Source organism: Tachyglossus aculeatus, unplaced genomic scaffold, assembly GCF_015852505.1.
Source record: "Tachyglossus aculeatus isolate mTacAcu1 unplaced genomic scaffold, mTacAcu1.pri scaffold_12_arrow_ctg1, whole genome shotgun sequence".
NCBI lineage: Eukaryota > Metazoa > Chordata > Mammalia > Monotremata > Tachyglossidae > Tachyglossus > Tachyglossus aculeatus.
The window spans coordinates 1,429,378-1,498,324 of NW_024044858.1; the positions used below are offsets into that span (position 1 = coordinate 1,429,378).

Genomic DNA, 68,947 nt, shown 5'->3' on the forward strand with positions numbered 1-68,947 from the left:
TGTTGTCTGTCTCCCCTTTCTAGACTGTGAGCCCACTGTTGGGTAGGGACCGTCTCTATATGTTGCCAACTTGGACTTCCCAAGCGCTTAGTACAGTGCTCTGCACACAGTAAGCGCTCAATAAATGCGATTGATTGATTGAGTGATGCATGGCTGGGTGCAAGGATGCATAAGTGGCTGGATGCAAGCGTGCATCTTCCCCCCGACCCTGTATATATGTATCTATGTTTGTACATATCTATCACTCTATTTATTTTGTTTTGTTAATATGTTTGTTTTTGTTCTCCGTCTCCCCCTTCTAGACTGTGAGCCCCCTGTTGGGTAGGGACCGTCTCTATGTGTTGCCAACTTGGACTTCCCAAGCGCGTAGTACAGTGCTCTGCACACAGTAAGCGCTCAATAAATGCGATTGATTGATTGATTGATGCACGGCTGGGTGCAAGGATGCAGGCATGCATGCATGGCTGACTGGTGAGGGGAAGGGGTTCCCATGCTGGCTTGGAGTGGGGGCTCGGGCAGGGACTCCCCGGGCCGGGGCGAGGCTTGCGACAATCAATCAAGGCCTTGGGCTCCGATCCACTAGTCTGCTGGGTGACCTTGGGCAAGTCGTTTCCCTCCTCTAGGCCCCAGTGACCTCATCTGGGACGTGGGGGTTAAGGCCGGGAGGCCCAGGCGGGACAGGGACCCAATTGGCCTGTTTTCATCCCAGCGCTTGGCACGTAGTAATCGCTTAGCGATAATAATAGTGATGATGATGGTATTTGTTAAACGTTTACTATGTGCCAAGTAGTAATAATAATAATGATGAAGGGACCCAATTGGCCAGTTTTCATCCCAGCGCCTGGCACGTAGTAATCGCCCACTAATAATAATAGTGATGATGATGGTATTTGTTAAACGTTTACTATGTGCCAAGTAGTAATAATAATAATGATGAAGGGACCCAGTTGGCCTGTTTTCATCCCAGCGCCTGGCACGTAGTAATCGCTTAGTAATAATAATAGTGATGATGATGATGGCATTTGTTAAACGTTTGCTATGTGCCAAGTAATAATAATAGTATTTATTAAGCGCTTACTATGTGCAAAGCACTTCTAAGCGCTGGGGAGGCAACAAGGCGAGCCCGCTGCTGGGTTGGGACCGTCTCTATATGTTGCCAACTTGTACTCCCCGAGCGCTTAGTGCAGTGCTCTGCACACAGCAGGCGCTCGATAAATACGATTGAACGAGTGAATGAACAAGGTGATCAGGTTGTCCCACGGGGGGCTCACAGTCTTCATCCCCGTTTTACAGACGAGGGAACTGAGGCACAGAGAGGCTGTGACTTGCCCAAAGTCACACAGCTGACAATTGGCAGAGCTGGGATTTGAACCCATGACCTCCGACTCCAGAGCCCGGGCTCTTTCCACTGAGCCACTCTGCTTCTCTTAGTAGTGGTAATAATAATAATGACCGTGGTTTTTAAGCGCTCACTATGTGCAAAGCACTGTTCTAAGCGCCGGGGAGGTTACAAGGTGATCAAGTTGGCCCACAGGGGGGCTCACGGTCTTCATCCCCATTTTACAGATGAGGGAACTGAGGCCCAGAGAAGTGAAGTGACTTGCCCGGAGTCACACAGATGACAGTCAGCGGAGCCGAGATTTGAACTCATGACCTTTGACTTCAAAGCCCGGGCTCTTGCCGCTGGGCCACGCTGCTTCTCACAGATATCGATATTACTGTTATTATTACTGTTATTATTATAATTTGTACTTTATTACTGTTATTATTACCATTTCTGCGGCATTTCTCCGGGAGGCAAGGATAGAAGCGAAACTTCTTCAGCGCCCAGTCGGGGAGCGGATGGGGCTGGGCTCAGTCGGGAAAGAGGATTTGGTTCTCGGCTCCATTTCCCAAGACCTTGGCTCTTCTGGGCCTCGGGGATCGAGGGGAGGGGGTGGGTAATAATGATAACGGTGATAATAATGACGATGGCATCGGTTAAAGCGCTTACTATGTGCCAAGCACTGTCCTGAGCACCTTGATGCCGGCCCAGGCCAACAGGTCGAGCCGTCTTTTTATTAAGATCGGTCTTTTTACTAAGTGCTTACTCTGTGAAAAGCACCGTTCTGAGCGCTGGGGAGGTTACAATAATAATAATAATAATAATATATTAATATTAATTATATAATAATCACTTTGTGAGCCCACTGTTGAGTAGGGACTGCCTCTATATGTTGCCAACTTGTACTTCCCAAGCGCTTAGTCCAGTGCTCTGCACACAGTAAGCGCCCAATAAATACGATTGATCGGCCGAGCGAGGGGCTGATTTGGTGGAAGAAGGCGATGGGAAAGGACTTGTGTCGTGGTGTCAGAATAATAATAACAGTGGCATTTATTAAGTGCTTACTCTATGAAAAGCACCGTACTGAGCACGGGAGGTTACAATAATAATTATTATTATATTATATTAATATTAATTATATAATAATCACTTTTAGACTGTGAGCCCACTGTTGGGTAGGGACTGTCTCTATATGTTGCCAACTTGGACTTCCCAAGCGCTTAGTCCAGTGCTCTGCACACAGTAAGTGCTCAATAAATACGATTGATGTTGATGATAATAATACTAATGGCATTTATTAAGCGCTTACTATGTGCCAAGCACCATTCTGAGCGCTGGGGAGGTTACAATAATAATAATAATTATTATTATATTATATTAATATTAATTATATAATAATCACTTTTAGACTGTGAGCCCACTGTTGGGTAGGGACTGTCTCTATATATTGGCAGCTTGTCCTTCCCAAGCGCTTAGTACAGTGCTCTGCACACAGTAAGCGCTCAATAAATACAATGGATGATGATGATAATAATACTAATGGCATTTATTAAGCGCTTACTATGTGCCAAGCACCGTCCTGAGCGCTGGGGAGGTTGCAAGGCCATCAGGTTGTCCCACGGCGGGGGGGGGGATCGCAGTCAATCCCCATTTTACGGATGAGGGAACTGAGGCCCGGAGAAGCCAAGGGACTTGCCCAAAGCCACACAGCTGACAGTCGGCGGAGCGGGGATTCGAACCCGTGACCGCCGACTCACGCCGCTTCACGGGCCCTGGGCGGAAATCAAGTTGGGTTCTCGCGCCCCCGTCGCCGAGGGACGGTTCCCAAGAGTGGGAAAAATGCCTCGACTTCCTCGGGAGAAGCGGGCGAGGGCGGCGGGTGGTCGGTCGTACTTATTGAGCGCCTACCGCCTGCACGGCACCGGTGCCAAACGTTCGGGAGGGAACAGCGAACAGGCACGTTTCCTGCCCACGGTGGGCGTCCAGTCTAGACGAGCGCCGTCCCAACAGGTGCAGCATCACGAGTTCGAGTCTCAGGCGGGAAGGCCCCGGGCCACCCCGATGCCGAGCCCCAAAGGGCTCCAGAGCGCACGAACGGCGGGGCAGGAGACCCCTCCTCAACCAGTAACAGAGAGTGCTTAGTACAGTGCCCGGGGGTCCGAGGACCCGGGTTCAAATGCCGCTCGTCTGCCGGGTGGCCTCGTGCAAGTGCTCCCTGGCTTGCAAACGCCCCGGCGCCTGGCACGTAGCGAGCACTCGGCCGATGCCGTTAAAAGAGAGGAAAAAGGGCCGGGAATCGTGATGACGATGGTATTTGTTAAGCGCTTACTATGTGCAAAGCACTGTTCTAAGCGCTGGGGAGATTACAAGGTGATCAGGTGGTCCCACAGGGGTATCACAGTTTTAATCCCCATTTTACAGACGAGGGAACTGAGGAAAGTGCCGGGAATCGATCAATCAGTCGTCGTTATTGAGCGCTTACTGCGTGCAGAGCGCTGGACTAAGCGCTTGGGAAGGACAAGATGGCAACGTATCATCATCATCAATCGTATTGAGCGCTTACTGTGTGCAGAGCACTGTACTAAGCGCTTGGGAAGTCCAAGTCGGCAACATATAGAGACGGTCCCTACCCAACAGTGGGCTCACAGTCTAAAAGGGGGAGACAGAGAACAAAACCAAACATACCAAGAAAATAAAAGAAATAGAATGGATATGTACAAGTAAAATAAAATAAATAAACATATGGAGAAGCAGCGTGGCTCAGTGGAAAGAGCCCGGGCTTTGGAGTCAGAGATCACAGGTTCAAATCCCGGCTCTGCCAGCTGTGTTACTTGGGGCAAGTCACTTCACTTCTCTGGGCCTCAGTTCCCTCATCTGTGAAATGGGGATTAAAACTCTGAGCCCCCCGTGGGACAGCCTGATCACCTTGTAACCTCCCCCAGCGCTTAGAACAGTGCTTGGCACATAGTAAGCGCTTCCCAAGTGCCATCATCATCAACACAGAGAGACGGTCCCTACCCAACGGCGGGCTCACAGTCTAAAAGGGGGAGACAGAGAACAAAACCGAACATGCTAACAAAATAAAAGAAATAGAATAGATATGTACGAGTAAAATAAATACTCGTCCCCCTCTCCATCCCCCCCATCTTACCTCCTTCCCTTCCCTGCAGCACCTGTATATATGTTTGTACATATTTATTACTCTATTTGTACATATCCTATTTTATTTTGCAGTATGTTTGGTTTTGTCTCCCCCTTCTAGACTGTGAGCCCGCTGTCGGGTAGGGACCGTCTCTCTATGTTGCCAACTTGGACTTCCCAAGCGCTTAGTCCAGTGCTCTGCACACAGTAAGCGCTCAATAAATGCGATTGATTGATAAGGAGCTTCCAGACTTCGGGCCCCCAACTTTCAGACTGGGCCGCAGTATGGTTTGCTTCCTGTCCCCCTCGTCCCCCTCTCCATCCCCCCCATCTTGCCTCCTTCCCTTCCCCACAGCACCTGTCTATATGGATATATGTTTGTACATATTGATTACTCTATTTATTTTACTTGTACCTATCTATTCTATTTCTTTTATTTTGTTAGTATGTTCGGTTTTGTTCTCTGTCTCCCCCTTCTAGACTGTGAGCCCACTCTTGGGTAGGGACCGTCTCTATATGTTGCCGACTTGGACTTCCCAAGCGCTTAGTCCGGTGCTCTGCACACAGTAAGCGCTCAATAAATACGATTGATGATGATGATGATAGGGACCGTCTCTCTATGTTGCCAACTTGGACTTCCCAAGCGCTTAGTCCAGTGCTCTGCACACAGTAAGCGCTCAATAAATACGATTGATTGATAAGGAGCTTCCAGACTTCGGGCCCCCAACTTTCAGACTGGGCCGCAGTATGGTTTGCTTCCTGTCCCCCTCGTCCCCCTCTCCATCCCCCCCATCTTGCCTCCTTCCCTTCCCCACAGCACCTGTCTATATGGATATATGTTTGTACATATTGATTACTCTATTTATTTTACTTGTACCTATCTATTCTATTTCTTTTATTTTGTTAGTATGTTCGGTTTTGTTCTCTGTCTCCCCCTTCTAGACTGTGAGCCCACTGTTGGGTAGGGACCGTCTCTATATGTTGCCGACTTGGACTTCCCAAGCGCTTAGTCCGGTGCTCTGCACACAGTAAGCGCTCAATAAATCCGATTGATGATGATGATGATGATAGGGACCGTCTCTCTATGTTGCCAACTTGGACTTCCCTAGCGCTTAGTCCAGTGCTCTGCACACAGTAAGCGCTCAATACGATCGATGATGATGATTTGTACGTATATGCAGGTGAGGGGGTCACCCGAATGCCTTGTCCCGGCAGGATGAGAAAGGCGCCGGTCCTGCTGTTCCTGACCTGGGCCTGCTTCCTCTTCTACGCGGGCATCGGCCTGTTCACCAGCGGCTTCCTGCTGACCCGCCTGGAGCTGACCAACCGGAGCCGCTGCCGGGAGCCGCCGGGGCCCGTCCCCGGGGGCGGGGGCGGGCCCCCCGGGGAGCCGGGGGCCTGCTGGACGGCCCCCCGCTTCGCCAGGGTCCTGCTGGTGGTGATCGACGCCCTGCGCTTCGACTTCGCCTGGAGCCGGCCCGGCCCGCGGGCCCCCCGGCCCTTCCAGGACCGGCTGGGCTCCCTGCGGCGGCTGCTGAGCGGCCGGCCGCGCCACGGCCGGCTGTACCGCTTCCGGGCCGACCCCCCGACCACCACCATGCAGCGCATCAAGGCCCTCACCACGGGCTCGCTGCCCACCTTCGTCGACGCCGGCAGCAACTTCGCCAGCCACGCTGTCCGGGAGGACAACCTCATCGGCCAGCTGGTGCAGAACGGTGAGGCGGCGGGGGCCGGGCGGCGGCGGGGCGGGGGGGGGGGACCCCGCGCGGCCCCCGGTCCGAGCCCGTCCGTCGGCGTCGCAGGGAAGCGTGTGGTGTTCCTGGGGGACGACACCTGGGACGGGCTGTTCCCCGGGGCTTTCGCCCGGGCCTCCTTCTTCCCCTCCTTCAACGTGAAAGACCTGCACACGGTGGACGACGGCATCCTGCGGCACCTGTACCCCACCGGTGAGGCGTCGCCGCGGGGGCGGGCGGGGAGGGGTGACCCCGACACCGGGGGTAGGGACCCCGCCTCAGCGCCGTCCGCCTGGGGGTCCCGGGGGCAGTGTACGGAGGCGACTGGGACGTGTTGATCGCCCACTTCCTGGGCGTGGACCACTGCGGCCACAAGCACGGGCCCGACCACCCCGAGATGGCCAAGAAACTCACCCAGATGGACCACGTGCTCTGGTGAGCGGGCGGGCGGGCCCCGGGGAAGAGCCGGCGGGAGGCGAGGGGTCCCCCATCGGGGAAGCGGGGGGCCTCAGGGAAGACTTCCCGGCGGAGGCGGTCGTCTCTCCCGGCCGTGGCCGCCGAGGTGGGGACGGGAAGGGGCCCGGTTTCTTCCATCCCCGAGCTCGCCCCCCCGCGCCTCCGTGCGCCCCTCGAGGGTCCCCTTCCTTGAATCCTCCCGACGCCCGAGTGGGCAGGGTCGTCAGGCGTGGCTCGGGACGCGGGGTGCCGGCCCGGGGACTGGGTGGGAGGCAGCGGATGAAGACCGTGAGCCCCCCGTGGGACCGCCTGATCCCCCCGTAACCTCCCCAGCGCTCAGAACGGTGCTTTGCACGTAGTAAATGCCATTAAAAAAAAATGGCAAAGCAGTAGTACCCGATGGGCCTTTGGATGAAGCAACACAGACTGCGACTCAGGTTAGTTGGGAAGGTGCTCGCCCCCTCCTGAGGCTAAAAGCTGACCTCCGCTGTGGCGGGAGCGGTGGGAGAAGCTTGTGAGCAAGAACGCAACGTGTCCCATTGGTTTTCCCTCTCTTTTTAGAGGTCTTGGTCCCGGTTTGTCATCAGTTAAGTTAGTTCCCCCGTGTCCAGGAAATGTGTTGGCTGAGAGTGGCCTCTTCGATCGCTGCGTCCTAGCGACCAGAAAAATCAGATTCGTGTACTGTTCTGGGAAAGGATATTTCCCACTGCGTTAATAGGTTGATGTGCCTCTGTTCCCCGCGCTTTAACAGTAAGCACCGAAGGGGGAAACTGAACCAGCTGTCTACATGTTTTGTTTTGTTGTCTGTCTCCCCCTTCTAGACTGTGAGCCCGTTGTTGGGTAGGGACCGGCTCTGTATGTTGCCGACTTGTACTTCCCAAGCGCTCAGTACAGTGCTCTGCACACAATAAGCGCTCAATAAATACGATTGAATGAATGAGAGGCGATGAGGTGAGGGGAGGAGCGCGGCGCCTCGTCTGATGATGATGCCGGGACTGGTTAAGTGCTTCCTGTGTGCCGAGCACCGTTCCGAGCGCTGGAGGAGACACAGGGTGATCAGGTTGTCCCACGGGGGGCTCACGGTCTTCATCCCCATTTTCCAGATGAGGGAACTGAGGCCCAGAGAAGCGAAGTGCCCCAAGTCGCACGGCCGACAGGCGGCGGAGCCGGGATCGGAACCCGCGACCCCTGGCTACCGAGCGGCGCGGGCGCTAAAGAGGGGGGTCTCCCGGGAGATCCGGGAAGGGTCCGCCCCGTGCCGGTCTGCTGCCCGCCGCCGCCGGCAGGCCCGGCCCCCCCGGGGCTGAGTCTGCGGCCCGTGTCCGTCGGCAGGACCCTGGCGCGATCCCTGGCCAACGACACGCTGCTGGTGGTGGCCGGCGACCACGGCATGACGGAGACCGGGGACCACGGCGGGGACAGCGAAGCGGAGGTCTCGGCCGCGCTCTTCCTCTACAGCAAGACCCCCCTCTTCCCGACTGACCCTCCGCAGGTAAAGGGGGGCCGCCGAGCCGGGCCACGGGGCCCGTCTCCTCCTCTTTCCCTCCTCTCTCCCACCCGGCCGCCTCCGCTCCCCGTCTCCTCCAGGATCCCGAGGAGGTGGCCCAGGTGAACTTGGTGCCGACCCTGGCGCTGCTGCTGGGCCTGCCCATCCCCTTCGGGAACGTCGGGGAGGTGATGGCCGAGCTGTTCTCCGGCCCGCCGGCCGGAGCCACCGGGCCCCACTCGGCCGCGCTGGCCCAGGCCTCCGTCTATCACCTCAACGCCCAGCAGGTCAGCATCCCGGACCGCGGCGGGCCGTTGGACACCGGGGACGGGCCGGTGGGGGACGTTTCCGTGACAGGGTCCCCGAATCTCCTCCCCCGTCCCCCCCTCAGGCCACCTCTGCCCTCCCATCCCCTACATCTCCCTCTGTATGCGCTAAAAACGGCGCTCAGGCGCTTAGAACAGTGCTTTGCCCATAGTGAGCGCTTAACAAATACCGTTATCATTACGCCCAGGGCCAGGCTGGGGCCCTTCCTCCTCTCCGTGGTTGAGGGCTCCCGGGGACAGACCTGGCGTTGTGAGAAAGCGATGGAGCAGCGTGGCCCAGTGTGAAGAGCCCGGGCCTGAGGCCGGGGCTGATTATTATTATTCATATAGAATTATGACAATTATATAGTAATTATAATCATAAAATATATTGCTTTATATTATTATCATCAGCCCAGGCTTGACGATAATCCTAGTACCTAATATCTAGTACCTGTTTTAGACTGTGAGCCCACTGTTGGGTAGGGACTGTCTCTATACGTTGCCAATTTGTACTTCCCAAGTGCTTAGTCCAGTGCTCTGCACACAGTAAGCGCTCAATAAATACGATTGATGATGACGTTAAGCGCTTATTGCGTGCCAAGCACCTTTCTGAGCGCTGGGGAAGATGCGAGTCATGCAGGTTGGACACGGTTCCCGTCATTCATCCATCCATTCGGTCGTATTTATTGAGCGCTTGGGAGGTACAAGTTGGCGCCGTACAGAGATGGTCCCCACCCAACAGCGGGCTCGGGGCTCACGGTCTGAAGCCCCATTTTACAGCCGGGGTAACTGAGGCACAGAGAAGCGAAGCGGCTCGCCCCAGGTCACGCGGTAGACGTAGGGGGGAGCCGGGATCAGAACCCAGGTCTTCCGGGCTCCCGCTGTAGCCGCCGAACCACGCCGAGTCATTCATCCTCCTTCCCTTCCCCACAGCACCTGTATATATGGTTGTAAATATTTATTACTCTATTTATTTATTTTACTTGTACATATCTATCCTATTTATCTTATTTTGTTAGTATGTTTGGTTTTGTTCTCTGTCTCCCCCTTTTAGACTGTGAGCCCACTGTTGGGTAGGGACTGTCTCTATCTGTTGCCAATTTGTACTTCCCAAGCGCTTAGTGCAGTGCTCTGCACATAGTAAGCGCTCAATAAATACGACTGATGATGATGATTCATCCGGTCGTATTTATTGAGCGCTTACCGGGTGCGGAGCCCCACCTGGGACAATCCGATTACTTGGTTACCTACCTCAGCGCTTATATATTTATTACTCTATTTATTTTACTTGTACGTAGCTGTTCTATTTATTTTATTTGGTTTGGTTTTGTTCTCTGTCTCCCCCTTCTATCAATCAATGTCGTATTTATTGAGCGCTTACTGTGTGCAGAGCACTGGACTAAGCGCTTGGGAAGTACAAGCTGGCGACATATAGAGACGGTCCCTACCCGACAGTGGGCTCACAGTCTAGAAGGGGGAGACGGAGAACAAAACCAAACAGACTAACAAAATAAAATAAGTAGAATAGACTGTGAGCCCACTGTTGGGTAGGGCCGTCTCTAGACGTTGCCGACTTGGACTTCCCAAGCGCTCAGTCCGGTGCTCTGCACACCGTAAGCGCTCAATAAATACGATTGATTGATTGATTGATTGCAGGGCATCGTACTCCCCCTGCCACGGGCTCGGTGTGTCCTCTGCCTCAATTCCCTCGCCCGTCAGTCCCTACCCAACGGCGGGCTCACAGTCTAGAAGGAGACAGAGAACAAAACCAAACAGAGTAACAAAATAAAAGAAATAGAATAGACTGTGAGCCCACTGTTGGGTAGGGCCCGTCTCTAAACGTTGCCAACTTGGACTTCCCAAGCGCTCAGTCCGATGCTCTGCACACCGTAAGTGCTCAATAAATACAATTGATTGATTGATTGATTGCAGAGCATCGTACTCCCCCTGCCACGGGCTCGGTGTGTCCTCTGCCTCGATTCCCTCGCCTGTCAGTCCCTACCCAACAGCGGGCTCACAGTCTAGAAGGGGGAGATGGAGAACAAAACCAAACATACTAACAAAATAAAATAAATAGAATAGACAGACTGTGAGCCCACTGTCGGGTAGGGCTGTCTCTAGATGTTGCCGACTTGGACTTCCCAAGTCCGGTGCTCTGCACACCGTAAGTGCTCAATAAATACGATTGATTGATTGCAGAGCATCGTACTCCCTCTGCCATGATTCCCTCACCCGTCAGTCCCTACCCAACAGCAGGCTCACGGTCTAGAAGGGGGAGACAGAGAACAAAACCAAACATACTAATAAAATAAATAGAATAGACAGACTGTGAGCCCACTGTCGGGTAGGGCCCGTCTCTAGATGTTGCCAACTTGGACTTCCCAAGTCCGGTGCTGTGCACACCGTAAGTGCTCAATAAATACCACTGATTGATTGCAGAGCACCGTACTCCCTCTGCCACGGGCTCGGTGTGTCCTCCGCCTCGATCCCCTCGCCCGTCAAAGGGGAACTCGCCCTCCGCGACCGCGTCCGGTCCGCCGATCCCCGCCCTGGACCCCGGCGCGTAGCAAGCGCTTAGGAGGCACCGCTGTCGTGGTGGCTGTCCAACCCCTCCTCCCCTGCCCCGTCCCCTCGTGCCCAACGGTGCTGGGCACGAGGCCCAAGGTCTGAGCCCTCCTCACCCCCCCAGGTATGGCGTTTCCTGCACACCTACTCTCTGGCCGCCCCGGACCTGCCGCCCGATGAGCTGCGCCGCCTGCGAGGCCTCTTCGACGTGGCCTCCTCCGACTACGGGCGGCTCCTGGAGCGGCTGGGCGCGGAGCCGCCGGGGTCCCCCCGGCTGGAGGATGAGCTGCTGGACGTCTGCCGGCGGCTGCGGCTCTTCCTGCGCGGGGCCCGGGCGGCCTGCCTGGACTCGTGGGCCCGCTTCCGCCCGGCCCGGATGGCGGCGGGGGCCGCGCTCCTGGGGGCCGCCTGCCTGCTGTGCCCGCTGGCCGCCTCGACGGCGTCCCCCTCGGGGCCCCCGCTGCTCCGGCCCCTGGGCTGGGGCCTGGCCGCGGCGGGGCTGCTGGGGGCGGCGCTCCTGGCCGCGGGCCAGGGGCCGGAGCCGGTCCTGCTGGGGGGCCGCGGGGGCGGCCGGCTCCCTGCTGGGCTTCTGGCGGGCGGCCCGGGGGCGGCCGGGGGGCTCCGGGGCGGCCCTCCCCCCGGACTCCTGGCCCGCCCTGCCGCTGCTGGCCCTCAGGGCCGGCGCCCTCTTCTCCGACAGCTTCGTGGTGTCCGAGCGGCGCGTGGCCCCCTTCCTGCTGCGCTCCCTGGCCCTGCTCCTCGTCGCCCGGCTGCACTGGGGCGGCCGGCCGGGCCCCCCCCGAGGCCCCTCCCCGGGGGTCCGCGCGGGCCCTGGGGCCGCTGGCCGCCCTGCTGGTGTGCGCCCGCCTCTCGGACCTCTTCCACAGGTGCCCCGAGGAGAGCCCCCTGTGCCGCTCCTCCCCGTGGCTGCTGCCCCTGGGCAGCGTGGGCGGCCCCCGGGCCCAGAACCTGTGGTACGGGGCCTGCGTGGGGGCCCTGGGGGCCCTGGCCTACGCGGCGCGCCGCTGCCTGGCCCGCTGCGGCCGCCCGGCCGCCGCGGCCCCCGCCGGCGCTCTTGGTGCGCCGGGGGCTGCCCCTGCTGGCGCTGGGCACGGCGGCCCACTGGGCCGTGGCCGCGGGGGCGGACGGGAACGCCCCTCCCCGGCTGCGGGCGCTGGTGCGGGGGGTCCTGGCGGGGCTCCCCCGGGCCCTGTTCGGGCTGGCGGGCCTGGGGCTGGGGCTGCTGCTCTGGCGGCCCGTGGCACTCTCCTCCCCCGGGCCGCCCGCCGACCCAGGCCGCGCCGCGGTCCCCCGCATCTACCGGCGCCTGCGGGACGCCCTGCGCGGCGGGCCGGGGGCCGGGGACCCCCCGGCCGCCGGCGACCCCCCCGGGCGGCGTCCACTCAGCCGCCCTGGTGACGGCCCTGGCCCTGCTGGGCTTCCCGCTGCTCCTGCTGCACGCGGAGCGGCTCAGCCTGGCTTTCCTGCTGCTCTGCCTTCAGACCTTCCTGCTCCTGCAGCTCCTCGCCGCCACGGGCCCCCAGCAGCCCCCGGGTACGTCGGGCCGAGCGCTTGAGGAGAGGCGGCCTGGCTCGGCGGAAAGAGCACGGGCTTTGGGGTCAGAGGTCGTGGGTTCGAATCCCTGCGCCTCCACGCGTTTGCTGTGTGACCCTGGGCAAGTCACTTCGCTTCTCTGAGCCTCCGTTACCTCATCTGGAAAATGGGGATTAAGACTGTGAGCCCCACGTGGGACAACTTGATCGCCTTGTATTCCCCCCCCGGCGCTTAGAACGGTGCTCTGCACATAGTAAGCGCTTAACAAATGCCATCATCATTATTATTATTCAAACCCCCGGCTCCGCCGCTCGTCAGCTGGGTGACTTTGGGCAAGTCGCTTGATTTCTCTGGGCCTCAGTTACCTCATCTGGAAAATGGGGATTAAGACTGTGAGCCCCACGTGGGACAACTTGATCACCTTGTGTTCCCCCCTGGCGCTTAGAACAGTGCTCTGCACATAGTAAGCGCTTAGCAAATGCCATCATCATTATTATTATTATTATTCAAACCCCCGGCTCCGCCACTCGTCGGCTGGGTGACTTTGGGCAAGTCGCTTGGCTTCTCTGGTAGAAAGAGCACGGGCTTTGGAGTCAGAGGTCGTGGGTTCGAATCCCTGCTCCTCCACGCGTTTGCTGTGTGACCCTGCGCAAGTCACTTCGCTTCTCTGAGCCTCTGTTACCTCATCTGGAAAATGGGGATTAAGACTGTGAGCCCCACGTGGGACAACTTGATCACCTTGTGTTCCCCCCTGGCGCTTAGAACAGTGCTCTGCACATAGTAAGCGCTTAGCAAATGCCATCATCATTATTATTATTATTATTCAAACCCCCGGCTCCGCCGCTCGTCGGCTGGGTGACTTTGGGCAAGTCGCTTGGCTTCTCTGGTAGAAAGAGCACGGGCTTTGGAGTCAGAGGTCGTGGGTTCGAATCCCTGCGCCTCCACGCGTTTGCTGTGTGACCCTGGGCAAGTCACTTCGCTTCTCTGAGCCTCCGTTACCTCATCTGGAAAATGGGGATTAAGACTGTGAGCCCCACGTGGGACAACTTGATCGCCTTGTATTCCCCCCCCGGCGCTTAGAACGGTGCTCTGCACATAGTAAGCGCTTAACAAATGCCATCATCATTATTATTATTCAAACCCCCGGCTCCGCCGCTCGTCAGCTGGGTGACTTTGGGCAAGTCGCTTGATTTCTCTGGGCCTCAGTTACCTCATCTGGAAAATGGGGATTAAGACTGTGAGCCCCACGTGGGACAACTTGATCACCTTGTGTTCCCCCCTGGCGCTTAGAACAGTGCTCTGCACATAGTAAGCGCTTAGCAAATGCCATCATCATTATTATTATTATTATTCAAACCCCCGGCTCCGCCGCTCGTCGGCTGGGTGACTTTGGGCAAGTCGCTTGGCTTCTCTGGTAGAAAGAGCACGGGCTTTGGAGTCAGAGGTCGTGGGTTCGAATCCCTGCTCCTCCACGCGTTTGCTGTGTGACCCTGCGCAAGTCACTTCGCTTCTCTGAGCCTCTGTTACCTCATCTGGAAAATGGGGATTAAGACTGTGAGCCCCACGTGGGACAACTGGATCACCTTGTATTCCCCCCCAGCGCCTAGAACAGTGCTCTGCACATAGTTAAGCACTTAGCAAATGCCATCATTATGATTATTATTATTATTATTCAAACCCCCGGCTCCGCCGCTCGTCAGCTGGGTGACTTTGGGCAAGTCACTTGATTTCTTTGGGCCTCAGTTACCTCATCTGGAAAATGGGGATTAAGATATGTTGCCAATTTGTACTTCCCAAGCGCTTAGTACAGTGCTCTGCACATAGTAAGCGCTCAATAAATACGATTGATGATGATGATGATGATGACTGTGAGCCCCACATGGGACAACTTGATCACTTTGTATTCCCCCCCCCCCCGGCGCTTAGAACAGTGCTCTGCACATAGTAAGCGTTTAGCAAATGCCATCATTATCATTATTATTATTATTATTATTATTCAAACCCCCGGCTCTGCCGCTCGTCAGCTGGGTGACCTTGGGCAAGTCACTTCACTTCCCTGAGCCTCAGTTACCTCATCTGGAAAATGGGGATTAAGACTGAGCGCCCCACGTGGGACAACTTGATCGCCTTGTATTCCCCCCCCGGCGCTTAGAACAGTGCTCTGCACATAGTAAGCGCTTAGCAAATGCCATTATTATTATTATTATTATTATTCAAACCCCCGGTTCTGCCGCTCGTCAGCTGGGTGACTTTGGGCAAGTCACTTGATTTCTTTGGGCCTCAGTTACCCCATCTGGAAAATGGGGATTAAGACTGTGAGCCCCACGTGGGACAACTTGATCACCTTGTGTTCCCCCCCAGCGCTTAGAACAGTGCTCTGCACATAGTAAGTGCTTAACAAATGCCATTATTATTATTATTAGTAGTAGTAGTAGCAGTAGTAGTAGTAGTATTCAAACCCCGGCTCCGCCGCTTGTCAGCTGGGTGACTTTGGGCAAGTCACTTGATTTCTCTGGGCCTCGGTTCCCTCATCTGGAAAATAGGGATTAAGACTGTGAGCCCCACGTGGGACAACTTGATCACCTTGTGTTCCCCCCCCAGCGCTTAGAACAGTGCTCTGCACGTAGTAAGCGCTTAACAAGTGCCATCATCATTATTATTGTTATTATTCAAACCCCCGGCTCCGCCGCTCGTCAGCTGGGTGACTTTGGGCAAGTCGCCTGACTTCTCTGGGCCTCGGTTCCCTCATCTGGAAAATGGGGATGAAGACTGTGAGCCCCCCGTGGGACAACCCGATGGCCTTGTAACCTCCCCAGCGCTCAGGACGGTGCTTTGCACGTAGTAAGCGCTTAATAAATGCCGCCGTTATTATTACTTTGCGGAGAGCACCGTACCGAGCGCTGGGGAAGTACAATCCAGCGATGAAAGAGAGACGATCCCCGCCCACCGTGGGCTTACGGTCTAGAGGGGGGTACGTCCGCCGACCTCCTTTGGGGGGGGACCGCCTGGGGTGAGGGGGCCGCCGGGGTCTCGGGAGGGCGAGGGGAGGAGATATCCACCGGGTCGTTGAGCCCCGGCCCGACGTGCCTCTCTCTCTCTCTCGGGCCAGCCTGTCCCTCCCGGGCTCGGACGTCACAGGGAGCGCGGACCTCCTGGGCCCCTTTTTCTCCGGAAGCCCCGGCCCCTCTGTCCGTCGCCCCGGGCCCGACGGGACGTTCTCCCGGGGCTTCGGACCTTCCCGACTGAGGCCCGACGGGACCCGCCTCCCCTCTCTCGCCCCCGCCAGGGTCCCTCTCCGTGCCGTGGACGGCCGTCTCCGCCTGGGCGCTCTCGGCCTCCCAGTTCTTCTACGCCACGGGCCACCAGCCCGTCTTCTCCGCCATCCACTGGAACGCGGCCTTCGTGGGCTTCCCCGACGGCCACGTGGCCCCGCTGTTGCCGGCCCTGCTGGTGGGCGCCAACACCTTCGCCTCCCACTTCCTCTTCGCAGGTAACCCGGGCCGCCCTCCCGGGCTCCGTTTCCTCTCGCCCCGTCTTCCGACCTCCCCTGCTTCCCACCCTCCGCCTTCTTTCCCCTCCCCGGATCGGGCTCTCCCCTCCTCGGAGGGCGCACGCTTCCCCACGGTCCACCCGGCCCCGAACCGGCCGAGTAGCCGGCCCGGGTCGCCCCTCCGCCAGTCGGCTTTCAGGCCGCGAGTCCCCGTTGCTTTCTGCGGGTTCCGATTTTCCAGTCCGCTCTGACCCCGCGAGGTATTTCTTTGGCCCCGCTCGCCTTCAGCCGAGCTTTCCGGCTCCGTCTCGACCCCGTCCCTCCCCGAATTTCTCCCTGGGGGCCGCGGCGGTGCTCAGGCGACCCCCTTGCCCCCGAGGTAGTCGGCTGCCCGCTGCTCCTCTTCTGGCCGTCCGTCTGCGAGGGTCCGGACGCCCCGAGGAGGAAGCCCCCGTCCCCGCCCGCCCGAGGGACCGCGGAGGAAGCCGCAGAGGCCCTGACGGACACGCGGCCGCGGGACGGCCCCGATCGGTTCTCCGCTGCCCTCCTGCAGCTCGGTCTCAAGTACCTCTTTGTCCTCGGGCTGCAGGTACGGCCGGTCGAAGCGGCGGCAACGTGGAGGGTCCGGGAGAGGAGGGGAGTGGGCTGAAGCTGGGCTTCTTGGAGGACGGGGGTCCCGGTCCGAACGACTCTGGGGCCAGAAACAGATGCCCCCCGTCCCTCCCGGATCGTCTTGGGGCCGGGCGGATCGGATGGTTCATTCATTCAGTCAGTCAGTCGTATTTATTGAGCGCTTACTGTGTGCAGAGCACTGTACTAAGCGCTTGGGAAGTACAAGTTGGCAACATATAGAGACAGTCCCTACCCAACAGTGGGCTCACAGTCTACCGTCTAAACATATGGGCAACATATAGAGACGGTCCCTACCTGACAACGAGCTCGTGGTCTAGAAGGGGGAGACGGACAACAAAGATGTAGAAAGGTGTCAAAATCAGAACAAATAGAATTATAGCTTTATGCACATCATTAACAAAATAGACGTCAGTGTGTCGTCTAATAATAATGATGGCATTTATTAAGCGCTTATTATGTGAAGCGCACTGTTCTAAGTGCTGGGGAGTTTGCAAGGTGATTAGGTTGTCCCTTGAGAGGTTCACAGTCTTAATTCCTATTTTACAGATGAAGGAACTGAGGCACAGAGAACCAATTAATCGTATTGAGCACTTACTGTGTGCAGAGCACTGTACTAAGCGCTTGAGAAGTACAAGTTGGCAATGTATAGAGACAGTCCCTACCCGACAACGGGCTCGCGGTCTAGAAGGGGGAGACAGACAACAAAGCAAAACATGTAGAAAGGTGTCAAAATCAGAACAAATAGAATTATAGCTTTATGCACATCATTAACAAAATAGACGTCTGTGTGTGGTCTAATAATAATAATGATGATGGCATTTATTAAGCGCTTATTATGTGAAATGCACTGTTCTAAGCGCTGGGGAGTTTGCAAGGTGATTAGGTTGTCCCTTGAGAGGTTTACAGTCTTAATTCCTATTTTACAGATGAGGGAACTGAGGCCCAGAGAATCAATCAATCAATCAATCGTATTTATTGAGCGCTTACTGTGTGCAGAGCACTGTACTAAGCACTTGAGAAGTACAAGTTGGCAACGTATAGAGACAGTCCCTACCCGACAACAGGCTCGCGGTCTAGAAGGGGGAGACGGACAACAAAACAAAACATGTAGAAAGGTGTCAAAATCAGAACAAATAGAATTATAGCTACATGCACATCATTAACAAAATAAATAGACGTCTGTGTGTCGTCTAATAATAATAATGATGGCATTTATTAAGCGCTTATTATGTGAAGCGCACTGTTCTAAGTGCTGGGGAGTTTGCAAGGTGATTAGGTTGTCCCTTGAGAGGTTCACAGTCTTAATTCCTATTTTACAGATGAGGGAACTGAGGCCCAGAGAATCAATCAATCAATCAATCGTATTTGTTGAGCGCTTACTGTGTGCAGAGCACTGTACTAAGCGCTTGAGAAGTACAAGTTGGCAATGTATAGAGACAGTCCCTACCCGACAACGGGCTTGCGGTCTAGAAGGGGGAGACGGACAACAAAGCAAAACATGTAGAAAGGTGTCAAAATCAGAACAAATAGAATTATAGCTTTATGCACATCATTAACAAAATAGACGTCAGTGTGTCGTCTAATAATAATGATGGCGTTTATTAAGCGCTTATTATGTGAAATGCACTGTTCTAAGTGCTGGGGAGTTTGCAAGGTGATTAGGTTGTCCCTTAGAGAGGTTCACAGTCTTAATTCCTATTTTACAGATGAGGGAACTGAGGCACAGAGAATCAATCAATCAATCGTATTGAGCGCTTACTGTGTGCAGAGCACTGTACTAAGCGCTTGGGAAGTACAAGTCGGCAACGTATAGAGACAGTCCCTACCCGACAACGGGCTCGCGGTCTAGAAGGGGGAGACGGACAACAAAGCAAAACATGTAGAAAGGTGTCAAAATCAGAACAAATAGAATTATAGCTTTATGCACATCATTAACAAAATAGACGTCTGTGTGTCGTCTAATAATAATAATGATGGCATTTATAAAGCGCTTATTATGTGTGTTCTAAGTGCTGGGGAGTTTACAAGGTGATTAGGTTGTCCCTTGAGAGGTTCACAGTCTTAATTCCTATTTTACAGATGAGGGAACTGAGGCCCAGAGAATCAATCAATCAATCAATCGTATTTATTGAGCGCTTACTGTGTGCAGAGCACTGTACTAAGCGCTTGGGAAGTACAAATCGGCAACATATAGAGACGGTCCCTACCCAACAGTGGGCTCACAGTCTAAAAAGTGAAGTGACTTGCTCAGAGTCACACAGCTGACTATTGGTGGAGCTGGAATTTGGTTTTGTTCTCTATCTCCCCCTTTTAGACTGTGAGCCCACTGTTGGGTAGGGACTGTCTCTATATGTTGCCAATTTGTACTTCCCAAGCGCTTAGTACAGTGCTCTGCACATAGTAAGCGCTCAATTAATACGATTGATGATGATGATGATGATGGAATTGGAACCCATGACCTCTGACAACTCAGCCCACGCCCTTCCCGCTGAGCCACGCTGCTTCTAGGTCTCTTAGCCGTGAAAAAGCCCACGCAGAATATTGGCGAATGACTCCCCCCAATCAATCAATCGTATTTATTGAGTGCTTACTGTGTGCAGAGCACTGTACTAAGCGCTTGGGAAGTCCAAGTTGGCAACATATAGAGACGGTCCCTACCCAACGGTGGGCTCACAGTCTAAAAGGGGGAGGTCCCCAGGCACTCCAGGGACCGGATGGGTAGCGGCGCCGCGTCCTCTGGCCTCGGATGCCAACTTCCTGGGGCTCGAGTCCCGCCGGGCTCCAAACCGGGACGCTCCACTCTTCCTCTTTTCCATTCCTTCCCTCCCCCAGGTCCTGGCCTGCGTCCTGGCGGCCGCCGTTCTCCGGAGGCATCTCATGGTCTGGAAGGTCTTCGCTCCCAAGTGAGTGGTCCGCCTCGGCTACCGACAGGCTCGGGACGGCTTCCCCACCTGCCGCGGAGGCTCGACTCCTAAAAGCAGCCGTCCGCCGGGAAGGGGGGACGCTGGGGAGGGGAGGCATCGCTGGGAGGGAGGAATCAGCGGTATTTACTGAGCTCTCGGGAGAATGTCGCGTGACGGAGTCGGCGGGCACGTTCCCTGCCCCCAGACGGGGCTAACTTAGCGTCGAAGGGGAGGGTCCGAAACCGAAACCCAGAGGGAGAGGGGCGGATGGGAGGGAGGGGAAAGACGTGGAGGGTGGGGATGGGAGGGAAGGAACAGAGTTTGGCTTAGCGGCAAGGAGGGGAGGACCCAGGCTTTGGGGGGAAGACGGAGGAAGAAGAGAGAGGAGGTGTCAGGGTCCGCGCCGACGTCGCGGCGTCCGCTCCGCTCGCCCCGCAGGTTCCTGTTCGAGGCCGCGGGCTTTGTGGTGAGCAGCGTCGGGCTCCTCCTGGGCCTGGGGCTCGTCATGCGGGTGGACTGCGCCGTCGGCTCCTAGTCCGAGCGGCTCACGCCGGACGCCCGGGGCCCACCCGCCCTCCAGCTGCCGGGCTGTCCGTCTCCTGCGATGCCTGGCCGGACCGAGGGCACCGGGGCCGCCCCGTGACGGGGGCCGGGGGCCGGTGGGTTTTGTCGTTCCCGGGCAGGGCCTCGCTTCCCGCGGAGGGGCAGCGGCCAGAAAGGCTCCAACGGGAGAGGGGCAGAGGTCAAGGTGGGAGACGGGACACCGTAGCAGTAGTCTTAGAGCCGTCCTTGCCGGGCGTGGGGCGGTGGTGGGCCGGCCGGGAGTACAGCGCCCGCGTAGAGGGAGAGCTGCGGGGCCGGTGCCTGGCGTGGCGGTTTGGGAAGCCAAAGGACCGACCTCTCGAGGGGACGGAGGAAAGCAATAAAATCTTCAATGACGGACCGTGTGTGAGTATCAGGCCGACAGCCCGGGTGCCCACCCGCACGTTCGGAGCCGGCGTCGAGGGAGGGCTGGATCCTCAGGACCTCTGTTGCGGGTCGGGAGGGGAGGGGGCGTCCGCGGAGGCACCGGCCGTTGCCCGAGAGGCTTTCAGGAGGTTTCCTGGCCCTCTGACCACCAAAACCCATTCCGGGGTCACCTCTTGGATTGAGGTGAGTGATGCTCTTTCTGGTCACTTGCCATCAAGTGACGATGACGGGGAAGCGTGTCGGCTCACCCCGCCGTATTGCACTCTCCCGAGCGCGTGGTCCGGCGCTTTGCGGTAAATAGAGCAATAGAAGCAGCGTGGCTCAGTGGAAAGAGCCGGGCTCTGGAGTCAGCGGTCATGGGTTTGAATCCCGACTCCGCCAACGTGCCTGCTGGGTGACTTCTCGGAGCCTCAGTTCCCTCATCTGTAAAATGGGGATGAGGACTGTGAGCCCCACGCGGGCAACCTGATCACCTTGTATCCCCCCCAGCGCTTAGAACAGTGCCTTGCACATAGCGCTTAACAAATGCCATTATTATTATTATTAAATACCATCGATTGACTGGGGGCGAGGTGCTCTGGTCGCCACAGTTGACATCGATCGATGAATCGTATCTACTGAGCCCTTACCGTGGGCGGGGGGGAGCAGCAGGGTGTGGCAGAAAGTCGTGGGTTCTAATCTCAGCTCTGCCGCGGGACCTTGGGCAAGCCACTTCTCTGTGCCTCGGTTACCTCATCTGTAAAACGGGGATTGAGACGGGGGACAGGGGCTGCGTCTAACCCGATCCGCTCGCGTCCATCGCAGCGCTCAGTGTCGTGGCTGGCCCCTCGTAAGGGCTTCACCAGTACCGCGATTATCATCGTTATCCACTGTACTGAGCGCTCGGGAGAGTACGGGACAACGGAGTCGTAAGCACGTTCCGCGTCGACGAGGAGCGTGCAGTCCGGAAGGGGAGACGGATGTTTAATTTTAAACGACAGACGGGGACGTGAATGCTGTATGGCCGTGGGCGGGAGTGAATAAAGCGCAATCCGAATCCGGCACTCTGAGGGAGCGTGGGGGTAGATGGAGAAAAGAGGGGGACCCAGGACCGAGCCGTGAGGGACCCTCACAATTCGGAGGGTGGAAAGCGGAGCCGGGAGATGGGGAAAGCTGGGGATGAGTAAGCAAAGGAGAGCGGAAGATTTCTTATGAGAATGTGAAAGCCTCTGCCGCTTTTTTGGCCGGGCTTTAAAGCACCTGCAAAGCTTTTGGCCTGAGAAGGGAGTTTTTTGACTTGCCACCCACCTGGCTGTCAAAGCTCCATTTTCCATTTGCATCAGGAGGTGGGCGATACAGTATTGAGCGCTCACTGTGTGCAGAGCACTGTACTGAGCACTTGGGAAGGACAAGTTGGCAACATATAGAGACGGTCCTTATCCAACAGCGGGCTCACAGTCTAGAAGGGGGAGACGGACAACAAAACAAAACATATTAACAAAATGAAAGAAATAGAATAAATATGTACAAATAAAATAAAAAAATAAATACAAGTAAATTTACAGATCTATACCTAAGGGCCGTGGGGTCTTGGGAGCCAGAGGTCGTGGGTTCTAATCCCGCCTCCTCCACTTAGCTGTGTGACGGGCCAGTCACTTCACTTCTCTGTGCCCTCAGTGACCTCATCTGGAAAATGGGGATGAAGACCGTGAGCTCCACGTGGGGCGACCTGATCACCCTGTAACCTCCCCAGCGCTTAGAACAGTGCTTTGCATGTAGGAAGCGATTAACAAATACCATTATTATTATTATTATTATTATTATCTGTAAGATGGGGGATGAAGACCTTGAGCCCCACGTGGGGCGACCTGATCACCCTGTAACCTCCCCAGCGCTTAGAACAGTGCTTTGCACGTAGGAAGCGATTAACAAATACCATTATTATTATTATTATTATTATTATCTGTAAGATGGGGGATGAAGACCGTGAGCCCCACGTGGTCCGACCTGATCACCTTGTATCTCCCCCAGCGCTTAGAACCGTGCTCGGCACATAGCAAGAGCTTCACAGATATCGCAATTATTATTCTAATTATTATGTCGTAGCCTCCCAAGCGCCTAGCACAGTGCTCCGGGCACAGAAGCAGCGTGGCTCAGTGGAATATATGTATATTACTCTATTTATTTTACTTGTACATATCTATTCTATTTATTTTATTCTGTTAATATGTTTGGTTTTGTTCTCTGTCTCCCCCTTCTAGACTGTGAGCCCACTGTTGGGTAGGGACCGTCGCTATATGTTGCCAACTTGGTCTTCCCAAGCGCTTAGTACAGTGCTCTGCACACAGTAAGCGCTCAATAAATACGATTGATTGATTGAAAGGGCACGGGCTTTGGGGTCAGAGGTCATGGGTTCAAATTCCAGCTCCACCAATTGTCGTCACTCAGTTACCTCATCTGTCAAATGGGCATTAAGATATGTGAGCCCCCCGTGGGACCACCTGATCACCTTGTAACCTCCCCAGCGCTTAGAACAGTGCTGTGCACATAGTAAGCGCTTAATAAATGCTATCATTATACAGAGAGCGCTCAGAAAAACCGAATAACTGAGTAGGCCGCGGCCCGCGGGGCATGCTGGGAGGTGTAGTTCTTTCGGGGGCGGGGCGCGGAGCATGCTGGGAGGTGTAGTTTTTCGGCGATGGGGCCGCCTCTCATTTGGCCTCTCTCGCTTTCCGTAGCCCAGGCTCTGTCTTGGCCTGTTCATTCAATCAATCAATCCATCAATCAATCGTATTTATTGGGCGCTTACTGTGTGCAGAGCACTGTACTAAGCGCTTGGGAAGTCCAAGTTGGCAACATATAGAAACAGTCCCTACCCAACAGTGGGCTCACAGTCTAAAAGGAAACATAACGGACATTCCATACTATTTATTGAGCGCCTACTGCGTCCCCAGCGCCTAGCACAGTGCTCCGGGCACAGAGAGCGCTCAGAAAAACCGAATGACAGAGTAGGCCGCGGGGCATGCTGGGAGGTGTAGTTTTTCGGGGACGGGGCGCGGAGCATGCTGGGAGGTGTAGTTTTTCGGGAATGGGGGTCGCCGCTCTTTTGGCCTCTCTCACTTTCCGTAGCCCAGGCTCTGTCTTGGCCTGCTCATTCATTCAATCAATCAATCAATCAATCAATCAATCGTATTTATTGGGCGCTTACTGTGTGCAGAGCACTGTACTAAGCGCTTGGGAAGTACAAGTTGGCAACATATAGAGGCAGTCCCTACCCAACAGTGGGCTCACACTCTGAAAGGAAACAAAAAGGACATAAAGGACATTCCATACTGTTTATTGAGCGCCTACTGCGTCCCCCGCGCCTAGCACAGTGCTCCAGGCACAGAGAGCGCTCAGAAATACTGAATGACTGAGTAGGCCGGCGGGCCGCGCCGCGGGGCATGCTGGGAGGTGTAGTTTTTCGGGGACGGGGCGCGGGGCATGCTGGGAGGTGTAGTCTTTCGGGCGCGGAGCATGCTGGGAGGTGTAGTTTTTCGGGGATGGGGGCCGCCGCTCTTTTGGCCGCTCTCGCTTTCCGTAGCCCGGGCTCTGTCTTGGCCTGTTCATTCATTCCATACTATTTATTGAGCGCCTACTGCATGCAGAGCACTGTACTGAGCGCTTGGGAAGGGCAGTTGGGCAACAGGTTCCTACCCGACGACGGGCTTCCAAGTTTCCGTGCCACCCGCACACAGGCGCTCAGTCAATCCCCCGAATCGACCCACAGTAAGCGCTCAATAAATAAATTATTAATAATAATAATAATAATGATAGCATTGATTAAGCGCTTGCCATGTGCAGAGCACTGTTCCAAGCGCTGGAATCCATGCGGCAGTGAGTGACAAGCCACTTCTCTGTGCCTCAGTTGCCCTCATCTGTAAAATGGGGATGATAATATAGTAATGATGGTGTTAAGCGCTTACTATGTGCAAAGCACTGTTCTAAGCGCTGGGGGGATGCAAGGTGACAAGGCGCTTACTGTGTGCAAAGCGCTGTGCTGAGCGCTTGGGAAGTACAAGGCCCTGCTGAGCGCTCACCTCCTCCAGGAGGCCTTCCCAGACTGAGCCCCTTCCTTCCTCTCCCCCTCATCCCCCTCTCCATCCCCCCATCTTACCTCCTTCCCTTCCCCTTCCCCATAGCACCTGTATTTATGTATATATGTTTGTACATATTTATTACTATATTTATTTATTTATTTGTTTATTTTACTTGTACATATCTGTCCTATTTATTTTCTTTTGTTAGTATGTTTGGTTTTGTTCTCTGTCTCCCCCTTTTAGACTGTGAGCCCGCTGTCGGGTAGGGACCGTCTCTATGTGTTGCCAACTTGGACTTCCCAAGCGCTTAGTACAGTGCTCTGCACACAGTAAGCGCTCAATAAATACGATTGATTGATTGATTAATCCCCATTTTACAGAGGAGGGAACTGAGGCCCAGAGAAGTGAAGTGACTTGCCCAGAGTCACACAGCTGACAATTGGCGGAGCGGGGATTTGAACCCATGACCTCTGACTCCAAAGGCCGGGCTCTTTCCACTGAGCCACACTGCTTCTCTGAGCCACGGGATGAAGACCTTGAGCCCCACGTGGGACAACCTTTCATTCAGTTGTATTTATTGAGCGCTGACTGTCTGCAGAGCACTGTACTAAGCGCTTGGGAAGAACAAGTCAGCAACCTAAATCAATCAGTCATATTTATTGAGCACTTACTGTGCGCAGACCACTGTACTAAGCTCTTGGGAAGGACAAGTCGGCAACCTAAATCAATCAATCGTATTGATTGAGCGCTGACTGTGTGCAGAGCACTGTACTAAGCGCTTGGGAAGGACAAGTCGGCAACCTAAATCAATCAATCGTATTTATTGAGCGCTGACTGTGTGCAGAGCACTGTACTAAGCGCTTGGGAAGGACAAGTCGGCAACCTAAATCAATCAATCGTATTTATTGAGCGCTTACTGTGTGCAGAGCACTGTACTAAGCGCTTGGGAAGGACAAGTTGGCAACATATAGAGACGGTCCCTACCCGACAGTGGGCTCACGATCTAGAAGGGGGAGACAGAGAACAAAACCAAACATACTAACAAAATAAAATAAATAGAATATAAAGAGACGGTTCCTACACCCCAGCGGGCTCGCAGTCTAGAAGGGGGAGACGGACAGCAAAACCTGATTGCCTTGTATCTTAGGAGAAGCAGCGTGGCTCAGTGGAAAGAGCCCGGGCTTTGGAGTCAGAGGTCGTGGGTTCAAATCCCGGCTCCGCTGTGTGACTTTGGGCAAGTCACTTCACTCCTCTGGGCCTCATCTGGAAAATGGGGGATTAAGACCGTGAGCCTCTCGTGGGACCACTTGATCACCTTGTAACCTCCCCATCCATCCATCCATTCACTCATTCGTATTTATTGAGCGCCTCCCGGGTGCAGAGCACTGTACTAAGCGCTTGGGAAGGACAAGTTGGCAACGTATAGGGACGGTCCCTACCCAACAATTGGCCCACAGTGCTTAGCACGTAGTAAGCGCTTAACAGATACCATCATTATTGTTATTATCCCAGCCTTTAGAGCAGTGCCTGCACATCAATCAATCAATCAATTGTATTTATTGAGCGCTTACTTTGTGCAGAGCACTGTACTAAGCGCTTGGGAAGTCCAAGTTGGCAACATCTAGAGACAGTCCCTACCCAACAGTGGGCTCACAGTCTAAAAGGGCCTTCCCAGACTGAGCCCCTTCCTTCCTCTCCCCCTCATCCCCCTCTCCACCCCCTCATCTTACCTCCTTCCCTTCCCCACAGCACCTGTATATATGGATATATGTTTGTACATATTTACTACTCTATTTATTTATTTACGTATTTATTTTACTTGTACATATCTACTCTATTTTATTTTGTTAGTATGTTTGGTTTTGTTCTCTGTCTCCCCCTTTTAGACTGTGAGCCCACCGTTGGGTAGGGACCGTCTCTAGATGTTGCCAATTTGTACTTCCCAAGCGCTCAGTCCAGTGCTCTGCACATAGTAAGCGCTCAATAAATACGATTGATGATGATGATGACTGTCTCTATATGTTGCCAATTTGTACTTCCCAAGCGCTCAGTCCAGTGCTCTGCACATAGTAAGCGCTCAATAAATACGATTGATGATGATGATGATAAAAGGGGGAGACAGAGAACAAAACCAAACATACTAACAAAATAAAATAAATAGAATAGATATGTACAAGTAAAATGAATAGAGTAATAAATATGTACTAACATATATACATATAGTAAGCGCCTAACATAGTAAGCGCTCAATAAATACGATAGATGATGATGATGATGATAAAAGGGGGAGACAGAGAACAAAACCAAACATACTAACAAAATAAAATAAATAGAATAGATATGTACAAGTAAAATAAATAGAGTAATAAATATGTACTAACATATATACATATAGTAAGCGCCTAACATAGTAAGCGCTCAATAAATACGATAGATGATGATGATGATGATGATAAAAGGGGGAGACAGAGAACAAAACCAAACATACTAACAAAATAAAATAAATAGAATAGATATGTACAAGTAAAATAGAGTAATAAATATGTACTAACGTGTATACATATAGTAAGCGCCTAACAAATATTATTATTATTATCATTCCTCGCCCAGGTCCCCTCGCTGCCCGGACTTGGACGTGGAGGTTGAGAGTGAACGGTGGCAGGGCCAAGGCTGGACACCGGTTGCGAGACCCCCGGGCCCGGCGGCAACACTGGGCGACACGCTGGGGCCAGGGCCGGGCCCCTCGCCGGCCCCTTCCATGGAGACCGGCTGCCTGGGCCGGTGGAGAGCGGAGAACGACCGGGTAATCAGCCGGTGGAAGGTGCGTGGCCCATCCCCTACCCACCCCTTGCTTGCAGCCCCTTTGCTGAGCCCATCTTTTAGACTGTGTGAGTAGGGACCGTCTCTATATGTTGCCAACTTGTACTTCCCAAGCGCTTAGTCCAGTGCTCCGCACACAGTAAGCGCTCAATAAAGACGATCGATGATGATGATGATCTCCCCTTAGTAATAATAATAACGTTGGCCTTTGTTAAGCCGTTACTAGGCGCCAAGCACCCTTCTAAGCGATGGGATAGAAACACGGTCGTCGGGTTGTCCCACGTGGGGCTCACGGGCTTCATCCCCATTTCCCAGAGGAGGGAACCGAGGCACGGAGAAGTTAAGGTGTTTTTTAAATCGTTCGCTGGGATGCCGCGTGACCGCGATCGTCGCCAGAGCCACCAGGCCACGCAACGTCATCGTCAGTCGTATTTATTGAGCGCTTACTGTGTGCAGAGCACTGGACTATAGCGCTTGGGAAGTCCAAGTTGGCAACATATAGAGACAGTCCCTTCCCAACAGTGGGCTCACAGTCTAAAAGCACACAGTCTGCACGCAGTAAGCGCTCAATAAATCCGATTGATTGATTGATTGATTGATTGCAGGAGGCCCAGCACACTGCCGTCGACTGCGCCCTGCAGCAGGCTGCCCGGCAGAGCCACCTGGCCCTTAGTAGACTCCTCCGTGAGATTCAGGGTAGGTGCCCTCCCTCCCCGGGGCTCGGCCGGGGAATCCGCACCTGGGGCAGGACTTTTAACCCCGGCTCCGGGGGTGATCCCCCTCCCTCCTTTCCGATCAGTCAGTGGTACCTGTTGAGCGCTTCCTACAGAGCAGGTGGGAGAGTACGATATAGCCGAGCGGGTAGACGTATTCCCTGCCCACAGCGAGCTTTCCCCGGCGCCTTCCCACCCTGCCCCCAAGAAGCAGCGTGGCTCAGTGAAAAGAGCCCGGGCTTTGGAGTCAGAGGTCATGGGTTCGAATCCCAGCTCCGCCAATTGTCAGCTGTGCGACTTTGGACAAGTCACTTCTCTGGGCCTCAGTACCTCATCTGTAAAATGGGGGTGAAGACCGTGAGCCCCCCGTGGGACAACCTAATCACCTTGTAAGCTCCCCAGCGCTTAGAACGGTGCTTTGCACATAGTAAGCGCTTAATAAATGCCATTATTATTATTATTATTATTATTATGGGTTCAAACCCCCGCTCTGCCAATTGCCAGCTGTGCGACTTTGGGCAAGTCACTTCTCTGGGCCTCAGTACCTCATCTGTAAAATGGGATGAAGACCGTGAGCCCCCCATGGGACAACCTAATCACCTTGTAAGCTCCCCAGCGCTTAGAACGGTGCTTTGCACATAGTAAGCGCTTAATAAATGCCATTATTATTATTATTATCATTATTATGGGTTCAAACCCCCGCTCCGCCAATTGCCAGCTGTGCGACTTTGGGCAAGTCACTTCTCTGGTCCTCAGTGACCTCATCTGTAAAATGGGGGTGAAGACCGTGAGCCCCCCGTGGGACCACCTGATCACCTTGTAAGCTCCCCAGCGCTTAGAACGGTGCTTTGCACATAGTAAGCGCTTAAAAAGAAGCAGCAGCACAGAGTTCAGAGCCCCTCATTACCCCGTCTGGGACCCGCTGTCTGCGGGCACCGAGGGCTCCGCTTCCTGAGGAAGATGGGCCGGGTGGAGGTTCGGACTTCCGAGCTGGGAATCGGAGCCCTTGGGCTCGGGCGTGCTCCCTGGAAGAGGGGAGAGACCGAGACGGCCACGCACGGTTGGGTTTCAGGACTGCCCGGGACCGTCCGTGGACTCCCCCTGGAAATCACCGTCCTTTACAACGCCCTGGTGTTGGGGGCCGGCTTGGCTGGGGGCTTCACCCGGGACCACGGCGACGGGATCCGGATCGGCCCACAGCGGGGTGAGTTCCCTCGGGGACCCCACCGAGGGGACGGAGGGGGCCGCGGGCCGGCTGGGGTGGGGTGGGGGGCCCGTCCGTGGCCCAGACCCCTCTCTCCCTCCCCGTGTGCCCGCTTTCCAGTCCTGGAGGCGCGTGGAGAGAGCAGCAGTGGGGACCCCCAGCAGCTGTGGGAGGCCGTCTTCCGGGCCCGTCCGCCCCCGGAGCTGTTCCTGCCTCTGCACCGTCTAGCCGGTCTGCAAGGGGCACTCTGGCTGGCCGCCGACCACCCGGGGAAAGCGGCCGACCTGCTTGGAAGGCTGAGCCCCGGCCAGGTACGGGGCCGGGACGGGGAAGGGGTGGCGTCGTGATTCTCCTGCCCGCCGCCGCTCACACCCCTTCCCACCGTGGGGCCGGGCGGGCCTCTTCCCGTTCCCGCCTCGGCTCCTCGGACGCGACTCCCCGGAAGGCCGAGCCCCCGCCCGGAGACAGAGCGACCCGAGGAGGGAGCGACACGGAGCGGCTCGTCGTGCTGCTGGCCCGGTGGGAGCCCCCCGGGGAGGACCCGCGGGCGGCGCTGGCCGCGCAGGGGGCCCGGGAGCTGAGAGACGCGATGCTCACGGCCGCCGCCTTCCGCCACGGTCGGGACCCGGGGATGGGGGGGCGGAGGGCCGGGGAAGCCCCCCGGGGTCAACTCGTGCGAGCGGGGGCTCTCCGGGGGCCACCGCAGGGCTGCAGGCGCTGGAAGCGGAGAACCCGTCCGAGGCGCTGACCGCTCTGCAGGAAGCCGCCGCCGGCCCGTGCTCCCGCCGCGTCCTGGCCGAGATCCACACGGCTCTGAGCCGCTGCCACCTGCGCATGGTAACGGGAGGGGGTCCCCCCAGCCCCCGGAGACCTTGGGGTCCCCTCCCCGCCCCCCGCCCGGCGCTCACGGTCCCGTCCCGGCTCCGCAGGGCCGGCCCCAGACGGCGCTGCGGTTCCTGCTTGGGGCCCTGCAGGCCGACCCCCTCGGAGGGGCTCCGCTCTACCAGGCGGCGGCCCTCCATCGCCAGCGGGGCCACGCTTCCGCCGAGCTGGAGACCCTGGAGCTGCTTGCGGAGGTGAGTACGGGGGGCCGAGGGGTCGCTCCCGCACTCGCGCCGGGGGCCGCTGCAGCCTGTCCCTCGTCCCGCAGGTCCTGAGCGTCCCGGACGACCCCCGGGGCCCAACCTTTCTCCGCTGCCTCGTCTGCGTGGAGTTCCTGGTCCCGGGGCCCCGCCCCACCGCCCCCCTGCAAAAGAGGGAGGTCAAGTGCCTGCTTGCCCGCAGATATCTCCAGGCCAGGAGGTAGGGCCCCCTCCTCCACCTGCCTCCATTTCCCTACTCTTTCCCCTCTTCGGATATTTACGACGATGACGATGGCGTGCGTTCAGCGCTTGCTATGTGCCGGGCACTGGGATAGATACAAGGTTATCACGTTGTCCCACGTGGGGCTCCCAGACTTAATCCCCGTTTTCCAGAAGAGGTCACTGAGGCCCAGAGAAGCGAAGTGACCGGCCCAGAGTCACCCAGCTGACAAGTGGCGGAGCCGGGATTAGAACCCACGACCTCTGACTCCCAAGCCCGGGCTCTTCCCGCTAAGCCACGCTGCTTCTCTGCGAAGCACTTTATGAAGTGCTCATTCGGGTCCGAAGCACTGGGGTAGGCAAAAGATAATCAGAGCCTCCCCTGGGTTCAGACTTTTCTCATCACCCCTCCCTTTCTCTTTCCAACTCCCTCCCCTCCTCATCCTCTCTAGTTCATCTCCCTCTCTCCCTTCCCCTCTTCCCCCGTTTCCCCCCTTCATTCCTTTCGTCTTTTTCCTCCCTCCCTTTCTCTTTCCAACTCCCTCCCCTCCTCATCCTCTCCAGTTCATCTCCCTCTCTCCCTTCCCCTCTTCCCCCGTTTCCCCCTTCATTCCTTTCGTCTTTTTCCTCCCTCCCTTTCTCTTTCCAACTCCCTCCCCTCCTCATCCTCTCTAGTTCATCTCCCTCTCTCCCTTCCCCTCTTCCCCCGTTTCCCCCCTTCATTCCTTTCGTCTTTTTCCTCCCTCCCTTTCTTTTCCAACTCCCTCCCCTCCTCATCCTCTCCAGTTCATCTCCCTCTCTCCCTTCCCCTCTTCCCCCGTTTCCCCCCTTCATTCCTTTCGTCTTTTTCCTCCCTCCCTTTCTCTTTCCAACTCCCTCCCCTCCTCATCCTCTCCAGTTCATCTCCCTCTCTCCCTTCCCCTCTTCCCCCGTTTCCCCCCTTCATTCCTTTCGTCTTTTTCCTCCCTCCCTTTCTCTTTCCAACTCCCTCCCTTCCTCATCCTCTCCAGTTCATCTCCCTCTCTCCCTTCCCCTCTTCCCCCGTTTCCCCCCTTCATTCCTTTCGTCTTTTTCCTCCCTCCCTTTCTCTTTCCAACTCCCTCCCCTCCTCATCCTCTCCAGTTCATCTCCCTCTCTCCCTTCCCTTCTTCCCCCGTTTCCCCCCTTCATTTCTTTCGTCTTTTTCCTCCCTCCCTTTCTCTTTCCAACTCCCTCCCCTCCTCATCCTCTCCAGTTCATCTCCCTCTCTCCCTTCCCCCATTTCCCCCCTTCATTCCTTTCATCTTTTTCCTCTTCTTCACTTTCTTCCAACTTGCCCCGACACCCGCCGGGCCTCCTGCTTCCTTCGCCCTCCCGTCTCCTCCCTGCCTGTGACCTCCTTGCTCCTAGCACCCCACCACCATTCGCACCGTTGAGGCTGGCAGGGCCTCCCCACCCCTCTTCTCTCCTTCCTGAGAGACATCCCCATGCACACAAGCACGCACGCAAAAATCCCCCCCGTGGCTGCCTGGGCTTGGGGTCCGGCTGGGCCCAGCCTGCGGTGACCCCCAGGATCTGTGTGCAGAGCGGAGGAGGCCTCGGAGCATTACCTGGACCTGCTGGCGCTGCTGCAGGAGGGGCCGCAGCAGCAGGTAGGGTGGCCCGATGGGCGGGACGGGGGGGGAAAGCGCGGCGGACCGACCGCCCGGTGACGGAGGCCGAGGGGAGCGGGGCTTGATTTCTGCTGTCCTTTTAGAGGCTTGGGTGGAGAATGGAACCGAAGCTCCCAGGGGAGGAAAAAGTTCAGGGCTGCGGGGCAGACCCAGTGGGGAGACGCACCTCAGGGCTTTCCTTCCTCAGCCACCTTGTTTACCACCCCCATTAATGAATTAATTGACGATGGCATTTGTTAAGCGCTTACTATGGGCCAAGCACCGTTGTAAGCGAGGGGTGGGGGGGATACAAGGTAATCAGGTTGTCCCACGAGGGGCTCACATCCCTCCCTACGAGGGCCTTCAGCCGGCTTAGCCCGTCCCCGACTGGCACCCAAGGCCCCGGTCCCAGGCGGGCAGCGTCCCTTCGCCCTGACCTGCGGAAAAGGGGTCGGGGCGGGGAGCGGGGGCAGCCCTAATCTGGCCCTGAGAGGCGTCACCCCATCCCTCCCGCCTTGTAGTAACAACGAGGATGACGACTGTGGTGTGACTTACTCTGTGCCGACGAGATAGATGCAGTGCTGTCCCATCAGACGCGGGAAAAGGGGGAGGGAGGAGAGGCGTTTGGTCACTCAGTCGCATTTCTTGAGCACTTACTACACGCAGAGCTCGGAAACAGATAGAGACGATCCCTGCCCACCGACGGGCTCGCGGTCTAGAAGTATTTAATCCCCATTTTCCGGGCGAGGGGACGGAGGCCCAGTGGAGTCGCCCAAGTTCCCGCCTCCCAATTCTCCTGCTTCCCTCTGCCAGGTCTCTCCGTCCGGCAGCCCCGAGGTCTTCCTGGAGGCGGCGGCTGCCTTGGTCGAGGCAGGCAGAGCCCGGGCCGCCCTGGCCGTGTGCGCGGAGCTCCTGGGCCGCGTAGAGGGCCGGCTCCCTTCGGCGTTGAGGCTGGAGACCCCCGAGGCCATCCCGGAGGAGGCGAAGGACCCACTGAGCCGCCTCCTGTGGGCGGCGGCCGCCCACCTGCTCCAGGGCCAGGCCTGGATTGTCCTGGGGGATTGGAAGCAAGCCGTGTCCTATTTCACCCAGTGAGTCCCCTTCCCCACCCCGCCGCCCCCCACCCCTCCCAGGCCGGACGGGGCAGGATGGGGGACGATGTCGGCTTCCTTGGCCTTTCGTTCAGTCGTATTTATTGAGCGCCTACCTTGTGCTTCCGCGGCGGGGAAGGCCCGCTATCTAAGGGACGCCCGGAGCCGCTGGGGAAATGACTTTAACCGGCTTCTCCCCCAGGTGCCTCGGCTTCCTGTTCCGTGTGCAGCTCGGGAACGGAGGTAAGCTGCCGTTTCTCCTCCCCGTCTCCCACCCTCCTCCTCTCCCCCAGCCCCCCGTCCCGTCACGGTTCTGAGTCTCGGGGGACCCCCAGGGTCGGAGGAATCCCCCCCGGAGGTGGAAGCGCTGCGGCAGCTCCGGGGTGCCGCGCTGATCGGGAGAGGGACGCAGCAGCTGGAGAACGGTCGGGAGGCCCAGGCCCTACAGGATTTCCTCCTTGGAGCGCAGGTGTGCCCAGGTACGCCTGCCGGACCGTCCTGCCCCGGGCCGGGGCTCCTTCCGAGGCGGCGATGTGGGGCCGGGGCGGGCGCGGACCCCCGCTGACGCCGGGGCGGTTGGCGCAGGGAACCGGGACACGGCCCTCCACCTGGTCCGGGCCCTCTGGAAGCTGAACCGCAGGCAGGAGGCGGCGGCTCGGTGGCGGGAGCTGGAGGCCCCCTTGGCGGAGCCGGACGCGGAGAGCCAGCGGGCGGCGGACAGGTGAGGCTGAGGGTCGGGCGGGGGACTTGCGAGGCCGGGGGCCGTCCCTCTCACCTCACGCACCCCGGGCGAGGGCCCGCGACCCCAGCCGGAGCCGGATTTGGGGGAAGGGGGGGCCTGGCCGGACCCGGCGGCTCTCCGAATCCCCGCGTCCCGATCCCGCAGGCGCCTCCCCCTGTACCTGGTCTCCTGCCTGAGCTGGAGTCGCTTCCCGACGGAAGAGCCCCTTCTTGGAGAGCTGCGGGCCCACGCGCCGCAAGCCGCCGGCCGTTAGCCACCCATCCCCGGCCACCCGGCGGGACTGCCGCCTCCTTCTCCGGGAGGAGTGTGGATAAGGAAGAGGGAGCTCCAGAGGAACCGTCGGGAACGGCTGTGGGAGGGGAGACGCCCCTGCCCTATCCCTGGAGTCCATCCCGCCCGGCGGCAGCGTCTTCCCCACCTCTCTGGCAGAGGGCTGGGCCTTCCCTCCCGTCGACGCTGACCTTTCAACCGGACGCTGGTGCTCGGGCTCTGCCCTGCCCCTCTCTTGGGCGTGGAGGGGATTAATAAACTCTGGAGACAAGGAAGGAGTGAGGCGTCGTTCATCACAGCGACCAGATTTATTGAGCGCTATGTACCAGGCGCCGCACCGAGCGCCGGGGTGGATGCGAGCGAATCGAGTCCGGACACAGTCCCTGTCCCGCGTGGGGCTCGTTTTACAGTTAGGGGAATAATAATAATAATGATGGCATTTGTTAAGCGCTTACTAGGTGCAAAGCACTGTTCTAAGCGCTGGGGGATACAAGGTGATCAGGTTGTCCCATGGGGGGGGGGGGGGGGCTCACAGTCAATCCCCATTTTACAGGTGTGGTAACTGAGGCCCAGAGAAGTTAAGTGACTCGCCCAAGGTCACACAGCAGACAAGTGGCGGAGCCGGGATTGGAACCCAGGACCTCCTGGCTCCCGGGCGTGGGTCCGGGATCCGGTCCGGGCCGTTTTCTCTCCCCTGCACCCCTTCAAATCCCTAGTCCCCGTCACCGCCTCAGCCCCCGAAGTTGGCCTCTTCCTTTTCCGCAGCGCTCGGCCCTGCCTGGCACTACCCACACTCCCACCAATCGTCTCATTCATTCATTCATTCATTCGATCGTATTTTCTGAGCGCTGACCGTGTGCAAAGCACTGCACTAAGCACTTGCGAGAGGACAATTCAGTTTTGTTGTCTAGACTGTGAGCCCGCTGTTGGGTAGGGACCGTCTCTATATGTTGCCAACTTGGACTTCCCAAGCGCTTAGTACAGTGCTCTGCACACAGTAAGCGCTCAATAAATACGATTGAATGAATGAATGAACAACAAACAAACAGCCACGCGGTTGAGCGGGGCAGGGTTTCCTCATTCATTCTGTCATTCGTCATATTTATTGAGTGCTTATTGTATGCAGGTCACTGTACTAAGCGCTTGGAAAGTACAATTCGGCAATAGACGATCTTGTACTTCCCAAGTGCTTAGTACAGTGCTCTGCACACAGTAAGCGCTCAATAAATACGATTGATTGATTGATTGATCCCTTCCGAACAAAGGGCTCACAGTGACCTCATCTGTACAATGGGGATTGAGTCTGCGAGCCCCCCATGGGACAGGGATTGGGTCCAACCTGATTTCAATGTATTCGCCCCAGCGCTTAGTACAGTGCCTGGCACCTAGTAAGCGCTTAACAGATACCAGAATTCTTATCATTATGAGAGGGGAGGGCTGTCGGGGCACCGTTTGGGCTTTGGGGGGGGGAAAGAGTGGATGGGCAGGGCCTGCTGGGGGTTCATGGCGAGCACTTAACGAATACCATCGTTATTATTATTCATCCAGTCGTATTTATTGAGCGCTTCCTGTGTGCAGAGCACTGGACTAAGCGCTTGGAAAGTACAATTCGGCCACGGAGAGAGAGACAATCCCTCCTACCCGTCACCTGGCAGCTTACCTGCGCCCGGCACGCCCTTCTCCGATGCCCCATTCATTCACTCGTTCAATCGTATTTATCAATCAATCAATCAATCGTATTTATTGAGCGCTTACTGTGTGCAGAGCACTGGACTAAGCGCTTGGGAAGTACAAGTCGGCAACACATAGAGACGGTCCCTACTCAGCAGCGGGCTCACAGTCTAGAAGGGGGAGACAGAGAACAAAACCAAACATACTAACAAAATAAAATAAATAGAATAGATATGTATAAGTAAGATTAATAAAGGGTAATAAATATGTACAAACATATACATATATACAGGTGCTGTGGGGAGGGAAAGGAGGTAAGATGGGGGGGATGGAGCACTTATAGAGCACTTACTGTGTGCAGAGCACTGGACTAACCAGCGTGGCTCAGTGGAAAGAGCCCGGGCTTTGGAGTCGGCGGTCATGGGTTCAAATCCCTGCTCTGCCAATTTGTCAGCTGTGTGACTTTGGGCAAGTCACTTCTCTGCCAGCTTTTAGAACGGTGCTTTGCACATAGTAAGCGCTTAACGAATGCCATTATAATAATACTGGGATTTGTTAAGCACTTACTATGTGCAGAGCACTGTTCTAAGCGCTGGGGGGGTTACAAGGGGATCAAGTTGTCCCACGTGGGGCTCACAGTCTTAATCCCCATTTTACAGATGAGGTCACTGAGGCTCAGAGAAGTTAAGTGACTTGCCCAAGGTCACACAGCTGGCATGTGGTGGAGCGGAATTCGAACCCATGGCCTCTGACTCCAAAGCCCGGGCTCTTGCCACTGAGCCACGCTGCTCCTCATTATTCTCTGAGCCTCAGTTCCCTCATCTGTAAAATGGGGATTAAGACCGTGAGCCCCCTGTGGGACAACGTGAACACCCTGTAGCCTCCCCGACGCTCAGAACAGTGCTTTGCACACAGTAAGCGCTTAATACAAATGCCATTATTATTATTATTATTATAAACGAGAGGGCAGAGACAGAGGCTCCTTTCTAGACTGAACCCGCTGTTGGGTAGGGACCGTCTCTATATGTTGCCAGCTTGTACTTCCTAAGCGCTTAGTACAGTGCTTTGCACACAGTAAGCGCTCAATACATACGATTGATTGAATGAATGAATGAATAAAGGCCGTCATTATAGTAATAATAATAATAATAATAATATTAATGGCATTTGTTAAGCACTTACTAAGTGCAAAACACCGTTCTAAGCGCTGGGAAGGATACAAGGTGATCAGGTTGTCCCACGTGGGGCTCACAGTCTTAATCCCCATTTTACAGATGAGGTAACTGAGGCACAGAGAATCAATCAATCAATCAATCACATTTATTGAGCGCTTACTGTGTGCAGAGCACTGTACTAAGCGCTTGGGAAGTACAAGTTGGCAACATAAACGTCTCGGTCCCTACCCAACAGTGGGCTCACAGTCTAGAAGGGGGAGACAGAGAATAAAACCAAACATACTTAACAAAATAAAATAGATAGGATAGACATGTACAAGTAAAATAAATAAATAGAGTAATAGATACGTACAAACATATATACATATATACAGGTGCTGTGGGGAAGGGAAGGAGGTAAGATGGGGGGGATGGAGAGGGGGACGAGGGGGAGAAGAGGAAGACTTTATAACAGACTCGACATTGATCCACAAAGAATAATAATACTAATTATGGCATTTCTTAAATGCTTGCTATGTACCAAGCAGAGAAGTGAAGTGACTTGCCCAAAGTCACACAGCTGACAATTGGCAGAGCCGGGATTTGAACCCATGACCTCTGACTCCCAAGCCCGGGCTCTTTTCCACTGAGCCACGCTGCTTCTCTCTAGTACAGTGCTCTGCACACAGTAAGCGCTCAATAAATACGATTGAATGAATGAATAAATGCTGTTATTATTATTATTATTATTATTAATTATTACTAAGCGCTCGGAAAGTCCAATTCGGCCGCAGAGAGAGACGGTCCCTGCCCAACAACGGGCTCACGGTGTAGAAGGGGGGAGACGGACGGCAAAACGAAACGAGTATTCATCCGTTCAGTGGCAAGAGCCCGGGCTTTGGAGTCAGAGGTCATGGGTTCGAATCCCGACTCCACCACATGTCTGCTGTGTGATCTTGGGCAAGTCACTTCACTTCTCTGGGCCTCAGTTACCTCATCTGTAAAATGGGGACTAAGACTGTGAGCCCCACGTGGGACAACCTGATCACTTTGTATCCCCCCCAGCGCTTAGAACGGTGCTTTGCACATAGTAAGCGCTTAACAAATGCCAACGTTATTATTATTATGGGTTCGAATCCCGACTCCACCACGTGTCTGCTGTGTGATCTTGGGCAAGTCACTTCACTTCTCTGGGCCTCGGTTACCTCATCTGTAAAATGGGGATTTTTTTTTAATGGCATTTATAAAGCCCTTACTATGTGCAAAGCACTGTTCTAAGCGTTGGGGAGGTGACAAGGTGATCAGGTGGTCCCACGGGGGGCTCACAGTCTTCATCCCCATTTTACAGATGAGATAACTGAGGCCCAGAAAAGTGAAGTGACTTGCCCAAAGTCACACAGCTGACAAGTAGCGGAGCTGGGATTTGAACCCATGACCTCTGACTCCAAAGCCCGTCTCTTTCCACTGAGCCATGCTGCTTCTCCTAAGACTGTGAGCCCCCCGTGGGACAACCTGATCACCCTGTATCCTCCCCAGCGCTTAGAACAGTGCTTTGCACATAGTAAGCGCTTAACAAATGCCAATTGTTATTATTACTTACTGGGCACCAAGGACCGTACTAATTAGGGGAAGCAGTGTGGCTCAGTGGAAAGAGCCCGGGCTTTGGAGTCGGAGGTCATGGGTTCAAATCCCAGCTCCGCCACTTGTCAGCTGGGTGACTTTGGGCAAGTCGCTTAACTTCCCTGGGCCTCAGTTCCCTCATCTGTAAAATGGGGATGAAGACTGTGAGCCCCGCATGGGACAACCTGATCACCTTGTCACCTCCCCAGCGCTTAGAACAGTGCTTTGCACATAGTAAGCGCTTAACAAATGCCAATTATTATTATTATTATTACTTACTGGGCGCCTAATTAGGGGAAGCAGCGTGGCTCAGTGGAAAGAGCCTGGGCTTTGGAGTCGGAGGTCATGGGTTCAAATCCCAGCTCTGCCACCTGTCAGCTGGGTGACTTTGGTCAAGTCGCTTAACTTCCCTGGGCCTCAGTGACCCCATCTGTAAAATGGGGATGAAGACTGTGAGCCCCACATGGGACAACCTGATCACCTTGTCACCTCCCCAGCGCTTAGAACGGTGCTTGGCACATAGTATACATTCATTCATTCAATCGTATTTATTGAGCGCTTACTATGTGCAAAGCACTGTTCTAAGCGCTGGGGGATACAAGGTGATCAGGTTGTCCCACGTGGGGCTCACAGTCTTCATCCCCATTTTACAGATGAGGTCACTGAGGCTCAGAGAAGTGAAGTGACTTGCCCAAGGTCACACCGCAGACATGTGGTGGGGTCAGAATTCGAACCCATGACCTCTGACTCCAAAGCCCGGGCTCTTCCCACTGAGCCATTATGCCTCTCTCTCTTTCTCTCTCTCTCTCTCTCTCTCTCTCTCTCTCTCTCTCTCTATGTATATAAGTTTGTACATATTTATTACTCTTTATTTATTTATTTTACTTGTACATATCTATTCTATTTATTTTATTTTGTTAGTATGTTTGGTTTTGTTCTCCGTCTCCCCCTTCTAGACTGTGAGCCCACTGTTGGGTAGGGACCGTCTCTACGTGTTGCCAACTTGGGCTCCCCAAGCGCTTACTACAGTGCTCTGCACACAGTAGGCGCTCAATCAATCAATCAATCGTATTTATTGATAAATAAATAAATTGCTCAATAAATACGATTGATTGATTGATTGATAGTAAGCGCTCAGGACTGTCTCTCTATGTTGCCAACTTGGACTTCCCAAGCGCTTAGTACAGTGCTCTGCACACAGTAAGCACCCAATAAATATGATTGATTGATTTATCATTATTACTAATTTTTAGACTGTGAGCCCACTGTTGGGTAGGGACCGTCTCTCTATGTTGCCAACTTGGACTTCCCAAGCGCTTAGTCCAGTGCCCTGCACACAGTAAGCGCTCAATAAATACGATTGATTGATTGATTGATCATTATTACTCATTTTTAGACTGTAAGCCCACTGTTGGGTAGGGACCGTCTCTCTGTGTTGCCAACTTGGACTTCCCAAGCGCTTAGTCCAGTGCTCTGCACACAGTAAGCGCTCAACAAATACGATTGATTGATTATGTTCTCTGTCTCCCCCTTCTAGACCGTGAGCCCACTGTTGGGTAGGGACTGTCTCTCTATGTTGCCAACTTGGACTTCCCAAGCGCTTAGTCCAGTGCCCTGCACACAGTCAGTGCTCAATAAATACGATTGATTGATTGATTGATTGATTATGCTGTTATGACCCAGACTGAGCCCCTTCCTTCCTCTCCCCCTCGTTCCCCTCTCCATCCCCCCATCTTACCTCCTTCCCTTCCCCACAGCGCCTGTATATATGGATATATGTTTGTACAGATTGATTACTCTATTTATTTATTTATTTTACTTGTACATATCGATTCTATTTATTTTATTTTGTGAGTATGTTGGGTTTTGTTCTCTGTCTCCCCCTTTTGTGAGCCCCCCGGTTGGGTAGGGACTGTCTCTATATGTTGCCAACTTGTACTTCCCAAGCGCTTAGTCCAGTGCCCTGCACACAGTCAGCGCTCAATAAATACGATTGATTGATTGATTGATTATGTTATGACCCAAACTGAGCCCCTTCCTTCCTCTCCCCCTCATCCCCCCTCCATCCCCCCCATCTTACCTCCTTCCCTTCCCCACAGCACCTGTCTATATATGGATATATGTTTGTACAGATTGATTACTCTATTTATTTATTTATTTTACTTGTACCTATCGATTTTATTTATTTTATTTTGTGAGTATGTTGGGTTTTGTTCTCTGCCTCCCCCTTTTGTGAGCCCACTGTTGGGTAGGGACCGTCTCTCTAATGTTGCCAACTTGGACTTCCCAAGCGCTTAGTCCAGTGCTCTGCACACAGTAAGCGCTCAATAAATACGATTGATTGATTGATTGATTATGTTATGACCCAGACTGAGCCCCTTCCTTCCTCTCCCCCTCGTCCCCCTCTCCATCCCCCCCATCTTCCCTCCTTCCCTTCCCCACAGCGCCTGTATATATGGATATATGGTTGTACAGATTGATTACTCTATTTATTTATTTCTTTATTTTACTTGTACCTATCGATTCTATTTATTTTATTTTGTGAGTATGTTGGGTTTTGTGCTCTTGATGGTAAGCGCTCAATCAACGCCTTTATCATTCCTACTAATCGGGCGAGGGCGTCGAGGCCCGCGCGGGGCGGGCCAAACCATGGCGCCCGGATGGGGGGGAGGGTGGCCCCGCCCCCTCCCCCCCCCCGCGCCCTAGTGGGCCCGCCCTCTCCCTCGCGATTGGCCGCGCCCGGGCGGGCAGCCAATGGGCGGCGCTTCCGGGGCGGGCGCGCTTTCTGATTGGACGGGAGGGGGCGAGCCGCTCTCCCGGCCGATGAGTCGGCTCTTCTGGCCTCACAGACGCCGCAGCAGACGGAGCCGCCGCCTCCTGAGGGTCCTCCGGGGAGAGCGCCTGCCGCCCAGCCGTCGACGCCGCGAAACCCCCGCGCGACCCAGCCTCGCGCCATGGCCTCGGGAGCCGAGTGAGTGGCCTTTCTCTCGCGCGCATGCGCGCGAGGCCGAGGCCTGGGCTCGGGCCTCCTCAGGCGGCGTCCGTGCGTGCGTGCGTCCGTGCGTGCGCGCCCCCGCGGCCCCATCCTGCTGTGTCATGCAGGCCGCGCGGGCCGGGGGTCAAAGGTCAGGGCCGGACAACGGGGCCCACCCCAAAAGCGACCGTTTCTGCCACTCTAGTGGGGTGCGTTAAGCGCCTACTACTCAGCCGAACTTTGTTCAGCGCTTAGAACAGCGCTTTGCACATTGTAAGCGCTTAATACACGCCATCATCATTGTTATTACTACTACTACTAGTGACGATGGCGTTTAGTAAGTGCTGACTACGTGCTAAGCGCCGGGGAGGTTACAAGGTGATCGGGTGGTTCCACGGGGGGCTCCCGGTCTTCACCCCCATTTTGCAGAGGAGGGAACTGAGGCCCGGAGAAGTGAAGTCATAATAATAGTTGTGGGGTTTGTTAAGCGCCTACTACTCAGCCGAACTTTGTTCAGCGCTTAGAACAGCGCTTTGCACATAGTAAGCGCTTAATAAATACCATCATCATTGTTATTGTTATTACTGCTACTACTAATGACGATGGCGTTTAGTAAGCGCTGACTATGTGCTAAGCGCCGGGGAGGTTACAAGGTGATCGGGTGGTTCCACGGGGGGCTCCCGGTCTTCACCCCCATTTTGCAGAGGAGGGAACTGAGGCCCAGAGAAGTGAAGTCATAATAATAGTTGTGGGATTTGTTAAGCGCCTACTAGTACTAGTAATAATGATGGCGTTTATTAAGCGCTTACTATGTGCAAAGCGCCGTTTTAATCGCCGGGGAGGGGTTGGGCCCAGGCGGGGATCCCAGTCTTCATCCCCGTTTTGCAGAGGAGGGAACTGAGGCCTAGTGAAGTGAAGCAATAATGGTAGTTGTGGTACTTGTTATGGTAATAATGATGGCGTTTATTGTGAAGTAATAATAAAGTAAGATAAATAAAATAAAGTAATAATAATATTGTGAAGTAGTTGTGGGACTTGTTAAGCGCTTACTACTACTAATAGTGATGATGGCGTTTATTAAGCTCTTACTATGTGCAAAGCGCCGTTCTAAGCCCTGGGGAGGTTACAAGGGGATCAGGTGGAGGAGGGAACTGAGGTCCAGAGAAGTGAAGTAATAATAATAGTTGTGGGATTTGTTAAGCGCCTACTACTACTAGTAATGATGATGGCGTTTATTAAGCGCTTACTATGTGCAAAGCACCTTTTTAATCGCTGGGGAGGGGTTGGGCCCAGGCGGGGATCCCAGTCTTCATCCCCGTTTTGCAGAGGAGGGAACTGAGGCCTAGAGAAGTGAAGCGATAATGGTAGTTATGGTACTTGTTACGATAATAATGATGGTGTTTATTGTGAAGTAAAAATAATAGTTGTGGGACTTGTTAAGCGCTTACTACTACTAATAATAATGGTGGCGTTTATTCATTCATTCATTCATTCATTCAATCGTATTTAAGCGCTTACTATGTGCAAAGCGCCGTTCTAAGCCCTGGGGAGGTTACAAGGGGATCGGGTGGAGGAGGGAACTGAGGTCCAGAGAAGTGAAGTAATAGTAATAGTTGTGGGACTTGTTAAGCGCCTACTACTAATAATAATGATGATGGCGTTTATTAAGCGCTTACTATGTGCAAAGCGCCGTTTTAATCGCTGGGGAGGGGTTGGGCCCAGGCGGGGATCCCAGTCTTCATCCCCGTTTTGCAGAGGAGGGAACTGAGGCCTAGAGGAGTGAAGCGATAATGGTAGTTGTGGTACTTGTTATGGTAATAATGATGGCGTTTATTGTGAAGTAATGATAAAGTAAAATAAATAAAATAAAGTGATAATATTGTGAAGTAGTTGTGGGACTTGTTAAGCGCTTACTACTACTAATAGTGATGACGGCGTTTATTAAGCGCTTACTATGTGCAAAGCGCCGTTCCAAGCGCTGGGGAGGTTACAAGGGGATCAGGTGGAGGAGGGAACTGAGGTCCAGAGAAGTGAAGTAATAATAATAGTTGTGGGATTTGTTAAGCGCCTACTAGTACTAGTAATAATGATGGCGTTTATTAAGCGCTTACTATGTGCAAAGCGCCGTTTTAATCGCTGGGGAGGGGTTGGGCCCAGGCAGGGATCCCAGTCTTCATCCCCGTTTTGCAGAGGAGGGAACTGAGGCCTAGAGAAGTGAAGCAGTAATGGTAGTTGTGGTACTTGTTATGATAATAATGATGGCATTTATTGTGAAGTAATGATAAAGTAAAATAAATAAAATAAAGTAATAATAATATTGTGAAGTAGTTGTGGGACTTGTTAAGCGCTTACTACTACTAATAATGGTGATGGCGTTTATTAAGCGCTTACTATGTGCAAAGCGCTGTTCTAAGCCCTGGGGAGGTTGCAAGGGGATCAGGTGGAGGAGGGAAGTGAGGTCCAGAGAGGTGAAGTAATAATAATAGTTGTGGGATTTGTTAAGCGCTTACTACTAATAATAATGATGATGGCATTTATTAAGCGCTTACTATGTGCAAAGCGCCGTTTTAATCACCGGGGAGGGGTTGGGCCCAGGCGGGGATCCCAGTCTTCATCCCCGTTTTGCAGAGGAGGGAACTGAGGCCTAGTGAAGTGAAGCAATAGTGGTAGTTGTGGTACTTGTTATGGTAATAATGATGGCGTTTATTGTGAAGTAATAATAATAGTTGTGGGACTTGTGAAGCGCTTACTACTACTAATAATGATGATGGCGTTTATTAGGCGCTTACTATGTGCAAAGCGCCGTTCCAAGCGCTGGGGAGGTTACAAGGGGATCAGGTGGAGGAGGGAACTGAGGTCCAGAGAAGTGAAGTAATAGTAATAGTTGTGGGATTTGTTAAGCGCCTACTACTGCTACTAATGATGATGGCGTTTATTAAGCGCTTACTATGTGCAAAGCGCCGTTTTAATCGCTGGGGAGGGGTTGGGCCCAGGCGGGGATCCCAGTCTTCATCCCCGTTTTGCAGAGGAGGGAACTGAGGCCTAGAGAAGTGAAGCAGTAATGGTAGTTGTGGTACTTGTTATGATAATAATGATGGCATTTATTGTGAAGTAATGATGAAGTAAAATAAATAAAATAAAGTAATAATAATATTGTGAAGTAGTTGTGGGACTTGTTAAGCGCTTACTACTACTAATAATGGTGATGGCGTTTATTAAGCGCTTACTATGTGCAAAGCGCCGTTCTAAGCCCTGGGGAGGTTGCAAGGGGATCAGGTGGAGGAGGGAAGTGAGGTCCAGAGAAGTGAAGTAATAATAATAGTTGTGGGATTTGTTAAGCGCTTACTACTAATAATAATGTTGATGGCGTTTATTAAGCGCTTACTATGTGCAAAGCGCCGTTTTAATCACCGGGGAGGGGTTGGGCCCAGGCGGGGATCCCAGTCTTCATCCCCGTTTTGCAGAGGAGGGAACTGAGGCCTAGTGAAGTGAAGCAATAGTGGGAGTTGTGGTACTTGTTATGGTAATAATGATGGCGTTTATTGTGAAGTAATAATAATAGTTGTGGGACTTGTGAAGCGCTTACTACTACTAATAATAATGGTGGCGTTTATTCATTCATTCATTCAATCGTATTTAAGCGCTTACTATGTGCAAAGCGCCGTTCCAAGCGCTGGGGAGGTTACAAGAGGATCAGGTGGAGGAGGGAAGTGAGGTCCAGAGAAGTGAAGTAGTAATAATAGTTGTGGGATTTGTTAAGCGCCTACTACTACTAGTAATAATGAAGGCGTTTATTAAGCGCTTACTATGTGCAAAGCACCGTTTTAATCGCTGGGGAGGGGTTGGGCCCAGGCGGGGATCCCAGTCTTCACCCCCGTTTTGCAGAGGAGGGAACTGAGGCCTAGTGAAGTGAAGCAATAAGGGTAGTTATGGTACTTGTTACGATAATAATGATGGTGTTTATTGTGAAGTAAAAATAATAGTTGTGGGACTTGTGAAGCGCTTACTACTACTAATAATAATGGTGGCGTTTATTCATTCATTCATTCATTCATTCAATCGTATTTAAGCGCTTACTATGTGCAAAGTGCCGTTCTAAGCCCTGGGGAGGTTACAAGGTGATCGGGTGGAGGAGGGAACTGAGGTCCAGAGAAGTGAAGTAATAGTAATAGTTGTGGGACTTGTTAAGCGCCTACTACTACTAATAATGATGATGGCGTTTATTAAGCGCTTACTATGTGCAAAGCGCCGTTTTAATCGCTGGGGAGGGGTTGGGCCCAGGCGGGGATCCCAGTCTTCATCCCCGTTTTGCAGAGGAGGGAACTGAGGCCTAGAGGAGTGAAGCAATAATGGTAGTTGTGGTACTTGTTATGGTAATAATGATGGCGTTTATTGTGAAGTAATGATAAAGTAAAATAAATAAAATAAAGTGATAATAATATTGTGAAGTAGTTGTGGGACTTGTTAAGCGCTTACTACTACTAATAGTGATGACGGCGTTTATTAAGCGCTTACTATGTGCAAAGCGCCGTTCCAAGCGCTGGGGAGGTTACAAGGGGATCAGGTGGAGGAGGGAAGTGAGGTCCAGAGAAGTGAAGTAATAATAATAGTTGTGGGATTTGTTAAGCGCCTACTAGTACTAGTAATAATGATGGCGTTTATTAAGCGCTTACTATGTGCAAAGCGCCGTTTTAATCGCTGGGGAGGGGTTGGGCCCAGGCGGGGATCCCAGTCTTCATCCCCGTTTTGCAGAGGAGGGAACTGAGGCCTAGAGAAGTGAAGCAATAGTGGTAGTTGTGGTACTTGTTATGGTAATAATGATGGCGTTTATTGTGAAGTAATAATAATAGTTGTGGGACTTGTGAAGCGCTTACTACTACTAATAATAATGGTGGCGTTTATTCATTCATTCATTCAATCGTATTTAAGCGCTTACTATGTGCAAAGCGCCGTTCGAAGCACTGGGGAGGTTACAAGGGGATCAGGTGGAGGAGGGAACTGAGGTCCAGAGAAGTGAAGTAATAATAATAGTTGTGGGATTTGTTAAGCGCCTACTACTGCTACTAATGATGATAGCGTTTATTAAGCGCTTACTATGTGCAAAGCGCCTTTTTAATCGCTGGGGAGGGGTTGGGCCCAGGCGGGGATCCCAGTCTTCATCCCCGTTTTGCAGAGGAGGGAACTGAGGCCTAGAGGAGTGAAGCAATAATGGTAGTTGTGGTACTTGTTATGGTAATAATGATGGCGTTTATTGTGAAGTAATGATAAAGTAAAATAAATAAAATAAAGTGATAATAATATTGTGAAGTAGTTGTGGGACTTGTTAAGCGCTTACTACTACTAATAGTGATGACGGCGTTTATTAAGCGCTTACTATGTGCAAAGCGCCGTTCCAAGCGCTGGGGAGGTTACAAGGGGATCAGGTGGAGGAGGGAAGTGAGGTCCAGAGAAGTGAAGTAATAATAATAGTTGTGGGATTTGTTAAGCGCTTTCTACTAATAATAATGATGATGGCGTTTATTAAGCGCTTACTATGTGCAAAGCGCCGTTTTAATCACCGGGGAGGGGTTGGGCCCAGGCGGGGATCCCAGTCTTCATCCCCGTTTTGCAGAGGAGGGAACTGAGGCCTAGAGAAGTGAAGCAGTAATGGTAGTTGTGGTACTTGTTATGATAATAATGATGGCGTTTATTGTGAAGTAATAATAATAGTTGTGGGACTTGTGAAGCGCTTACTACTACTAATAATAATGGTGGCGTTCATTCATTCAATCGTATTTAAGCGCTTACTATGTGCAAAGCGCCGTTCCAAGCGCTGGGGAGGTTACAAGGGGATCAGGTGGAGGAGGGAAGTGAGGTCTAGAGAAGTGAAGTAATAATAATAGTTGTGGGATTTGTTAAGCGCCTACTACTACTAGTAATAATGATGGCGTTTATTAAGCGCTTACTATGTGCAAAGCGCCGTTTTAATCACCGGGGAGGGGTTGGGCCCAGGCGGGGATCCCAGTCTTCATCCCCGTTTTGCAGAGGAGGGAACTGAGGCCTAGAGAAGTGAAGCAGTAATGGTAGTTGTGGTACTTGTTATGATAATAATGATGGCATTTATTGTGAAGTAATGATAAAGTAAAATAAATAAAATAAAGTAATAATAATATTGTGAAGTAGTTGTGGGACTTGTTAAGCGCTTACTACTACTAATAATGGTGATGGCGTTTATTAAGCGCTTACTATGTGCAAAGCGCCGTTCTAAGCCCTGGGGAGGTTACAAGGGGATCAGGTGGAGGAGGGAAGTGAGGTCCAGAGAGGTGAAGTAATAATAATAGTTGTGGGATTTGTTAAGCGCTTACTACTAATAATAATGATGATGGCATTTATTAAGCGCTTACTATGTGCAAAGCGCCGTTTTAATCACCGGGGAGGGGTTGGGCCCAGGCGGGGATCCCAGTCTTCATCCCCGTTTTGCAGAGGAGGGAACTGAGGCCTAGTGAAGTGAAGCAATAGTGGTAGTTGTGGTACTTGTTATGGTAATAATGATGGCGTTTATTGTGAAGTAATAATAATTGTTATGGGACTTGTTAAGCGCTTACTACTATTAATAATAATGATGGCGTTTATTAAGCGCTTACTATGTGCAAAGCACCGTTGTAAGCTCCCGGGAGGTTACAAGGTGATCAGGTGGAGGAGGGAACTGAGGTCCAGAGAAGTGAACTAAAAATAATAGTAATGGGACTTGTTAAGCACTTACTACTACTAATAATCATAATGATGGTGTTTATTAAGCGCTTACTATGTGCAAAGCGCCGTTGTAAGCGCTGGGGAGGTTACAAGGTGATTGGGTGGTCCCACGGGGGGCTCACAGTCTTCACCCCCATTTTGCAGAGGAGGGAACTGAGGCCTAGAGAAGTGAAGCAATAATGATAGTTATGGTACTTGTTAAGCGCTTACTACTACTACTGATAATAAGGATGGCATTTATTAAGCGCTTAACAATGTTCAAAGCACCATTCTAAGCGCTGGGGAGGGGACAAGGGGGTCGGGTGGGCCCACGCGGGGCTCCCAGTCTTCAGTCCCAGTTTACAGAGGAAGAAACTGAGGCCCAGAGAAGTGAAGTAATAATGATAATCGTGATACTTGTTAAGCGCTTACCACTAATAACGATGGCATTTATTAAGCACTTACTATGTGCAAAGCACTGTTCTAAGCGCTGGGGAGGTTACAAGGTGATCAGGTTGTGTTAAGTTGCCAACTTGTACTTTCCAAGCGCTTAGTACAGTGCTCTGCACACGGTAATTGCTCAATAAATACGATTGAATGAATGAATCAGGTGGTCCCACGGGGGCCTCCCAATCTTCACCCCCATTTTACAGGGGAGGGAACCGAGGCCCAGAGAAGTGAAGTAATAATAATAGTTATGGTACTTGTTAAGCGCTTACTACTAATAATGATGGCATTTATTAAGCGCTTACTATGTGCAAAGCACTGTAATAAGCGCTGGGGAGGTTACAAGATGATCAGGTTGTCCCACACGGGCCTCCCAGTCTTCACCCCCATTTTACAGAGGAGGGAACTGAGGCCCAGAGAAGTGAAGTAATAATAACAACTATGGTACTTGTTAAGCACTTACTACTACTAATAATGATGGCATTTATTAAGCGCTTACTATGTGCAAAGCACTGTAATAAGCACTGGGGAGGTTACAAGGTGATCAGGTTGTCCCACATGGAGCTCCCAGTCTTCACCCCCATTTTACAGAGGAGGGAACTGAGGCCCAGAGAAGTGAAGTAATAATAATAATAATTATGGTACTTGTTAAGCGCTTACTACTAATAATAATGGCGTTTATTAATTGCTTACTATGTGCAAAGCACTGTGCTAAGTGCTCAGGAGGTTACAAGGTGATCAGGTTGTCCCACAGGGGGCTTCATTCCCATTTTATAGAGGAGGGAGCTGAGGCCCAGAGAAGTGAAATAATAATAATAATTATGGTACTTGTTAAGCGCTTACTAGGTGCCAAGCACTGTTCTAAGCACTGGGTGGTGCGCGGGGGGAACGGGACACAAGGGGATCGGGTGGTACCACATGGGGCTCTCAGTCTTCACCCCCATTTTACAGAGGAGGGAACTGAGGCCCAGAGAAGTGAAGTAATAATAATAATAATGGCACTTGTTAAGCCCCTACTAGGTGCCAAGCACTGTTCTGAGGGCGGGGGGAGGCCTAGGGATCTGGTGGTCCCACGTGGGACTCACAGTCTTCGTCCCCATTTTCCAGATGAGGGAAATGAGGCAGAGAGAAGTGAAGTAATAACAGTAACGACGATGATGGTATTTGTGAAGTGCTTACTAGGTGCCAAGCACTATTGGAAGCGCTGAGGGGGCCGTGGAGGGAGACAAGGGGATCAGGTTGCCCCACCTGGGGCGCACAGTCTTCACCCCCATTTTACAGAGGAGGGAACTGAGGCCCAGAGAAGGGAAGTGACTCGCCCAAGATCACACAGCTGACAAGGGAGCCACGATTAATAGCCACACGGGGCTCACAGTCTTCATCCCCATTTTACTGAGGAGGGAACTGAGGCCCAGAGAAGTGAAGTGACTTGCCCAGAGTCACCCAGCTGACAAGGGGCAGAGCCGGGATTAATAATGTTGGCATTTGTGAAGCGCTTGCTAGGTGCCAAGCACTGTTCTAAGCGCTGGCGGGGGGGGGATACAAGGGGATCAGGGTTCTCAGTCTTCATCCTCATTTTACAGAGGAGGCCCAGTGGAGTGACTTGCCCAAAATCACACAGCTGAGAAGGGGAGGGGCCAGGATTAATAGTAATAATAATGATGTCATTTGTTAAACGCTTACTAGGTGCCAATCAATCAATCGTATTTATTGAGCGCTTACTGTGTGCAGAGCACTGTACTAAGCGCTTGGGAAGGACAAGTTGGCAACATACAGAGACAGTCCCTACCCAACAGTGGGCTCACGGTCTAGAAGGGGGAAAGCACTGTTCTAAGCGCTGCGGGGGGTGCAAGGGGATCAGGTGGTCCCTCATGGGGCTCAGGGTCTTCATCTCCATTTTACAGATGAGGGAACTGAGGCCCAGAGATGTGAAGACTTTATTTTACTTGTACCTATCTATTCTGTTTATTTTATTTTGGTAGTATGTTTGGGTTTGTTCTCTGTCTCCCCCTTGTAGACTGTGAGCCCCCTGTTGGGTAGGGACCGTCTCTATATGTTGCCAGCTTGTACTTCCGAAGCGCTTAGTACAGTGCTCTGCACACAGTAAGCGCTCAATAAATATGATTGATTGATTGATTGATTGAAGCGACTTGCCCAAATTCACACAGCAGACAAGTGGTGGAGCCGGGGGGAGAACCCACGACCTCTGACCCCCAAGCCGGTGCTCTTTCCACCAACCAAGCCGCTTCTGATCCCCCTTGAGAACCTAGAATGTGGAGCGAGGTGGGGTGGGGGGGTCTTCCCAGGGATCTTGAGGGTCCCCCTAGTCCTGGGGACCCCCTTGCCAGCCCCCCACGCAAAAGGCCATCATCATCATCATCAATCGTATTTATTGAGCACTTACTATATGCAGAGCACTGTACTAAGCGCTTGGGAAGTACAAATTGGCAACAGAGACAGTCCCTACCCGACAGTGGGCTCACAGTCTAAAAGGGGGAGACAGAGAACCAAACCAAACATACTAACAAAATAAAATAAATAGAATAGATATGTACAAGTAAAATAAATAAATAGAGTAAAAAATATGTACAAACATATATACATATATACAGGTGCTGTGGGGAAGGGAAGGAGGTGAGATGGGGGGTTGGAGAGGGGGAGAGGAAGGAAGGGGCTCAGTCTGGGAAGGCCTCCTGGAGGAGGTGAGCTAGAGGCCGCCGGGGAAAGCGACGCGAGTCTTCCTCGTGGTTGAGAAAATTTGGGGGTCCAACCCCAAAATCGGTCCATCCCTTTCCGCAGAATAGTGGCGGAATTAAGTGCTGAGTTTGGGCCGAGCACCAGGCACTCAGGTTGGAGTCTTAATCAGGTGCCTCGACCTTCGCCTGGCCCAAAACGCCCCCCCGGTTCCTTGAACTTTCCCCTCCTGGCGTCTCGACGGTGGTCTCTTGTGAGCCCCGGCCAAGTTCTCCCCTCCCCGTTCGGCGCACTGGCGTGGGCCGGGGTTCAGTTCGGGACTCGATTTCTCCCGCGTCGTCGTCAGCCTGGGTGAAACCGACCTGAAGAACGGCCGGCGCGCCGTAGCTTTGTGCAGCGGAGACCCCGCTGGAGGATCGTTCAGTAGGTTGGATGTAAAGGGAGAGTGATTTGGCTGCGCGTCCCTCCACCGTGCCAGCCGACTTGCTCTTCTTAATGGCCACACACCGTTTGCTGCCTCAGTCGGCCGTGACCCTCCGAAACCCCATCTCACCCCACGTGATGATGCCCCGTCATCATCATCATCATCATCAATCGTATTTATTGAGCGCTTACCGTGTGCAGAGCACTGTACTGAGCGCTTGGGAAGTACAAATTGGCAACATAGAGAGACAGTCCCTACCCAACAGTGGGCTCACAGGTCCCGCCGGGCTGGATCCTGAGCCCCCGTTAGAGCCAGTTGGAAAACGATGGGGGCCGAGTGCCCCCGTTCCTCCGTCATGCTGCGGCCGTCCCAAGCTTCAGGGCGGTGGAAGGTGGCCGTCGCCTAGGAGACGGCTCCGGGTCGCCGGCCTCCTCCGTGGTCTCGGTACCCAGAGCCCTGGCGTTTAGGCTCCCGCCAGGTTTACGGGGCCGTAAACTTTTCCAGGGAACGGGAGGACCCGTGGGCTAAAGCGTTGGCCGAGGGGGTGGCCCAGGCTCGGGGGCACTTGGAGGTACAGTGAGGCTAAAGCCAGGCGCCTGTGGGTGTAGGAGGGGAAAGTAGCTTAATTCGGGAGAAGGGAGTTGGCCTCTTGCTCCCTCACTGAGCTCTCAATCTAGCCGGGAGGGCAATCAATCAATCAGTCGTATTTATTGAGCGCTTACTGTGTGCAGAGCACTGGACTAAGCGCTTGGGAAGTCCAAGTTGGCAACATATAGAGACAGTGCTCTACCCAACAGTGGGCTCACAGTCTAAAAGGGATAGATCTCCTTTTCTTTTCTCCCTCTCCCTTCTGCGTCGCCCTGACTTGTTCCCCTCATCGTCCCCCCATCCCAGCCCCACAGCCCTTCTCTACAGATCTGTAGTTAATTTACATTGCCTGTCGCTCCCCCTAGACCGCAAGCTCGTTGAGGGCAGGGAATGGGTCTGAGTATTGTATTATACTCTCCCAAGCGCTTAGTACAGTGTTCTGCACCCGGTAAGCACTCAATATGACTGAATGAATGGATAAATGGAAGAAAGGAAGGCGGGCTGCGCCTTGGGAGTGTCTCGTTTCCTCTCTTCTAGGTGGGCAAGAAATGTTCCCGAGGGAGGGAAAGAGCTCCGTTTCTTCAGCCTCATTTTCCCCCTTTTTCCCCACTTTGGCCTCTTTCTGGACTTCCAGGCCCGATCCCAAAATCAATCAATCAATCAATCGCATTTATTGAGCGCTTACTGTGTGCAGAGCACTGTACTAAGCGCTTGGGAAGTACAAGTTGGCAACATATAGAGACAGTCCCTACCCAGCAGTGGGCTCACAGTCCATAAGTAGCTGGGCCTTCCCAAACTCACCCACACCAAAATCGGGTTTCCCAGCATGGGGCCGCCCGAGTTCCGGAGGGCCGTGGCCTTCCCGAAGTGGCCCAAGTGAAATGGAAATTTCCCCGGGGGAAACAGAATTCATTTGGGTTAAGTCCCGTCTCCCGGGTGGAGGACAAGAGTGGAGCTCCTCCGTTCAGTTCCTCCTCCGGCACATTGTCGTCCTCGACGATGTTTCCCGAGACCCTTCCAACCACTGGACTGGGCACGTGAAGATCCCCCCGATGGGCCGGGTTGCCCCCACCCCTTATCAGTGGTCCCGACTCCTGTCTTCTCTCGATCCGCTGGCAGCTGCCGGGGCCTGGATGATGGCAAATTCCAAGGAAGGGTCTGGCCCACTCATCCTCATTGCCGCATCCCTGCCGACCGCCGGGATGCCTCGACCTCTCTGGTTTTACTCGTCACCACCGGGCCCTTCTCTTCCCCGTCGTCTTCGAGAAGTACCTCGAGGCCCGTTGGAGGAATGAGCACCCCCCCCAACCCCCCCAGAATAGGTCCCAAGTAGGGGGGAACAGAGAAACTGACACTGATTACTCGTTTGCATGGGTGATGGAGAAATGGGGTGGCCCAGCTCGAGACCTCTCTCGTCCCCCAGTCACGCCCAACTCCCGGCTCTCCCTTTGTTCAGTTTTCCCACGGTGGGATTGTGCTCGCGTGTCCGGGAGCCCCGACCTGTCCGGCCGGAGCCCGGCATGCTTCCCTTTCTCTCGAGCTTCCAGTTGGGTTCTCTGGCCAACAGCCAGGTCCGTGTAGAGCATTTTCATAGTTTCCTTTTGTGCCCCAGGACCGTTTTGGCCGGAACCTTTACCGCCGAGGAGCCGTGTGTCCCAGTGGATAGAGCGCTGGGCTGGAAGTCGGGAGGACCTGGGTTCTGATCCCGACCCCTCCTCCTCTTGTCTGTCCCGTGGCCCCGGGCAGGTCGCCTCCCGCTCCGTCCTTCAGCTACCTCATCTGTAAAATAAGGTTGAAGGCTGAGCCCCCATGTAATTCACGGCCTGTATCCAACCCCGATTAGCCTGTAGTACAGTGCCTGGCACCTGGTAAGCGCTTAACCCATACCTATTATTATTATTTGATAATAATAGTGACTTATTTAGCACTTACTATGTGCAAAGCACTGTTCTAAGCGCTGGGGAGGTTATGAGGTGATCAGGTGGTCCCACGGGGGGCTCACAGTCTTAACAGATGAGGGAACTGAGGCCCAGGGAAGTTAAGTGACTTGCCCAAGGTCACACAGAGCCGGGATTTGATCCATGACCTTTGAGCTCCAAAGCCCGGGCTCTTTCCACTCTGCCACGCTGCTTCCACTTGCTTCTCTCGGTAGTTCTTGGGGGCCGGGTCTTCCTTGCACTGTGGTGGGGATTAAGCCTGGGCCCTTAGTTCAGAAGTCCCCGTCACTCTCCTTTCTGCAGTTTGAGGGTCTGGCTGTGATCCCCAAATCTGGGCCCCATCCCGAGGTGTCCCGGAGCTGCCGGCCACGAGAGAGCGGTCCGTGCCGAGGATTTTAGAGCAGCGGGTTTTCCTTGGAGGATGCTGGGACTTCGGGGCTTGCCTGGTTTCTCAGGAGGGGCCTATTTGGCCACCGCAGCCTACTTTGCTTGGTGTCGTGGACCAGCCCGACTCACCTTTCTTGGGTCAGGGATCGGATGATTGCAGGCTGGAAACAGCGCTTAGAACAGTGCTTGGTGCATAGTAAGCTCTTAACAAATACCATCGTTATTATTGTTACTATCTGTGGGAGTCCCTCTAGGCTTAGTCTGTGGCCCCGTCTGTTCTCCGTCTACTTCCACTCCCTTGGAGAACTCGTTCGCTCCCCTGGCTTCAACGACCTCTGTGCGGCTGATTCCCGAATCGACATCTCCAGCCCTGATCTCTCTCCCTCTCTGTAGCCTAGCATTTCCTCCTGCCTTCAGGACATCCCAACCTGGATGCCCCATCAACTTAACAGGTCCGAAAACAGCGTTCCTCATTTTCCCACCGAAACCCTGTCCTCCCCATGCCGCCGTCTTCCTTGTCCCACAACACTGAAACCGTGGCATTCTCTTCCACCGTTCTCTCCTTCAACCCGCGTAGTCAGTCTCTCAACGGGTCCTTTCGGTTCAACCGTCGCAGTATCGCTACACTCCCCGCTTTCCTCTCCATCCAAACTGCTACCATGTCGGTCCAAGCGTCTGTCCTCCTGCTTCAGCCTCCTTGCTGACCTCCCTGCCTCCCATCTCTTCTCCACTCCAGTCCATACTGCACTCCGCTGCCCGGATCGTTTTTCTACAAAACCGTTTAGTCCGTATTTCCCCACTCCTCAAGAACCTCCAGGGGTTGCCCAACCAGCTCTGCGTCGAAAGGAGTCCTTGCCCCAGGCTTCAGAGCACTCGATCACCTTTCCCCCTCTCACTCTACCTCTACCACTCTACTTCAATCTTGTCTATCTCAGCCCCGACCCCCCTCGCCCACGACCCGCCCGTGGCGTGCGACGCCCTCCCTCCTCGTGTCCGGCAGACGATCGCTCTCTCCGCCTTCAAAGCCTCGTGAAAATCACACCTCCTCCCCTTCTGAGCCCTCATTTCCCCTACTCCCTACCCCCTTCTTCTTCACCCCACCCTCAATCCCACAGCACTTAATATACGTATCCATAAGGTATGTCACAGTCTGTCTCCCCTTCTAGACCATGGGCAGGGGCGTGTCTTCCGACTCTGTTGTCTCGTACTCTCCCAGTCCCTACAAGAGCTCAAGAAGTACGATTGGTTGATTGACTGATCGGCAGATAGCGTGAGACCGATTACGGGATTGACTGATCGACTGGTTTTGTCTCCTCTTTCCAGTTCAAAAGCAGATGATTTATCAACTGCGATTCTCAAACAGAAGAACCGTCCTAATCGATTAATTGTGGATGAAGCCATCAATGAAGACAACAGCGTGGTGTCCCTGTCCCAGGTGAGGGCCTGGGCCGGAGCGGGATTGTCTGGGAGTGACCGAACGGATCCCGGGCCCCGACGGGCTGGGGGGGTTTCGGGGGGTTGCCCCCGATGGGGGAGGGATCGCCGTCGCTCGCTCGCCCCAGCCAGCTCTAACGCGAGTGGCTTCTCAGGCCAAGATGGACGAGCTGCAGCTGTTCCGAGGCGACACGGTGCTGCTGAAGGGAAAGAAGAGGAGGGAAGCAGTGTGCATCGTTCTGTCGGACGACACCTGTTCGGATGAGAAGATCCGCATGAATCGAGTCGTGCGCAACAACCTGCGCGTGCGCTTGGGGGACGTCATCAGGTACGTCGCCGGGGTCAGGCGTCCCCCCCCTCCCAAACTCAGAGCACATCCAGGTCCTCGGGCCGGCCCCTGTCCGGTCCCGGGAACCGCAGGGAATTCGTTTTTCCCTCGGTCTCCCCCCGCCGTCCCTTCTCATCCCAGTCTGGCGGGTGAGTGGGTGGGATCTGCGTGGAAGCCCGTCGTCTAGACGGCGGCAGCAAGGCGTGGGGCTCGGGGACCGCCCCGGGCGCCGAGGCAGAAGGGGACGTGTTTCCTTACGTCCGACCCCCAGGCCCGGAGAAGTTGGACCTTTCTCCTAAAGGTCAGGCCGAAGTCCTCTCTGCTGTTTCTGGACTCCAGGGCGGGGCCTCCTTCGGGCCGAGCGGTCCCTCCTCTTTACTGGGACTCGATGGGGCTCCGGGGGTGCCGAGAGCTGGGTAGGAGGCCCCCGTGGAGTCTACTGTCCAAGCAGGAGACCTGGAGCGAAGGCCCCTCCTCAGTGGCCCGTGGCCGAGCGGGGGACGCCGCCCCTCCCTGCCGTCGGGGACTTCTCGGGCCCGCCAGCGTCCCGCTCCCAAAATCGAGACTCGCCGGGTGTCAGTTTAGTTTCCGCCGCCCTCCCTCCTGTGTCATCTCCTGCCCTCTTCCCACCTAAAGTCCCCCCCTCCCTGCCTTTTCTCTCTCACTCGCCGCCAGCTTTCCTTGCCAGGCCCTTCCCGACACCCGAGTTCTCGGGGCGTCGGGCTCGGGGGTGACGTGGCGTCTGCTTGTCCCCCTCAGCATCCAGCCTTGCCCAGACGTGAAGTACGGGAAGCGCATCCACGTCCTGCCGATCGACGACACGGTGGAGGGCATCACCGGCAACCTCTTCGAGGTGTACCTCAAGCCGTACTTCCTGGAGGCCTACCGCCCCATCCGGAAGGGTAACGGCTCCGGGTCCCGGAGGGAAAGTTGCGGGGCGGGCAGGCGCGGGGAACGGGGTCGAGCCTCCCCGGTGGCAGGAGGTCTGGGTGGTCCCCCTGCCTTGGTGGTGGTGGGGGGGGTCCCCTCCGTCATTCTGAGCGGGGTGGGTCTCGGGAGCATAGTCCAAGCCTCTGGCCGCAGAGAACCCGGTCTGGGGAGGGGGTCGACGCCGGGACCGACGAGAAGCCTTGGGGTCCTGCAGCCTGACCCGGGCTCCTGATGTTTCCAGCGGCTGGGAGACCTTGCCCCATCTCGGCTCAGTTCGCCGAGCGGGGAAGCGCCCGCGGGCCCCTGGGACCCCTTGGCCGGGTGGGAGCTGCCCAGGAGACAGGAGTCACCCCGCCCTCTTCGGTGGCCCGCAGGGGACATCTTCCTGGTGCGCGGGGGGATGCGGGCCGTGGAGTTCAAAGTGGTGGAGACGGATCCCAGCCCCTACTGCATCGTGGCTCCGGACACGGTCATCCACTGCGAAGGGGAGCCCATCAAGCGTGAGGTGAGCCCTGGGGAGGGAGAAGGGTGCCGGCCCGGGTGCGGGAAGGAGACCCCCCCCACTCCCACGGCGCCGGCTCCGCTCTGGGCAACTCCCGGTTGGGCGTGACAGCCCCCCAAGCAGGGGTGGGAGGGAGCGAGGGTTGCCTAGGAGAGATTGCAGTCCGGCAACCGTTCTCAGAGAGGATCCGGATGGGACGGGGAGGGGCCTACCCTTTGATTCCCTCCCTCTTCCTGGGAACGAGCCCCGGCCGGCCCGGAGTCTGGCTCCTCGCCCCTGGCCCGGGGAGAGTCGGGGGAGGCGGCAGGGAGAAGTAGCCAGAGCTTTCCCGCCCCGGTAACCGGCGTGCCCCCCGGCCCCAGGACGAAGAGGAGTCCTTGAACGAGGTGGGCTACGATGACATCGGTGGCTGCAGGAAACAGCTGGCTCAGATCAAGGAGATGGTGGAGCTGCCTCTGCGTCACCCGGCCCTGTTCAAGGCCATCGGGGTGAAGGTGAGCGGGGGCCCGGGGGCCTCGGGGGGAAGCCGCCGACCTGAGCCCCGGAGGGGGCTCGGACCCAGGGAAGGGCTCGGCGGCCCCCGAGGGTGTTCTGACTCCGCGCTCTAGGGTGGGCTCGCCAAAGCGGGAGAACCGAAGGCGGCGTCCCCTCCCTCTTCCCTTCCCTGGGGTGGTTGGGGGGAGGGTGGTGAGAGCGCGTGATGCCCGCCCCCTGACCTCCCCGCCCGACCGCTCCTCAACGGCAGCCACCCCGCGGCATCCTGCTCTACGGCCCCCCGGGCACCGGGAAGACCCTGATCGCCCGGGCTGTCGCCAATGAGACCGGAGCTTTCTTCTTCTTAATCAACGGTAAGCTCCTCTGCCGTCAAGACCCTTCCGGCCACAGGCGTGCCACCCTGAAACCCCTGCGGGGTCTCGGCCCCTTTGGCGGTTTCCCGGGGCCCCCTCCCGTAGGCGTCTTTTAAGCTCATCCATTCAGTTGTATTCATTGAGTGCCTACTGTGTGGCTTGGGAGTGGACCGTACAACCATAAACAGACAAGTTCACATTCCCTGCCCACAGCAAGTTTAGAGTCCAGAGGGATTGACGGATTGATGGGCGGCGGCTGGATGTCCCCCACTTGGCTACGGGGCTGGAGAGGGGGAAGGTGGGGAGATGGGGGATGGCAGCTTTAGGGTCCGTGACCCCCACGTGAGCCCAGGGATTGCAGTCTTCAACAGGCAAAGTAGAGAGCTGCCCCGGATCGGGAGCCCTTGGGTTTGAACTTAATCTTTTTTCATTCATTCATTCATTCATTCATTCATTCAGTCGTATTTATTGAGCGCTTACTGTGTGCAGAGCCCTGTACTAAGCGCTTGGGAAGTACAATTTGGCAACATAAAGAGACAGTCCCTACCCAACAGTGGGCCGTTTCCCCTGGAAAGGAACGGACAGAGAAATGGGGGAGGCGTCCAGTATAAAGGGGCTTAGAAAACTGTGGGAGATACACAATAATAATAATGATAATGGCATTTGTTAAGCGCTTATCATGAGCAAAGCACTGTTCCAAGAGCTGGGGAGGCCACAGGTTGTCCCACGGGGGCTCACAGTCAGTCCTCATCTTCCAGATGAGGGAACTGAGGCCCAGAGAAGTTAAATGACTTAATAACGGCGATAACCTTCCCCGTCCCGGGAATCCTCAGGTCCCGAGATTATGAGCAAATTGGCTGGGGAGTCAGAGAGCAACCTGCGGAAGGCCTTCGAGGAGGCAGAGAAGAATGCCCCTGCCATTATCTTCATTGACGAGCTGGACGCCATTGCCCCCAAGAGAGAGAAGGTCGGTGCTTCCCCTCCCGCCCCCCGGTCCCAAAACGCACGCGCACGCACCCGCCAATCCGTCCCCAACGGGGTTTTTCCTCCGACAGACCCACGGGGAGGTGGAGCGGCGCATCGTGTCCCAGCTGCTGACCCTGATGGACGGGCTGAAACAAAGAGCCCACGTGATCGTCATGGCAGCCACCAACAGGCCCAACAGCATCGACCCCGCTTTGCGGAGATTCGGTGAGACCCTCCCTGCCGCCTCCGTTCTCCCCATCCCACAGCCCAGATCCTTTGGGTGAACCCCGAGCCCCGGCAGGGCTGTCGGCCTGGGGCGTCCCCACCGCCTCTCCGGTTGGGGCCGAATCCGAGGGCACGGTCTGAGCCCGTGTCCGTCCCGCAGGCCGCTTTGACAGGGAGGTGGACATCGGGATCCCCGATGCCACTGGCCGTCTGGAAATTCTTCAGATCCACACCAAGAACATGAAGCTGGCCGATGACGTGGACCTCGAGCAGGTGACAACGGGTCGTGAGATGGGGCTGGGGGGAGGCGAGGGGCGGGGGTGAAATTTCGACTAAGAGTTTCAAGTAGCTTCCGGACCGGAGAATGGGACCGGCTACCCCGGGCGGTTATTGCTGAAGGGTTGGCCCGGCCTGCTGCATCGATCGATCCTGTTTATTGAGTACTTACGGTGTGCAGAGCACTGTACTAGGCACTTGGGGGAGTAAATAAATAATAATAGTGGCATTTATTAAGCGCTTACTATGTGCAAAGCACTGTTCTAAGCGAGTACAGTACAATAGAGCCGGTAGATACAGCCTAGACGGGGAGACGGGTAATTGAATAATAAATTACGGATCCATGTGCAAGTGCTATGGGGCTGCCGATGGGGTGAGAAAACAAGTCCACTCGCTAGGGTGATGCGGAAGGGAAAGGGAGTCGGGAAAGCGAGGTTCCCGTGGGAAGAGATAGGGACTGAATTTTTTGTTGAAAAACTATCGGAGCCGAGTGAAGTGTGGACCGGAGTGGGGAGAGTCAGGAGGCAGGGAGGTCAGCGAGGAGGCGGATGCTGTATTCAAGGATTAGCGGTTGGATCAACACGGTCGTTTGGAGAAGAAAGGGCAGGTTTTAACGATGCGAAAGTTGAACGACAGGCTTCGGTGACAGATTGAATTGTGTGGGTTGAGTGAGAGACGAGTTGCGGGTAACGCCGAGGTTGCGGTCTTGTGAGACGGGATGTCGGTGCTGTCTCCGTGATGCGAAAGTCTTGGGCGGAAAGATGAGGAGCTCTGTTCTGGACTCGTTCGGTTTGAGGTGTCAGCGGGACGGGCAGGTAGAGCTGTCCCGAAGGCAGGAGCGGGTGTGAGAAGGAGAGAGATCAGGGCCGGAGATGTAGATTTGGGAATCGTTGGCCTCGGGCTGGAAGTTGAACACTTGGGAGTCCTTGAGTTACCCGAGGACGTGGGTGGAGATGGAGGCTAGAAGGGAACCCAGAAGCGAACGCTAAGGGACTCCCGCCGTTAGAGGGTGGGAGGCAGAGGAGAAGCCTGCCAGAGAGACTGAGAATGAGAAAGAGGACAGCGGCAGTGAGGCTGAGGTTGGATAATGTTTCCAGGAGAAGGGGGTGGTCGACAGTGTCAGGGCAGCTGAGAGGTCGAGGAGGATTAGGATGGAGTAGAAGCCGTTGAATTTGGCCAGTGAGGTGGGTTCGGGGAGCTAAGCGTGCTGAAAGATTGGGCCGGCGGAAGGCTCGGAAAGAAAAGGCCGAGAGGGTGGTGACTCCTCCAGAGCCCGGGCCTCGGGCCAGGTTCCCTACGCCAGCCCCTGCTCCGGGGCGAGGAACAGGGAGAGGTGGCGTGGCACAGGATAGTCAGGTCAGACCCCAACCGGGAAGTGGGTCCAAAATGGACTCACGATCGACCTGGTGCGGTCTCGTTTCCCATCTCCACCTTCCGAACGGCGACGCGTCATATTCCGGGGGGTTCTTTTTCGCGTGTCGGGTGGCAGACGTGTGGAATGAGTGTGGAAAACCGGGCAGGCATCTCTGTATCCCGGGGTGACCCCTCAGTCCCCCAACGGCCTATTACTGGGAACCCGTCGGAGAGGAGTGGGTGCCCAGTTTGAGGAGACGCGGGGACAGACGAGGGGTGCCCCGGTTAGCTCTTGGGCGGAGAAGGGGTCGGGGAACGGGGACCCGTCGGCGCGACGGTCGCTCGGCTTTCTTGGGCGTGCGTATGAGGCCGGCTCCTTTCCCGGGCTGGACTTCCGGTGGTTTGGTGAGAGAGGTGCAGAGGGCATCAGTTGCGGATAAGGGAAGAGGTTGGTACTTTGTTCATTCATTGAGTGCCTACTGTGTGCGGAGCGCTGTACGAAGCGCTTGGAATCCAGTAATAGAGACGGTCCTGCCCACAACGGGCTCACAGTCAGCGTTACGCTGTGGGAGGGACTGGCACGGGCCGGGGTAGAGAGTCGCTCACCTGACTGGCCGTGCCCAACGCTCCGGAACAAGTGCCAACTGAAAGGTCCCAGGAGGCCAGAGAGGAGCGTGACAGCTCTGCTGTCGTGGCATGAAACTTGTAGTGGTTTCGGCCTGGGCAGTTTGGGCACCGATGGTCTCCTCTCCCCCCCTCGACAGCCCAGCTTTCTCCTGGGTAGCCCTCTGCAGTTGGACTCCGAACTCCTCGGCCATGATGACGATGATGGCAGCGTTTATTAAGTGTGCCAGCCACCGTTCTAAGCCCTGGGGGAGATACGGGCCTATCAGGTCGGGCACGGTCCGCGTCCCGCGTGGGGCTTCCCATCTGACGGATGCGATAACCGAGGCGTAGGGAAGCGAAGCGTCTTGCCCGAGGTCAGACAGCCCCTCTCTTGGCAGGTGGCCAACGAGACCCACGGCCACGTGGGCGCGGACCTGGCGGCGCTCTGCTCGGAGGCCGCGCTGCAGGCCATTCGGAAAAAGATGGACCTCATCGACCTGGAGGACGAGACCATCGACGCCGAGGTGATGAACTCCCTGGCCGTTACCATGGATGACTTCAGGGTAAGTGGTTCCTCGGTCCCCCTTCCTCCTCCTCTTTCCTCTCCGTCTCCCTCCCCGCTCTCTCCCAGCCCCCGGCGGAGGCTCAGCCGGTTCCCTTCCCTCTCGCCGGCAGTGGGCCCTGAGCCAGAGCAACCCGTCGGCCCTGCGGGAGACCGTGGTGGAGGTACCCCAGGTGACCTGGGAGGACATCGGGGGGCTAGAGGACGTGAAACGAGAGCTGCAGGAGTTGGTGCAGGTGAGAGAGCCCGGAGGGGGCCGTGGGGGGCACCGAGGAGAGGTGGGACCTCCAAACCCACCCCCCTGGTGCCTCCGAGAGGGCTGAGCCCCTCTCCCCCCCTCCTCTCTCCCAGTACCCCGTGGAGCACCCAGACAAGTTCCTCAAGTTCGGCATGACCCCCTCCAAGGGGGTGCTGTTCTACGGGCCCCCCGGCTGCGGCAAGACCCTGCTGGCCAAAGCCATCGCCAACGAGTGCCAGGCCAACTTCATCTCCATCAAGGGCCCCGAGCTGCTCACCATGTGGTTTGGCGAGTCGGAGGCCAACGTCCGCGAGATCTTCGACAAGGTGAGGCCCTCCGGGGCCGGCGCCGGGGGGTGGGTTTGCAGACTGTGAGCCCACTGTTGGGTAGGGACTGTCTCTGTATGTTGCCAATTTGTACTTCCCAAGCGCTCAGTACAGTGCTCTGCACATAGTAAGTGCTCAATAAATGCGATTGATGGTGATGATGATGATGCCGCCGGGCAAGGCGTGACGAGCTCGGGCCCCCGTCTCTCCCCCCGCGACTCCAGGCCCGCCAGGCCGCGCCCTGCGTCCTGTTCTTCGACGAGCTGGACTCCATCGCCAAGGCCCGAGGCGGCAACATCGGGGACGGCGGCGGGGCCGCGGACCGCGTCATCAACCAGATCCTGACCGAGATGGACGGCATGTCCACCAAGAAGAACGTCTTCATCATCGGGGCCACCAACCGGCCCGACATCATCGACCCCGCCATCCTGCGTCCCGGCCGCCTCGACCAGCTCATCTACATCCCGCTGCCCGACGAGAAGTCCCGCGTGGCCATCCTCAAGGCCAACCTGCGCAAGTCCCCCGTCGCCAAGGCCAGTGCGGGGCCGTGGGTGCGTCCGGGGGCCCCCCGGGGGGGCGGGGGGGGGCCGCTGACTGGCCGGGCTCCGCTCTTCCCTGCAGGACGTGGACCTGGAGTTCCTGGCCAAGATGACGAACGGCTTCTCGGGGGCCGACCTGACGGAAATCTGCCAGCGAGCCTGTAAGCTGGCCATCCGTGAGTCTATCGAGAGCGAGATCCGGCGGGAACGGGAGCGACAGACCAACCCTTCAGCCATGGTAAGGCCCTGTCACCCCCGAGCTCCCGGGTCCCTTCCAGTCCCGCGTGCGTGCGTGTGTGCGTGTGTGTGTGTGTGTTATGTGTGGGGGCGGGGGGTAAGCGGAGGGAAGGGGGGTGGGCCGGATGCTGAGGTTCCCTGGGCAGGTTCCTCGTTAGTTCATTCAGGACTGCAGTTTATCGATCAATCAATCGTATTTATTGAGCGCTTACTGTGTGCAGAGCACTGGACTAAGCGCTTGGGAAGTACAAGTTGGCAACAGATAGAGACAGTCCCTACCCAACAGTGGGCTCACAGTCTATCCTTCTTAGCTCGTGGGGCCCCGCAGGCAGGTAACTATTCGTACATTAATTCATTCGGTCATATTTACCGAGCGCTTACCGCGATCACAGCACCGTACTCGCCGCCACATTATACATCTGTAATGAGCCGCCACATTCCCTGCCCACCACAAGGACCGTTATTTCTTGGGGGATACGGGGCAGGCGGCAGGATGAGTTCTGCTGCTTTTATTTTTCCTTCTCTTCCTCCTGGCGCTGTCCCGATCTGCTCCTTTCTCCTACCGCCCTGACCGAAGCAGCAGGACAGGCCCAGGGGTCAGAAGGACCCGGGTTCTAGTCCCAGGTCTGCCACTTGTCTGCTGGGCGACCTTGGGCAAATTGCTTCAATCAATCAATCGTATTTATTGAGCGCTTACCATGTGCAGAGCACCGTACTAAGCGCCCGGGAAGTAAGGTTGGCAACATATAGAGACAGTCCTTCACTTCTCTGATCTTCAGTTCCCTCATCTCTCAACAATGGGGATTAAGGCCGTGAGCCCCATGTGGGACCAGGATTGTGTCGGACTTAATTACCTTGTATCTACCCCAGTGCCTGGTGCGGAGTAAGCGCTTAACAGATACCATTTCAAAAAACAAGACAAAAGGAACTGGCACCAGTCCGCCCTGTGGGGAGGGTGGCAGAATCCCTCCAAGGAGGACTTTAGGATTAAAAGTAGCCGGTTCGTCGGTGGTTTGCCATCATCCGGTCCAGATTGGCTCGGGTCTTTTGACCTGCCGCCGAGCGGAGGGTCAGGTTGGGTACGTGGGCCTCTTGTGCTGTGGGGCAGGAACGGGTCCGCGGGGGCAGCCTGAGTAGAGTGGAAAGTCCTGGTTTGGTCCCCCCACCGTCCGCCCTCCGATCCCGGGGGAGAAAGAGCAGCGGGCAGAATTGAAGCCCGGGTCCGGTTCTGAGCCCGCGGTGCCCGTCGCTTTTCAGGAGGTGGAGGAAGATGACCCGGTGCCCGAGATCCGCCGGGATCACTTCGAGGAGGCCATGCGCTTCGCCCGGCGCTCCGTCAGCGACAACGACATCCGGAAATACGAAATGTTCGCCCAGACCCTCCAGCAGAGCAGGGGCTTCGGCAGCTTCAGGTGACGGCCACCGCTTGGAGGGGTTGGGGGGCGGGGGGGGGGCGGTCCTCGCCGATTTAGGGGTGCCCGCCCAGACCGTGGGAGCCTGAGGGTGCGGGACCGGAGCGGGCCTCGGGCCCAGGCAGCCACGAGGCCCACGGGGGAGGAGAAAGGGAAGTCCGGAGGGATAAGAACCGGCGGGGCAGGGCCAGGCTGGATCTTAGGGAGGGTTGGATCTCCCTAAGGTCTAGGAGGGCAGAGGGGCTGGGGCGGTCGCCCCAGGGCAACGGGAAGGTGGAGGCGAGTGGGGGCTGTACCCGTGTCGGGGCGGCCCGCTGAATTGTCTCCCATCCCCGTCTAATCCCCTTCCTCCCCGCCGCCCTCCCCCGTACAGATTCCCCTCGGGGAACCAGGGCGGGGCCGGCCCCAGCCAGGGCAGCGGAGGCAGCGCGGGCGGCAACGTGTACAGCGAGGACAACGACGACGACCTGTACGGCTAAGGGCGGCCGGCGGGGAGCGAGTGCGGGGGGCTCGGGGCCCCAGGCTTGCGCGGGGCCGCCCTCCGCCGGGCGGCCCTCCATCCACCCCACAGCGCCAGTGGCGCAGCTGCAGCCGGACTCTGGACAGGCGATTTCTGTTGCAAAAAAAAAAAAAAAAAATTCAAAGCAAAAGCGATAAAATAAAGGCGATTTTCATTTGGAAGGCGGAGAGTGAATTCCCGGTGGGAAGCGGGGCCGTGACCCGCGCCCTTTCTGCCGCGTGTCGGGCGGGCGCCCCGCTCCCCGGGAGCCGTAATCCAAACTCCTCGACTCCGCCCCGCTGCCCCCGCCGTCCCCGGGCGCGGGATCGGGCCCGGCCGCTATGTTTCCGTAGTGAGTAGGTTGGTTTTATTTTACCTGCTTTTTGAATTCACGGGAGAAGAGCAATTAATCGCAAGCAGTTTCTAAACCGAGCGAGACGAACGTTGTACGACGACAATAAAAGGTTGGGTGAACTCGGCCTGTGTGTCCTGGCCCTCTGCCTGCCCGGGGGGTGGGGGGGACTTCCCGGGAGGCGGACGCTGTCGGGGCAGCTTGGAGCTCAGACGGCGACCCTTGGGGGCACGGGCTGGTGCGGGATGGGAGTGAGGCCCGCGTGATTCCTCCCACCCCAACCCCCCTTCACACACGTCGACCGCTCTAGTGGGGCCTGGGCCAGATTCCGGACAACCCTGAAGGGTGAGTTGTCAGGGGATAACCTAGTGTTAGTAGTATTATTTTTGCAGAGCACTAGGGGAGATGTGTAAGATCCTCGCGTCGGACCCAGTTCCTGCCTACAAGAGACTCGTAAGCCGTAAGGTTAAGTCCCATTTTCCAAATGAGGAAACTGAGGGACAGAGAAGTCAAGTGCCTCGTGCGAGGCATCGTAGCTGATACGCGGCAGAGGCGGGGTTAGGACCCAGGCCTACACTCCACCAAAACTGTCCTCTCAAAGGTCACCAGTGACCATATCCAACGGCTCCGACTCTATCCTAATCCTCCTCGACCTCTCAGCTGCCTTCGACGCTGTGGACCACCCCCTTCTCCTCAACACGCTGTCTGACCTTGGCTTCACAGACTCCGTCCTCTCCTGGTTCTCCTCTTATCTCTCCGGCCGTTCATTCTCAGTCTCCTTCGTGGGCTCCTCCTCCTCCCCTTCCCATCCCCTTACTATAGGGGTTCCTCAAGGTTCAGTTCTTGGTCCCCTTCTGTTCTCCATCTATACCCTCCCTTGGTGAACTCATAAGCTTCCACGACTTCAACCTATCATCTAACACCCAAATCTACATTCATTCATTCATTCAGTCGTATTTATTGAGCACTTACTGTGTGCAGAGCACTGTACTAAGCGCTTGAGAAGTACAAGTCGGCAACATATATCTCCACCCCTGTTCTCTCTCCCTCCAGGCTCGTATCTCCTCCTGCCTTCAGGACATCTTCTGGATGTCTGCCTGCCATTTAAAAGTCAACATGTCTAAGACTGAGCTCCCTATCTTCCCTCCCAAACCCTGCCCTCTCCCTGACTTTCCCATCACTGTGGACGGCACTACCATCCTTCCTATCTCACAAGCCCACAACCTCGGTGTCATCCTCGACTCCGCTCTCTCGTTCACCCCTCACATCCAATCCGTCACCAAAACCTGCTGGTCTCACCTCGGTAACATTGCCAAGATCCGCCCTTTCCTCTCCATCCAGACCGCTACCTTGCCAGCTCAATCTCTCGTCCTATCCCAACTGGATTACTGCATCAGCCTCCTTTCTGATCTCCCATCCTACTACTGTCTCTCCCCGCTCCAGTCTAACTTCACTCTGCTGCCCGGATCATCTTTGTACAGAAACGCTCTGGACATGTCACTCCCCTCCTCAAAAATCTCCAGTCAACCTGCGCATGGAGCAGAATATCCTCACCCTGGGCTTCAAGGCTGTCCGTCACCTCGCCCCCTCCTACCTCACTTCCCTTCTCTCCTTCTCCAGCCCAGCCCGCACCCTCTGCTCCTCTGCCGCTAATCTCCTCACCGGGCCTCATTCTCGCCCGTCCCACCGTTGAACCCCGGCCCACGTCCTCCCCCTGGCCTGGAATGCCCTCCCTCCGCACATCTGCCAAGCCAGCTCTCTTCCTCCCTTCAGAGCCCTACTGAGAGCTCACCTCCTCCAGGAGGCCTTCCCAGACTGAACCCCCTCCTTCCTCTCCCCCTCCCCACCCCCCCCCGCCCTACCTCCTTCCCCTCCCCACAGCACATGTATATGTTTGTACAGATTTATTACTCTATTTTACTTGTACGTATTTACTATTCTATTTATTTTATTTTGTTAATATGTTTTGTTGTCTGTCTCCCCCTTCTAGACTGTGAGCCCGCTGTTGGGTAGGGACCGTCTCTATAGGTTGCCGACTTGTACTTCCCAAGCGCTTAGTCCAGCGCTCTGCACACAGTAAGCGCTCAATAAAGACGATTAGGGGAAATGAATGAATTTATTGAGGTCCTATGGTGCACGGAGCGCTGTACTAAGCTCTTGGCTGTATGAAACAACAGAGTTGGTGGACATGTTACAGTCTACATGGGGAGGCAGACTTTAAAATGAATGAAGAATATGTACATGGGCGTTATGGGGCTAAGATTAGGAGGGAAACATCGAGATTGATCCAAATGCAAGGAGATGCAGAAGAAAGG

General features: G+C 55.1%; 3 protein-coding genes across 3 annotated transcripts; all 3 read left to right on the plus strand.

The window, feature by feature from the left end:
* The first annotated feature begins 3,275 nt into the window (after nucleotides 1-3,275).
* Nucleotides 3,276-20,221, plus strand: PIGO (phosphatidylinositol glycan anchor biosynthesis class O). Its single transcript, XM_038742535.1, has 12 exons — nucleotides 3,276-3,334; nucleotides 5,681-6,180; nucleotides 6,268-6,411; nucleotides 6,510-6,633; nucleotides 7,987-8,146; nucleotides 8,242-8,427; nucleotides 11,138-11,383; nucleotides 12,516-12,567; nucleotides 15,854-16,057; nucleotides 16,441-16,646; nucleotides 19,523-19,593; nucleotides 20,032-20,221. Exons 2-12 carry the CDS (start codon nucleotides 5,682-5,684, stop codon nucleotides 20,126-20,128), a joined length of 1,989 nt encoding a protein of 662 aa, XP_038598463.1. The 5' UTR covers nucleotides 3,276-3,334; nucleotide 5,681; the 3' UTR covers nucleotides 20,129-20,221.
* Nucleotides 20,222-24,197: 3,976 nt separating this feature from the next.
* FANCG (FA complementation group G) lies at nucleotides 24,198-34,466 on the plus strand. Its single transcript, XM_038742502.1, has 15 exons — nucleotides 24,198-24,309; nucleotides 27,231-27,441; nucleotides 28,046-28,136; nucleotides 29,226-29,357; nucleotides 29,478-29,668; nucleotides 29,803-29,974; nucleotides 30,064-30,194; nucleotides 30,287-30,433; nucleotides 30,508-30,659; nucleotides 32,223-32,289; nucleotides 33,103-33,380; nucleotides 33,583-33,623; nucleotides 33,716-33,859; nucleotides 33,966-34,101; nucleotides 34,267-34,466. The coding sequence occupies exons 2-15, from the start codon at nucleotides 27,379-27,381 to the stop codon at nucleotides 34,373-34,375; spliced, it is 1,854 nt and encodes a 617-aa protein (XP_038598430.1). The 5' UTR covers nucleotides 24,198-24,309; nucleotides 27,231-27,378; the 3' UTR covers nucleotides 34,376-34,466.
* Nucleotides 34,467-41,665: 7,199 nt separating this feature from the next.
* LOC119922896 (valosin containing protein) lies at nucleotides 41,666-66,759 on the plus strand. Its single transcript, XM_038742507.1, has 17 exons — nucleotides 41,666-41,808; nucleotides 56,323-56,434; nucleotides 56,589-56,761; nucleotides 57,521-57,663; nucleotides 58,066-58,196; nucleotides 58,556-58,687; nucleotides 58,939-59,041; nucleotides 59,875-60,008; nucleotides 60,097-60,232; nucleotides 60,393-60,505; nucleotides 62,866-63,030; nucleotides 63,143-63,265; nucleotides 63,381-63,593; nucleotides 63,818-64,126; nucleotides 64,215-64,370; nucleotides 65,627-65,781; nucleotides 66,155-66,759. The coding sequence occupies exons 1-17, from the start codon at nucleotides 41,792-41,794 to the stop codon at nucleotides 66,258-66,260; spliced, it is 2,421 nt and encodes an 806-aa protein (XP_038598435.1). The 5' UTR covers nucleotides 41,666-41,791; the 3' UTR covers nucleotides 66,261-66,759.
* Nucleotides 66,760-68,947: the final 2,188 nt, after the last annotated feature.

Bases quoted from the DNA above. Each gene is read 5' to 3' on its own strand.
- FANCG (XM_038742502.1), top strand. From the start codon at position 27,379: ATGGAGACCGGCTGCCTGGGCCGGTGGAGAGCGGAGAACGACCGGGTA. The intron at 27,442-28,045 runs GTGCGTGGCCCA...GATTGATTGCAG, and splicing joins GGGTAATCAGCCGGTGGAAG to GAGGCCCAGCACACTGCCGT. The intron at 29,975-30,063 runs GTCGGGACCCGG...GGGCCACCGCAG, and splicing joins GGCCGCCGCCTTCCGCCACG to GGCTGCAGGCGCTGGAAGCG.
- PIGO (XM_038742535.1), top strand. From the start codon at position 5,682: ATGAGAAAGGCGCCGGTCCTGCTGTTCCTGACCTGGGCCTGCTTCCTC. The intron at 8,147-8,241 runs GTAAAGGGGGGC...CGTCTCCTCCAG, and splicing joins TCCCGACTGACCCTCCGCAG to GATCCCGAGGAGGTGGCCCA. The intron at 8,428-11,137 runs GTCAGCATCCCG...TCACCCCCCCAG, and splicing joins ATCACCTCAACGCCCAGCAG to GTATGGCGTTTCCTGCACAC.
- LOC119922896 (XM_038742507.1), top strand. The intron at 56,435-56,588 runs GTGAGGGCCTGG...GTGGCTTCTCAG, and splicing joins GCGTGGTGTCCCTGTCCCAG to GCCAAGATGGACGAGCTGCA. The intron at 64,371-65,626 runs GTAAGGCCCTGT...GTCGCTTTTCAG, and splicing joins AGACCAACCCTTCAGCCATG to GAGGTGGAGGAAGATGACCC.